General features: G+C 39.8%; 2 protein-coding genes and 1 non-coding gene across 3 annotated transcripts in view; 2 read left to right on the top strand and 1 right to left on the bottom strand.

The window, feature by feature from the left end:
* Window positions 1-34469: 34469 nt before the first annotated feature.
* LOC124261336 lies at window positions 34470-39165 on the top strand. The gene is made up of 3 exons (XM_046695646.1): window positions 34470-34772; window positions 37358-37651; window positions 39026-39165. Exons 1-3 carry the CDS (start codon window positions 34547-34549, stop codon window positions 39163-39165), a joined length of 660 nt encoding a protein of 219 aa, XP_046551602.1. The 5' UTR covers window positions 34470-34546.
* A 9623-nt stretch (window positions 39166-48788) lies between these two features.
* Trnad-auc lies at window positions 48789-48856 on the top strand. Its single transcript has one exon. It is a non-coding gene; the product is annotated as a tRNA-Asp (tRNA).
* An 18685-nt stretch (window positions 48857-67541) lies between these two features.
* The window catches only part of LOC124261337, an 18224-nt gene continuing 13676 nt past the window's right edge, over window positions 67542-72089 (bottom strand). Inside the window, exons 3-6 of the mRNA XM_046695647.1 lie at window positions 70192-70496; window positions 69577-69707; window positions 68436-68592; window positions 67542-67699 (exon numbers count right to left, since the gene is read on the bottom strand). Coding sequence (XP_046551603.1) covers window positions 67542-67699; window positions 68436-68592; window positions 69577-69707; window positions 70192-70288 — 543 coding nt within the window. The 5' untranslated portion in view covers window positions 70289-70496. The remainder of the gene's footprint in view (window positions 67700-68435; window positions 68593-69576; window positions 69708-70191; window positions 70497-72089) is intronic.

Here is a 72089-nt window from a genome sequence, read left to right on the forward strand (position 1 = left end):
AAGTGACGACAAAGATCACTGAAAATGCAGTCCGTTATCACAGTGAACAACGTAAACTGAAATTCAGTCATCAAGGTATATTTCCTTAAAAATATCATATGACTAAGCATTTCGAAACCTTAGTGAAAGGTTCGTAAATAGTTTAAGGAGTATACAAACGTCGACGAATTAGTCCAAAATCAACATGTTCTAACAAAAGATATTGGAAGATGAGAGGACTATGACAAGGAATGTGCATGGGTGCACCTTCGCCCTTTAAGAGATATGAAAGAGTAAAATATGAATGTCCAATATGACATCTGGTAAAAACCTGCGACATACAGGCAATTTGAAGTCCGAATGGATTCAACCCTGACTGATAAATACAATCAGGACCAGGGCTCCCCACATGACACAGTATTGTGTCACTTTATTTAGTATTAAAATAAGTAGTCTTTGACAGGTTTTAACCGATTCAGTTGATGGATGACTTTTCGTGAACGATTTAATGTTTCTTGTGGTAATGATAGACATGTAATAGAGAGCCAGTTACAAGCCTGTTTCACTAAAATTCACAAATGGTTATAAATTTTTGAAACCCACAACCAATTGTACATATTAACTATTCTTAAATGGAACTCCCATCTAGTTTGTAAATGACGCAAAGTTCTTGGAACTTACTTTTGACTCTCATTTGACATTCTTACCACATAGGGGGCGGTGGGGTAGTCTAGTGGTTAAAGCGGTGGCTCGTCACGCCGAAGACCCAGGTTCGATTCCCCACATGGGTACAATGTGTGAAGCTTAATTCTGGTGTCCCTCGCCGTGATATTGCTGGAATATTGCGTAAAACCATACTCACTCTTACCACATAGTAAAATACCTCAAAAATAAATATCTGAAGGCACTTGACTTAAAAGTGAGGAGGGGGCCAAACTACCCTCCTACACTTACATAGATGATTTACACCATCACTTATCCCATCGAAACTTGACTACGGTTCCATCGTATATGGTGGAGCCTGCAAAAGCAACCTTAAACTATTAGATTCTGTCCACCAGTAAGGTCTTAGAACTTCATCCATTAATAGTCTCTATAAGTCGAGGCGATAAGCCATCTTTGAAACAACGCCGTATTTAATGATCTTTGCGGTATATCACTAAACTTTATTCAAATGAGTTCAACTGTGTGGTTTTTTGTGTGTGTTTTTTGTTGTTGTTTGTTTGTTTTGGGGTTGTTTTGTTTTGTTTTTAAATAATCTTCTCTTAGTCCACCTGTTGGAAATACCTATAAACCATTTATTTTTGTTGAGTTACACAATAGATCTCCTTCCGGCTTATTTCCTTCTCCTCTTCAGCAGTTAGTGATACCATAAGTGGATCTGAATTTGAATAATTTGGTATCCTGAAACCAATAACCTTGTATCAAACATTCAATGTGGTGTCAGGAACAATCGAAGCACCATTGGTCGTTTGGTGCCATTATTTACATCTGATATCCAAGACGTAAACACCAGGGATACAGGGTTGATATACTCCAGCAAATATGACATGGATAGCTACATTTGTTTACTAAATGTTATGTCAGGCTTGTTCTGCCTACAACAATAACTTAGATACATACAGCATCCAGCGGTCAATATGACCAGATTAGCCCATGAGTCACCGCCATCTGGCATATGACGCTAGGCAAATCTATAGGATATAATTTAAGAAAACGTATACAGCATTCATTATCAACTGTTCCAGAAATGCACATTAATTTCAATATGAATGTTTCCATGCACAGGGCATGCATCACCAGTCGATTGATAGAACCGGATCCATTCCACCACCCTAACTGAAGTCAGGGTCGAAGTGGTGTGTTGGACAAAAAGGAACACGGTTCCTGGTTCCTTTGCCCTCAAACACCAGAATCCTTTCCTCCACCGACACAGGGGTGCACTAAGGAGCTGTTTACACATTGTGCCCCGGGTCCACACGGAGGAAGAGCTATCAGCGTCACACAGCACTCACCATGAGGAGGTTGCTCTTCACGAGTGCCAGATCGCCCATGATGAGACATCATACCTGCAGAAGGGTATTTACAGCTGACACTGAGGTATTTGTTGTAGTTTTGTTGTTGTTTAACGCCACACCCAGCAATGTCCTAACTATTAGACGGCGGTCTGTCTGTAAATAATCGAATCTGGACTAGACAATCCAGTGATCAACATCATGACCATCGATCTACGCAACTGGGATACGATGTCAGTGGGTCTGACAGCACGATCCCGTTAGTCGCCTTTTGCGACAAGCATGGGTTGCTGAAGACACATTCTAACCCGGATCCTCACGGGTCCATGATGAGACATGCATTTTGAAACTGATCATATGGATTTTGAAGATCAGAAGAAGGGGGGATATGCAAGCTGCACAGTGACAACGCATTTATGTAGAATCAGACGAACAGCTACAGTTTGAAGATTTGTATCAGGTGATACAGGGCTATGTATGATACCCTAGTCGCACCGAAATCGAAGCGCCTTCAGTTGCTTTATCTCCTGGATATGTCCCTTTGAGACATATGCTGAGGGTTGAAGTTCTCACTGAAATTATTTTTCAGTCCTATGCAATTCTACTGCATTATAGTGGGCAATATACTGACGATCGTTCACGTGCATTTGAGGAGGATAAGCTCCTCCGTCTGTCCTGTGAGGAAAGAGTACCCTCCATATCTAAAGGTCTAAGTGAAATTTCAAGAGGCGCCGCTGATGGTAAAGGGACACTAGGTAGTTTGTCTCTATTCATCTTCTTTCCTTTCTGTTTCGACTTATCCACGGCTGGTTGTGAAACAGACGATTGTGATGGTGTTTCATGCTCAGTTTCATCCGTCTGAGAACCGGAGACAGATTGAGCTCACCACGTAGTGTCATAAAGACGATGGTAAAGACAAGTGGGTCTTGCAGCAGGAAGGTACTCAGACAAAATATACATACACTAAACTGGCCCATGAACCCATGAAGTACAACGTTCTGATAGTGTTGGGGTGGGACTGTGAGGATGGTGATTCTTGAACAATAACAAAACATGTTAAACTTCAAACAGGGATAGCATTGCTCACATGTGTATGATAAAGTTTAGGCTTCCTTGTCCATATCGAAAGGTTTCTGAAACATTAATAATACTGAGCAAATTCGATGTTAAATGTGTTCATCTAGAACCTGCGCCAAATGATTCACATTACATTGATGGTGTCAGCAAATGCTAAAACATGTACACTATATTGATCCATTCACACTCGTCATCGTCGTATGATGGCACTAAAACACCGCTTATAATCTAGAGTCTGTCTGCCTGAAGCTAATCTCTGGTAGACCTCTTATCAGTGTGTGCTGCAGGCAATCTTCTGGAAATAACTTAACGATGATGCCACTTTGTTCAATCAGTCTGCTGACTGCTTCAGCAGGAGCTGTTTACTTCATGATTGTACTTTCGACATGCAGCGCAGAGGAATGTGGACTTCAAATAACTGAGAAAATGAGAAGCAGATCTGTCGTTTTTAGAAACACTGACATAAGTTTTTGCCAGACTGAATGTTTTGGAGATTCCTTCATGTTTGCTTCCTGCCATCGACCAAGTGATGAATCCAAGGGGACCCAGGAGGCGCATGGACCCAGTGTTCGTCCTTTGAATCATCCGAATGTAAGATATGTTTATTAATGCAGATGAGTGTCAGAGCATTTCCATCGGAATAGCTGAACTGGTTGTGATTTTCAATAGTGCGAGTTCAATTTATTTTATTCAGGGTACTCAAGAGGCCACAGTCACATGGTATTTAAAACACATTTTCTATTGTTGAACCCATGATAGATGTACATCGATAGATTTTTAACAATTTGTAGATTTGTTGCTTTCAACAAAAACCTTAATTTATATTCACAGTGATTGATGCGGTAAATAGGGGGATATTTACCGCATCTGTCCAACATCGGTATTTATGCCACACTCGTGCAATAGATCCAATGTCCCATGTTATTCACTTCTGAATCTCCACTTTCTTGTCTTTAGCCGCACAAGACAGTCTAAATAAACTTAGGCTCAGTATTATTCGTTACAATGCTATACTGAGTCTAACAAAACCTCGTAGAAGGTCGTGTCAGCTAACCTTTGGGACTGACCAATCAGAATACAGCTTAGCAAATCGCGAAAGTTAACATTCGCACATACCGTTTGAATCTTTACCTCAAGAACTCGAACGATTCCGAATGCTATTTTCCGCACGATCGCCTCCGAGTGATACACGCGATGAGTAGACAGTCGCTGAAAATAGCGTTTTTGTCAATATTCATGGATGTCATCTTGCAAAGATATAAGTAAATAGTAATTATGTCATTAGAAACCCATAAGCGTATATACTGCAGGTAAAATATCTGTGCTTTATGCGGATTTTCGTTTGTTGATAGATCAGTGTCAGCGACCAGGGAAAAGAAAATCCAAAAACCGTTTTGCAAAACCCGCCAAACCCAACAAGTGGTCGTTGTCTGATTGGTTAAATCCGCTTGGCCGTCTCGCGTTTGATTGGACGGTCATAGGTCGCTCAAAGGTTAGCTGACGCGACCTTCTACTAGGTTTACTTTAGACTGCCGCACAAGACCCCTCGAAGCAACAGAGAAGTTAAGAGAATGGGAAGGTGGGTACAGATTAAACATTTTGCCACACGCTGCCTTTTCACATCACACCCTTGACAAAAACAACACCTGTACTTTAAACGGTCTTATTCTGTTTGCTTTAGATTTCAACAGGTGCGTGCTCCCACGTGAACTGTAAATCGAACACCCGATGTGTCGAGAAACATCGTGGTGGTGCAGTTGTGTTGAGGGTAAGATTACTATTTTGATCCAGCTAAAAGTCGCCAGATAAGAGTCAGGTTGTAGACGGGTAGAGGGTGTTAGTAAGGGTGCGGGTGTAGATGACGGTGAGGGTGTTGCTGAGGGTGAGGGTTTACTGACTGACTGAGTGAGTTTGGTTTTTACGCCGCTTTTAGCAATATTCCAGCAACATCACGGCGGGGGACACCAAAATGGGCTTCACACATTGTGCCCATGTGGGGGATTCGAACCTGTCCTCGGCGTGACGAGCCAACGCTTTAACCATTAGGCTACCCCACCATCATGATAAGCTTGTACATAATTTTCAAGGGGTAGAAGTGGTTCATGTTGTAGAAAAGGTCAGGGTGTAGAAGAGAGGGTCAGGAGGTGTAGAAGAGAGGGTCAGGGTGTAGAAGAGAGAGGTCAGGGGTGTAGAAGAGAGGGTCAGGGTGTAGAAGAGGGTCAGGGTGTAGACGAGAGGGTCAGGGTGTAGACGAGAGGGTCAGGGTGTAGAAGAGGGTCAGGGTGTAGACGAGAGGGTCAGGGTGTAGAAGAGGGTCAGGTTATAGAAGAAGGTCAGGATGTAGATCGGGTAAAGTTGTGGATGAGAGCCACGTTGTATATAAGGATGAGGGTGAGTGTGAGATCAGGGTAAGCGTATACATGAATGTCAAGGTGTAGATGAGGTGCACATTTTCGATGAGGGTGATAATGCAGATTCTGGAAACACTAACCAATTCTTAACATATATTAGTTGAAAACTAAACCTTTTCCCTTGCACCAAACGGAAAGTGACTGATTTTGTTTCGAAAAGCCATCTCTGGGTTATCTGTCAGAGATAATCGCTGCGTCTGAAAACTTAACCAGAGAAGTTGAAGTTGTGAGAATAAAACAGGAAGTGAAAGTGTTGATGGCTGATGGGTGAAACTGTGGGTGAAGTGAGGATGAAACTGTGAGTGAAGGCGCTGATGACTGATGGATGAAGCTAAGGGTGAAGTTGTGAGGATGAAACTAAAAGTAATGGCTGATGAGTGAAGCAGTGGGTGAAGTTGTGAGGATGAAACTAGAAGTGATGGCTGATGAGTGAAGCAGTGGGTGAAGTTGTGAGGATGAAGCTAGAAGTGATGGCTGATGGGTGAAGCAGTGGGTGAAGTTGTGAGGATGAAACTAGAAGTGATGGCTGATGAGTGAAGCAGTGGGTGAAGTTCCGAGGATGAAACTAAAAGTAATGGCTGATGAGTGAAGCAGTGGGTGAAGTTGTGAGGATGAAACTAGAAGTGATGGCTGATGAGTGAAGCAGTGGGTGGAGTTGTGAGGATGAAGCTAGAAGTGATGGCTGATGAGTGAAGCAGTGGGTGAAGTTGTGAGGATGAAACTAGAAGTGATGGCTGATGGGTGAAGCAGTGGGTGAAGTTGTGAGGATGAAACTAGAAGTGATGGCTGATGAGTGAAGCAGTGGGTGAAGTTGTGAGGATGAAAACTAGAAGTGATGGCTGATGAGTGAAGCAGTGGGTGAAGTTGTGAGGATGAAACTAGAAGTAATGGCTGATGAGTGAAGCAGGGTGAAGTTGTGAGGATGAAACTAGAAGTGATGGCTGATGAGTGAAGCAGTGGGTGAAGTTGTGAGGATGAAACTAGAAGTGATGGCTGATGAGTGAAGCAGTGGGTGAAGTTGTGAGGATGAAGCTAGAAGTGATGGCTGATGGGTGAAGCAGTGGGTGAAGTTGTGAGGATGAAACTAGAAGTGATGGCTGATGAGTGAAGCAGTGGGTGAAGTTGTGAGGAAGAAACTAGAAGTGATGGCTGATGGGTGAAGCAGTGGGTGAAGTTGTGAGGAAGAAACTAGAAGTGATGGCTGATGGGTGAAACTGTCGATGTTGGGAGCATGCAACTGGGAATTTATGTTCAGAGATTGAGGTTGTGTATGGGATTAGGGTGAGACTGATGGGGAAAGTTAAGGCTATCATGAGCGTGACGACCAAGTGTCAGTTTACATACAGACACAGAATCAGATAATGGTAACATGGATGTTTTGATTCATTAACTCGCGACCAGAAAATTGTGCTACAACATGTATGTTGTTAAAGGAGAGAATGTAACACCGTCCATTGTCGCTGATATGGAATGCAGCCTCGATCTTCTGAAAACATTCACAGGTGATGCCTCCCGCTCCACCCTTGAAATTAGATGCTCATCCGACACTGATTGTCCAGCAATGTTTGAGTGCTTCATCAAGACCTGCAAGTGTTCCCGAGGGTACAGTTTCAACCCTCCCAACGGCAACTGTGTCAGACGTAAGTCAGTTTTGGAAATACAGGTTATATAAGTCGATCTCAGGTAATGCTAATAGGTTATTGGCAGTAATCACGATATGTTGTTTGACTAATGATCACGTATTGTCTCAGTAAACATAAATAATTTGGCATTAAATGGTATTTATCTCACTTGAAAGGGACAGGCATTTTACAGTTCTCTAGCTGGCATTATCTTGTTGACCGTGGTCAGGAATTGCTTTATAACTGTATATCTGCTGAAAAGGTATGGTTCCCACCTTTAAGTGGAATGCTGTCAAATGATAAGCTAAGTACGGTGCACTCAACGAATATCTAAACTTATATTAAATTACGCAACAAAATAAGTATAAGTGCTCGGAAATTCAATATATTTTCTTACAAATCCAGTGCATGTATCACCCGTGAAGGTCCGGGTTAGAATATTGATCTTCAGTAACCCATGCTTGTCGTAAGAGGCGACTAACGGGATCGGGTGTTTAGGCTCGCTGACTTAGTTGACACATGTCATCGTATGCCAATTGCGCAGATCGATGCTCATGCTGTTGATCCCTTGATTGTCTGGTCCAGACTCGGTTACTTACAGACCGCCGCCCTACAGCTGGAATATTGCTGAGTGCGGCGTAAAATAAACTCACTCACCACTCAGTACATGTATCCCATATTCTTCAATATTAAACTCAATATCAACGGTGGAACACTGTATTCCTCAGGTTGCAACACGTATGGTGACGGATTCACGACGTACCATGGACTGGGTATCAAAGGACACAACGATAGAGGAACAGGCAATACATCTGCAAAAGAATGCTACAAAATGTGCATTACAGAGAAAACGTTTACTTGTATTACATACGAACATCACGAGGTCGGACGGTGCGAGCTGTCAAAATACGGGTACTTGGATGTACTCATTATCTTCAGAGAGGTGGATGCACGAGGATGGAACATGTCAGTGAGAAACTGTTCATAGCAACCTAGATGTCAAAACAGGAGGGAAGGAAATGTTTCACTTTTTGTTTGTTTTTCTTTATTGATGTGTAGATGTGTTGTACAAATCCTTGGAACAACCATTTCTAGCAGATGCTCATATCTGCTCCATGTTCATGCCTTTTGTGAAGCGGACATTGTGTATTTACCTATTTGTATTATAAGATAGACTGTAGTAACAACAAAGCATACGAGTTCATGGATAACAACTTCTTGTTTATTGCACTGAGCAACGTTTCGGTACTACTGGTCCGGAGAAACAGCTGGCCAGGGGAGAACCGGAATGTTCTGCTGACTCAAGAAATCTGTCACAACACGAGCGAGGGTTACGCCTCTGTCCTTGAATGAAGGCTGCAAATAAGGCCCAATGATTTCATCACTGTATCGCTGACCTGTCAAATTGCCAAGACTTGTCAAGGAAGAGAAAATAGCAGACGGAAATGAGCTATATTTTCCAGCTCAGTGCCAGAAGGAGAAATGAATGGTTTGATTCTTATCCCAAGAAGTGGGTGCTAATGACAATGACAAGTTGTGAGATTTGATAACACCCCATACCATACCGCTTTCGCCACTAACCTAACGACGTACGGGTCAGCATACAGTTCACCTCGCCACCATTGCTCTGCCGTCTGAGCTGTCCAGATGAAATCTCAACTAGCCAGTGAACAGGCAAGACGTGGCTGTTGGTGCAAAATTGGAGCAAAATTGGATGCGTTGCATGCCGTCGGGGCCAGATGTTGTGCTACCTCACTCGGTTCCGTACAGTCCTTGGTGGCGTACCACAAGCGATCTTATCTCCATTTCTGGTGTCCGCCGCCGTGATATTGCTGGAATATTGCTAAAAGCGGCATCAAACTATACTCACTCACCCACTCACTCAATTATCTAAGATCAATCTTACATGTTACGCCAATTTCACAATTTTACAGCTAAAAGTTACGCCCGTTCCACTAATCAATCTTAGGCCGATCGTAGCCGGTCCGGTTCTTACGATCCGATCTTAGCTAAGATCGAGACTCTTTCGTACGAGAGAAAGAAAAATGTGAAGCACGACTTATCCCCCTTTGCATAGTCCAGCAGACAAGGGAAGTAGTTTGGGAACCAAGTGTAAACGTACAGAAGAAACAACGAGCGAGAAAGAGCAAGGGACGAAGGTGTCCACCATCACTCCCTTTTGTCTGCTTCTTGAAGAAATGTGGTTATCTTGCCGACGTGACGACCGGCCCGAGACAAATTTCTCGTGTACACATTATGTTGAAAACGTCTCCATAGAGATGATATCGTGTTTCGATAGACATCAAAATGTCTGGCCACTTTATTTTGGGCCAGTCCTGTGTCCAGCATACGCACGGCGCTAAGACACTGATTTTCTACGAGCCATGGCATGACGTACTCGCAGATTAGATTGAAATCAATGTGTTTTACACAACATTCAGAGGCTAATCAACCGTTCTTCGATTTTCAATATCTGGTGTGTGAACTTGTGTCAAAAAGCATGCAACAAGTGAGTAGGTTCATTGTGCACAAAGTGCACAAGCCACTTCATTAAGTGACATCAAATTTCATTAACTTTTCAAATAACTATTAGTTTGTGTAATTTTATGTTATGCACAGTTACGTTTTTGTTAGTATATCACAAACCAATTATGAGAAGTATATAAACATGTTATGTTGTGAAAAACATCAGATTAACATTAACAGAATAGCAAGTGGAACATCGAATCGGATGAGGCGGCGGATTTTGATGGCTTTCAGAAGTATTCTTTTTGTGAAATCCTGATTCCTTGTGGATAGGATTTCAACTTTGTCAAACTGGATTAGAGTGAGTGAGTCAGTTAAGATTTACAGTCACATCTGCAATATTTCAACCATATTGTGACTTTAAACAGTTATAAATTCATGATAAACGCAGTCGCAATTAAATCATAAAAACCCGAATGACTTGTCTCTTCACTCAACGATAACGCATCTGCTGAAATCTAAAACAATTACGGCAACCATTTCCGGTAGAGTTGTATTTATCAAGAGTGTGACGGGTTTTCCTTTCTAAAGAATAGAACTTTTCATTCACCTCTCATCATTATAACATTTTATTGAACTTTTTTAACCCATGTTTGGAATTGGAGGATCACTTTGTATCAGTGGTACTCAACATTGGGATAATTACAAGTAGGGTACTGCTTTTCAGGGATAAGATGTGTAGAGGTACTTTTTCTTTGTAGTGGTACTCGAGTGTTTATTGTGTCGGCAGTTCCTAAAGCACCTGATGTAAAATGTCTTCATATTTACTATTCCTGCTTATTTTTAACAAACATGATAGACGAATTTATGACAGAAAGTAAAAATGTCGTTTTTATTTGGCAACAGAACAGACCCCCGCCTCGCCCGATGCCTTAAATCCTTGGGTGATAGATGGCACGTCAGTATGCCAAATGGTTTATGCAAAACACAAAAATGGGTCTCTGGATACAATACATGATTCAAAACCACGCACCACTTCTGTTCTGTCGATTGTCTATACCAATGGTGTATTTGAACAGTAAAACTAGTTGTACCATCGTCAAGGGTTAAGTTGTATTGTCTCGGAATGTTTTGAAAGTCTCTTATTAGTTGCACCATGACGTTGCCATAGACGCTGATAAATCTTCTCAGAGTATGACACAATTTACTGGTGTGCTTATTACAAATACCTCAATGTCAGCTAGAATGGCCATTATACAGTCTATACGTGTTCTGTTAATGCAACTGTCAAAATACCACTCTAAATTTTGACGTATGCATTCAGTGGCACATTAGATATTCAACTGATGATGGCACTCAGGAGTTTAAAAGATGGTTATTGATGGCATGTATTACCAAATGGAATAAGTGTTATCACAGAATACGATCTCTGTCATTCAAAGACATCTCCATTATTTAGATGCTATTATCATATGATGTATTTGCCTGTGTTAAAAAGAACACAAGGAAGCATGTGTTGGTTTTAGTATAACCATCGTTTTCATGAAACCATCAACTTCGTTATTCACACGAATGAAACCCATATGGCTATATGTTCAACTGACAGATCTTCAAAGGTAGAAGGTCGATCACGTGATGTGTTTTACGACTACATTTACTCGGAAACAGAATTATTTTTTCCAAACTATTAATTTAGCTTAAGCAAACACATAGTTTTCATTTTATCCCTCTCCTATCCACTCGAGACATCTTTCATCAACTGACCAGCATGTAATAATAAAGCTGTCGTACTATATCAATTATGCTCTTATTAAACGTAACAATCTCATAAAAAGTTTTGTAGGTCCATCGTATTTCACTACTTGTACATAATTTACTGCTTGTATCATGATTTGCTGTTTGGATCACTAATTACTACTTATTGCACCATATGTATAATGTATATGTAGAACTCCAATGTATATGGGCCGGAGGGCTTTTGTACAATAAACATCTTTGACTTTGACTTGACAGGAGATGATAAAATGTCAACGTTTTAAGATTCTTGCATGAAATACACCAGATGAAATAAAATATACCTCAACCATACATGCTACAAGCTAACACATCGATACACCTTCTTGGGCTGGCAGTACAGATGTGAAGAGGTCATTTTCAGACGATGCAGTACTGCCCACAGCAGATATACTCATCAATACATAAGAAAAGGTGAGGTATCCTCTGTTGTGTGTCCCTATGATGACAGACACAGAGTCAAGCCTGTCCTGCCAGACTGTGTTGATTTTTCCATTACACGGGATAACTATTTCGTGGTCAAAACAGTAAAGGACCTTTTTAGTAAAGTTAATGCTTATTGCCTAAATAGAGGATATTATATGAGTGTCCATGTTATACTTTGTTTACGACACGAGTGCCTAAATGTATAGGCGATATTTAGGCACGAGTGTCGTAAACATAGTATAATATGGGCACGAATATAATATTCTATTTATTACCGAAGTCGTCAAATTGAGGAAAATAACCCAAATCTACTTTCAAACATAGGCTGTCTACCCGCCGTCGCCGCATGTAGAACGCAACGTCACAGAAGAAACGTGACGTCATAGCATTGTTCATGACGTCACCTCACCATGACAAAGTGATATTTTGCCCTAGGGCATCATATGAAAAATATGAACCCCGATATGTTCGCCCTCGTAGGTAATAAAAGGCATTTATTATAATGTTTTACAGATTAAGATAAAAAATACTGCAGCAGAGAGGGTTCTGGTAAAGCTCATCATCAGCTCCTTACCCACTCAACTCGCCACCCAGACAGCGAATGGGCCTTCTCTAAGGAAACGCTGCCAAGTCAAACCCACCAAGAACTTTCCTGAGAATATATATATGACTCTCCAACCCTGCAGTCTTCTGTATTACCCAGAGTGTCAGAAGGGCTGTGCTCCCGGTGGAGAACCCGGGCACTCTCCTGATCTGTGTCATGGGCACCGAGAACAATTGGGATCCTGACGACAGTGTACTTGGGATGCAAGCGAAACATTTCAAAGGCGAGGTCCGCATAATTAGCATGCGTTTCCAGAATCTTGCCATTCACGTTGCTGTCAAAAGCGACAGAAAATTCAATGATATAAATACATTCATTGGCCTTATCAAAAAGGACAAGATCGGGTTTGCTTGCTGGAATTCTGAGGCTGTATATGGACCTATTCCTAAGACATTTTCCGTGACGCTCTGGACATGTTCAGGGTCATACCATGGATGGACCTCGGAGTCAAAGCCACAGGCATGGCGGAGACGGTAGAAGAAGCAGCGAACCATGCCATCATGACTTTTAAGGTATGCTGTTTGTGCCAAGGAAGAGCATCCACTGACAAGGTGTTGGACAGTCTCTATAAATTCATGCATAATCGACATTTCATATTGATATTTTGTTCAAGAATCACATTTAGGCGATTGCGAATGGGAAGTCACTGGTCCTGAGCAGCAAAAGGAGAGCCCTCAGTTTCACATTTAAGACCAGCGGACTTCATCCATTCGAAGGAGTCGGTTGGATTGCTATTCTGTACCACAGCCTGCATGTTCACACGATGCAATGTTTTCTCAGAAGGCTTCTCCACAATTGACCGACTCTGGGTAGACTTGGTGAAGGACTTCACCTGGTTTACTCCCATCGCGATACCGTCCAGTAGTACATCGCCATCAACAAAATCAATCTCAACATGCAGATTCTGTCCAACAACCTTGGGACGCGTAAAATAGCTCTGGTCTTCCTTGCTGTCTTGACAGGCATCATGTGTGTATGCTACGTCCTCAAACTTGTCAGTGTGTACTCCAAGTCCTCACTTGGCAGTGTGTACTCCAAGTCCTCACTTGGTAGTGTGTATACTACGTCCTCACTTGTCAGTGTGTACTCCAAGTCCTCACTTGTCAGTGTGTACTCCAAGTCCTCACTTGGCAGTGTGTACTCCAAGTCCTCCTTTGGCAGTGTGTACTCCAAGTCCTCACTTGGTAGTGTGTACTCCAAGTCCTCACTTGGCTGTGTGTACTTTAAGTCCTCACTTGGCTTTGGTTGGGGATGGGGGGTGGTTGGCAGTTAATAATTTATTATGGCTAAGGAGGGTGATGGTGATTTTTATGGAGTCGCATGTACAATGTGAATGACACCTCCACACCACACACACCCACCCCTTTTAAGTCAATGGCATCCGCCCTAGTTCTTGTGTACAAATTGACAACCCCCACTACCTCCCCAGAGCAAAATGGCTAACCCCCCTTAAAATCATCATCACACCCCACACACCCAAACCACCACCCACACAGAGACACCCCCCAGCCATAAATTATGAAAGGTTTCTAACTATTTCATTATTTCTTTCAATAAAAGTCTCAGTATATAATCTGCAATCTCCAGATTTGCTGTGCGTTTTGTCTTATACATCTGTACCTTTTTTATGTGAACTTTACGTCTGTACTTACAAATGTAAATCCCCTTAATCAGTTGTTTTGGGAATTGTGGGTATATGATGTGTTTACATATAGCCCGAGTCGTCCCTGTGAACCGAAGTGTCTTCTACTGTACAAGTCACACAGAGTCAAGTCTCGACCTTCAGTGGGTACACCCAGGAAACATACTATACAACCTTGTGTTTGTTCTCAACTATCGCCTCATGGACGACAAGGATGACGTTGATGACAGAAACATACAATATCGACTGACATTTATTTCAAAAACCAAAAGGATTATATGTCTTTTGCACGCTTGTGAAGATCTGACTTTATTATGAAACGCTCAGCACGATAAAGATAAAGTGAGTGAGTGAATGTGTTTTTACGCCGCTTTCAGCACTTTTCCAGCAATATCAAGGCGCCAGAAATAGGTTTCACACGTTGTACCCATGTGGGGAATCGACCCCGGGTCTTCGGCGTAACAAGCTAACGCTTTAACCTCTAGGCTAACCCACCGCCCCTATACAGATAAAGAGCCTGCACTGATATAGGGTTGTCATATGGGCGTCATGCATTGAAAATGCTTAACGATATACGTGTACTGTAGAAGACGTAATGCTCCAGGGCAGTGGGCTAGCCTTGAGGTTAAAGTGCTCGCTCATCACGCCCGGGTTCGATCTCCATATGGATACAAGGTTTGGAGCTCAATTCTAGTAGCCTACGTTGAATTGCTGGGATATTGCTAAAAGCGGCGTAAAATCCAACTCACTCACTTACGATCCACCATGCTTCAATATTTCCTATGATACAGAGCAGACAGTTCTATGAAGCCAACATTTCTCGAGAGCTGATCCAGATACAAATGTTCATTTCTCAATAGAACACCACACTGTATAAGAAACATAGACAATGTCTTTATACATCTCTGTACATACATTCTGCATATGGACCTGTTAGATCTTGATTACATATTCTTCAGGATATCCTCATAATAAGTTAATCTTCAACAGTACGTATCTTATACCTGTATCTTGACTATCTTTTATAAACGATAATCTTCATTAACAACTATCCACAAAAGGCCAAGGCACAGAAAAAACGTCACAAAAGCTTTTAACATTACATAAGCTCTTCAACATTCAACCAAGAGGTACATAGAAATATCAAAAGCAGTTACATCATTCAAGCATCAGTTGAGGATAATAGATACCAATATCATTCCTCAAAGACAACTAGATGTTTTACAAAGAACTGAAGAAATGTCCCTTAAGAGCTACAGCAGATGGTATCACACCGACAGCATCATTGTGATGACGTCACTCAAACAGCATCGCTCTCATCCCTCCTGACACATTCATTCTTGGGGAGGCTGAAATGCATCATGGCAGAGCAGGGGCGGATGTAGTAGACGCCGGTAATGTCGCACTGGACGTACTTGTTGCTCTCAGGGGGGTAGAGGAAGACTGACTGACTGAGTTTAGTTTTACGCCGCTTTTAGCAATATTCCAGCAATATCACGAAGGGGAGACCAGAAATGGGCTTCACACATTGTACTGAAGTGGGGAATCGAACCCGGGTCTTCGGCATGACGAGCGAACGCTTTAACCACTAAGCTATCCCCACCGCTATGAAGTGGAGTAGCTGTATTCCCAACTGTGGTCACGTTCATGCAATTCTGTGCGCCGTTATTAAGTCTGTAACCCAACGTGAAATCAAGGCAGCAGTTATTGTGAAATGTACATATATATATCACACATATACTTCATTGATATCTGAAATTCTCCATTAGTTTATGACAACACAAATTAATTTAGTGTTGTACAAATATAGTTATAGTTATTTGAGAGTGTGTGAGTGAGTGAGTTATTATTTAACGTCACATCGGCAATATTTCAGCCATATCGTGACGAGAACATTTGACATTGAAATAGAATATAGATATTATAAAAACCTGCCGACGAAGGACAGTAAAACAACTAGAATATCACAATTTGAATTAAAACTAGCTTAGAAAGTTAAAACTAATAGCACTATTTGGACAATACAATATTAAAAAATGGCTAGAGATCGCCAACAACTGAAGGTAGATCACAATACTAGGGACCATGGGGACTTACAGTACCTTAGCTACCTGCATGGACCCTAGATGGATTCACACCATCCCTTCAGCCGCTGGCGATTGTAAGCAAATTAAGCCACAAATTAAAATGACAAGAATACTACGATTAAAAAAGTGGAAGATTAGAATTTTACTTAAAATATTTTGGGACTTACGTACCCTCTCAGGAGGACAATAATTTTACAGTACTTTAACCTCCCTTGAGGATACAGCCACTAACAATCTAAGTTGCTAATTCAAACTTCCAATGGTAAAATATTTATCTATTTACAAATCGTTTAACAAATCTAATTCTTTTAAAAATGCAATAATTAAATGAGAGCTGCCAGTACTAAAAAGATCCTTCATAGTTCGTGATGTGAAATAGATATCCCTTGTGATGGAATATTCAACACAGTCAAGCAAGATATGCTTGACCGTGATTCTTGAGAGTGTGTGAGTGTTCACACACAATAACAATAACACATTGTCTTGAAATGTAGGATGGCTGGGTAGCAGTTTTCGGTGGGGCAGCCCTCGTCACGCAGAAGTTCGCGTTCGATTCCCCACATGGGTGCAATGTTAAGCCTATTCCTGGTGTCCCCCGCCGTGATATTACTGGAATATAGCTAAAAGACTCACTCACTCCTGTTATGTGTCTTTTCGTGGGAAGAGCAATTTTCCTTTCTTCAACCTTATAGTTGATACCAGGCTATAAAACGGACCACTCAGCTATTACCTACTCTTTTTCAAATACTATTAACCAAGAAAGAGGGCGGGAATATTGGAAATTTAATACTTCTTTATTGTTATAACCTGATTATAGTGACATTGTTAGATCCATATTAAAGGACACAGTTGAAGAATACTCAGATATTGATGTATATGATGAAAATACCAATGACCTTAATATAAAACTTAAGACTGATGATAGTTCATTTTTAGAAACCTTCCTTATGAAAGTTAGGGGGGGATATCAATTTTATTTTCAACCTTTCTAAAAAAGAAAACCACTGATAAAACCTCAGAATTAGAAACTAAGATTAAAGACTATGAAGAATCAATAAGAAAGGACTTTCAGACTATAGAGGAAAATGTATTATCTGAAATTGCAAAACATAAACTTGAACTACAACAAAGTAAAGAAGATGAAATAAGGGGTATACAGCTCAGAAACAGAATTTTATGGTATGAAGAGGGGAAAAAAACAACCAAATATTTTTGCAACCTAGAAAATAGAAATTATGTCAGCAAATCAATTAATAAGATTGTCACGGATAACAATGATGAAATTACTGACAGCTATTCTATCTTAAATGAAGTAAAAACATTTTACAATTTTCTTTACTCTTCTGTCTGGAAATACGAGGATGATACTTGTTCACAAGATGTAGTAACACCCACTTTAAGTGACCATCTTAGAAACAAATTAAAAAAAGATATTGACATGGAAGAAATAACATTGGCTGTTGAAAATATTAACAATAACAAAAGTCCTGGAGTAGATGGATTTCCAATAGATTTCTTTAAATATTTTTGGAAAGACCTTAAATATTGGATCTATAGATTTATTAAAGATAATTTTGGTAAGAATCAAATGTCTTTTACAATGAAAAGAGGTGCCATTACATTTATACCCAAGCCAAATAAAAACACAACCCTTTTATAAAACTGGAGACCAATAACTTTATTGAATTCACTGCATACAATAGTAAGCAGTTGTATTTCTAATCGTTTAAAAACAACCTTGTACTCTCTTATATATGAAAATCAGACTGGATTTATACCTGGTAGAAATGTAAGCAAAAACACAAGATTACTCTATGACATTATGTTTGAGTCAAAAAGAAGAGACATCCCAGGTTTATTAATTTTGATCGATTTTGAAAAGGCATTTGATACAGTCTCTAAAGATTTTATCAATTTGGTATTAAAAAAGTTGGGTTTTGGTCCCCGAATTATTAGCTGGATAAGTATCCTAACCTATAATACAACTTCTTGTGTTATTCAAAATTGACATCTCTCAGAATTCTTTTCAAATGAACAGGGCTGAAGACAAGGGGATCCGTTATCACCATACCTTTTCCTTTTTGAAGCTGAAATCCTTGGATGCATGATAAAACAAAATAAAAATATCAAAGGTATAGTAACTGATGATACGGAGTATAAATTAGGACAATATGCAGATGATTCTGAGTTGTTTTTAGATGGTACAAAAAATCTGCTATTGATACAATTAATACCTTCTATAAGATGTCAGGACTTAAAATAAATGTTGTTAAGACTAAAGCAATCTGGATTGGATCAAAGCAGGTTGTGGAGATAAACTATGTCAGGATTTAAATATTGAATGGCGAAAAAATTAATTTGATGTTTTGGGAATTATATTTAATGCCGAACTGCAGGATTTATGGATCATCAATACAAAGAAAAAACTAGAGGAAATTAACAGATTATTGGTTGTGTGGAGAAAAAGACATTTAACACTACTCGGCAAAATCACTGTTATCAAGACACTAGCTATTTCAAAATTAGTTCATATTTTCAATACTTTACCAAACCCACCACACGATTTTGTTACCTCCCTTGATAAACTATTTTTAAAATTCATTTGGAATGTTAAAAATGACAAAATTAAGAGAAGCACTTTGAAAAAAGATTATATACATGGGGGTTTAAGAATGATTGACATAAAAAACCTTTATCAATGTCTTGAAACTATCTACTTTGAGACTTTATTTAAGAAAATCATCAATATGCAATCCATGCAATTTTCCTTTAAATGATATCATGAAATTTGATGCTAATTTCTATAATATTGCTGATATTCATAATCCTTATCGGAAAGATGTTTTAAAAGCATGGAATATGCATTGTACAAACATTGCCATAGAGGAAAGCAACATTGATGAAATTTTAGCACAGCCATTATGGTTTAATCATAATTCTAAAACCAAAATCATTATAGCAGACATTATGCAAATAAAGAACTATTAACCATCAAAGACATGTGTGATGAAGAAGGTTTGATGTCTTTTTAATCTTTTGAAAAGTAAATATTCAATAAAAGGGACAGAATTAGATCATAGATATGTTTTAAATATTTTACCTGAATCATGGAAAAATACAATAACAAATCACAGATATATACATAACTATGACATGAATCTAAATTCTTATCAAAAGAATTGTATGAAATCATTACATGGATCAAGATTATTTTTTGATATATTGTTATTTAACAATAATAACCCTCATATGTGTCATAAATGGGAGAAAGTGTTTCATGACACTGATTTTGATTGGCCAATGACTTTTAAGTCTTACAGACAAGACATTAATGATGTAAAACTCTTAGATTTCCAATGTAAATTTTTCATGGTATTATCTATACCAAAAAGGAACTTTTTAAAATGAACCTTATCCAAAGTGCCTCATGCAGCGTTTGTAAAGATGAGGATAAATACTTGTGCCATGTTTACTGGGAATGTTGTGAAACTAAGAAGTTTTGGAATGATCTTCAAATTTGGATTAACACTCATTTGATACAAAAAGTTAATTTGACAAAATGTTTGGTGTATTTTGGTTCCTTAAGTAAAACCCCATTACTTAATCATATAATTATTTCAGCAGAAAGACATATTTATGTCTCTTCTTTGAAAACAACATTCCAAAATGCAAATAACTTTATAAATACTTTAAAAGATATTTCTTTCTGTTGAAAGCCTCATTGCCAAGAGGAAGAATATAATGAAGAAATTTGCAAATAAATGGCATCCATTATTCCCAGTATTCAAACCTGACCTGTGTATGCAGCAACCGCTTTTGTAATATCTCCATCTGCTTCCCCCTTTGAAAAAAAAATCTTTGTTTTAGCTATGTATTGATTAATTAGTTAACGTATTTGTAGGTGCACTGACGTAACATTGGAAACATATATTAAAGGGCGGATATATGACGCAATATACAACACAACAAGTCGGATGTGGCGCAATATACAATACACATTGGATGTGACAAAAGACACAGCATGGTATGTCAGATGTGGCACTATATACAACATATGTCAGATAAGACACTATGTACAACACAATAGGTCGAACGTGACTCTATATACAACATGATATGTCGGGTGTTGCGCTATATACAACATGATATATCAGATGTGGCGCAATGTACAACACGGTATGTTGGATGTGGCGCTGTATACAACGTGATATATTGGATGTTCTCGCAATATACAAGATGACATGTTAGACATGGCGCTATATACGACATAACATGTCAGAAATGTATGCAATATACAACATGACATGTTAGACATGGCGCTATATACAACATAACATACCAGAAATGTATGCAATATACAGCATGACATGTTAGACATGGCGCTATATACAACATAACATGCCAGAAATGTATGCAATATACAACATGACATGTTAGACATGGCGCTATATACAACATAACATGTCAGAAATGTATGCAATGTACAACATGACATGTTAGACATGGCGCCATATACAACATAACATGTCAGAAATGTATGCAATATACAACAAGACATGTTAGACATGGCGCTATATACAACATAACATGCCAGAAACGTATGCAATATACAACATGACATGTTAGACATGGCGCTATTTACAACATAACATGTCAGAAATGTATGCAATATACAACATGACATGTTAGACATGGCGCTATATACAACATAACATACCAGAAATGTATGCAATATACAACATGACATGTTAGACATGGCACTTTATACAAATAACATGTCAGAAATGTATGCAGTATACAACATGACATGTTAGACATGGTGCTATATACAACATAACATGTCAGAAATGCATGCAATATACAACATGACATGTTAGATATGGCGCCATATACAACATAACATGCCAGAAATGTATGCAATATACAGCATGACATGTTAGACATGGCGCTATATACAACATAACATGTCAGAAATGTATGCAATATACAACATGACATGTTAGACATGGCGCTATATACAACATAACATGTCAGAAATGTATGCAATATACAACATGACATGTTAGACATGGCGCTATATACAACATAACATGCCAGAAATGTATGCAATATACAACATGACATGTTAGACATGGCGCTATATACAACATACCATGTCAGAAATGTATGCAATATACAACATGACATGTTAGACATGGCACTTTATACAAATAACATGTCAGAAATGTATGTAGTATACAACATGACATGTTAGACATGGTGCTATATACAACATAACATGTCAGAAATGCATGCAATATACAACATGACATGTTAGACATGGCGCTATATACAACATAACATACCAGAAATGTTCGCAATATACAACATGACATGTTAGACATGGCACTTTATACAAATAACATGTCAGAAATGTATGCAGTATACAACATGACATGTTAGACATGGTGCTATATACAACATAACATGCCAGAAATGTATGCAATATACAGCATGACATGTTAGACATGGCGCTATATACAACATAACATGTCAGAAATGTATGCAATATACAACATGACATGTTAGACATGGCGCTTTATACAAATAACATGTCAGAAATGTATGCAGTATACAACATGACATGTTGGACATGGCGCTATATACAACATAACATACCAGAAATGTATGCAATATACAACATGACATGTTAGACATGGCGCTATATACAACATAACATGCCAGAAATGTATGCAATATACAACATGACATGTTAGACATGGCGCTACATACAACATACCATGTCAGAAATGTATGCAATGTACAACATGACATGTTAGACATGGCGCCATATACAACATAACATGTCAGAAATGTATGCAATATACAACAAGACATGTTAGACATGGCGCTATATACAACATAACATGCCAGAAACGTATGCAATATACAACATGACATGTTAGACATGGCGCTATATACAACATAACATGTCAGAAATGTATGCAATATACAACATGACATGTTAGACATGGCGCTATATACAACATAACATGCCAGAAATGTATGCAATATACAACATGACATGTTAGACATGGCGCTATATACAACATACCATGTCAGAAATGTATGCAATATACAACATGACATGTTAGACATGGCACTTTATACAAATAACATGTCAGAAATGTATGTAGTATACAACATGACATGTTAGACATGGTGCTATATACAACATAACATGTCAGAAATGCATGCAATATACAACATGACATGTTAGACATGGCGCTATATACAACATAACATACCAGAAATGTATGCAATATACAACATGACATGTTAGACATGGCACTTTATACAAATAACATGTCAGAAATGTATGCAGTATACAACATGACATGTTAGACATGGTGCTATATACAACATAACATGTCAGAAATGTATGCAATATACAACATGACATGTTAGATATGGCGCCATATACAACATAACATGCCAGAAATGTATGCAATATACAGCATGACATGTTAGACATGGCGCTATATACAACATAACATGTCAGAAATGTATGCAATATACAACATGACATGTTAGACATGGCGCTTTATACAAATAACATGTCAGAAATGTATGCAGTATACAACATGACATGTTAGACATGGCGCTATATACAACATAACATACCAGAAATGTATGCAATATACAACATGACATGTTAGACATGGCGCTATATACAACATAACATGCCAGAAATGTATGCAATATACAACATGACATGTTAGATATGGCGCTACATACAACATACCATGTCAGAAATGTATGCAATGTACAACATGACATGTTAGACATGGCGCTATATACAACATAACATGTCAGAAATGTATGCAATATACAACAAGACATGTTAGACATGGCGCTATATACAACATAACATGCCAGAAACGTATGCAATATACAACATGACATGTTAGACATGGCGCTATTTACAACATAACATGTCAGAAATGTATGCAATATACAACATGACATGTAAGACATGGCGCTATATACAACAAAACATGTCAGAAATGTATGCAATATACAACATGACATGTTAGATATGGCGCTATATACAACATAACATGTCAGAAATGTATGCAATATACAACATGACATGTTAGACATGGCGCTATATACAACATAACATACCAGAAATGTATGCAATATACAACATGACATGTTAGACATGGCGCTATATACAACATAACATGCCAGAAATGTATGCAATATACAACATGACATGTTAGACATGGCGCTATCTACAACATACCATGTCAGAAATGTATGCAATATACAACATGACATGTTAGACATGGCGCTATATACAACATACCATGTCAGAAATGTATGCAATATACAACATGACATGTTAGACATGGCGCCATATACAACATAACATGCCAGAAATGTATGCAATATACAACATGACATGTTAGACATGGCGCTATATACAACAAAACATGTCAGAAATGTATGCAATATACAACATGACATGTTAGACATGGCGCTATATACAACATACCATGTCAGAAATGTATGCAATATACAACATGACATGTTAGACATGGCGCTATATACAACATACCATGTCAGAAATGTATGCAATATACAACATGACATGTTAGACATGGCGCTATATACAACATAACATGCCAGAAACGTATGCAATATACAACATGACATGTTAGACATGGCGCTATCTACAACATAAAATGTCAGAAATGTATGCAATATACAACATGACATGTTAGACATGGCGCTATTTACAACAAAACATGTCAGAAATGTATGCAATATACAACATGACATGTTAGACATGGCGCTATCTACAACATAACATGTCAGAAATGTATGCAATATACAAAATGACATGTTAGACATGGCGCTATATACAACATAACATGCCAGAAATGTATCCAATATACAACATGATATGTTAGACATGGCGCTATATACAACAAAACATGCCAGAAATGTATGCAATATACAACATGACATGTTAGACATGGCGCTATATACAACATAACATGTCAGAAATGTATGCAGTATACAACATGACATGTTAGACATGGCGCTATATACAACATAACATGTCAGAAATGTATGCAATATACAACATGACATGTTAGACATGGCGCTATATACAACATACCATGTCAGAAATGTATGCAATATACAACATGACATGTTAGACATGGCGCTATATACAACATACCATGTCAGAAATGTATGCAGTATACAACATGACATGTTAGACATGGCGCTATATACAACATAACATGTCAGAAATGTATGCAATATACAACATGACATGTTAGACATGGTGCTATATACAACATAACATGTCAGAAATGTATGCAGTATACAACATGACATGTTAGACATGGCGCTATATACAACATAACATACCAGAAATGTATGCAATATACAACATGACATGTTAGACATGGCGCCATATACAACATAACATGCCAGAAATGTATGCAATATACAACATGACATGTTAGACATGGCGCTATATACAACATAACATGTCAGAAATGTATGCAATATACTACATGACATGTTAGACATGGCGCTATATACAACATAACATGTCAGAAATGTATGCAATATACAACATGACATGTTAGACATGGCGCCATATACAACATAACATGCCAGAAATGTATGCAATATACAACATGACATGTTAGACATGGCGCTATATACAACATAACATGTCAGAAATGTATGCAATATACAACATGACATGTTAGACATGGCGCTTTATACAAATAACATGTCAGAAATGTATGTAGTATACGACATGACATGTTAGACATGGCGCTATATACAACATACCATGTCAGAAATGTATGCAATATACAACATGACATGTTAGACATGGCGCTATCTACAACATAACATGTCAGAAATGTATGCAGTATACAACATGACATGTTAGACATGGCTCCATATACAACATAACATGTCAGAAATGTATGCAATATACAACATGACATGTTAGACATGGCGCTATAAACAAAATAACATGTCAGAAATGTATGCAATATACAACATGACATGTTAGACATGGCGCTATATACAACATACCATGTCAGAAATGTATGCAATATACAACATGACATGTTAGACATGGCGCTATATACAACATAACATGTCAGAAATGTATGCAATATACAAAATGACATGTTAGACATGGCGCTATATACAACATAACATGCCAGAAACGTATGCAATATACAACATGATATGTTAGACATGGCGCTATCTACAACATAAAATGTCAGAAATGTATGCAATATACAACATGACATGTTAGACATGGCGCTATTTACTACAAAACATGTCAGAAATGTATGCAATATACAACATGACATGTTAGATATGGCGCTATATACAACATAACATGTCAGAAATGTATGCAATATACAACATGACATGTTAGACATGGCGCTATATACAACATAACATACCAGAAATGTATGCAATATACAACATGACATGTTAGACATGGCGCCATATACAACATAACATGCCAGAAATGTATGCAATATACAACATGACATGTTAGACATGGCGCTATCTACAACATAACATGTCAGAAATGTATGCAATATACAACATGACATGTTAGACATGGCGCTATATACAACATAACATGCCAGAAATGTATGCAATATACAACATGACATGTTAGACATGGCGCCATATACAACATAACATGCCAGAAATGTATGCAATATACAACATGACATGTTAGACATGGCGCTATATACAACATAACATGTCAGAAATGTATGCAATATACAACATGACATGTTAGACATGGCGCTTTATACAAATAACATGTCAGAAATGTATGTAGTATACAACATGACATGTTAGACATGGCGCTATATACAACATAACATGTCAGAAATGTATGCAATATACAACATGACATGTTAGACATGGCGCTATATACAACATAACATGTCAGAAATGTATGCAATATACAACATGACATGTTAGACATGGCGCTATATACAACATACCATGTCAGAAATGTATGCAATATACAACATGACATGTTAGACATGGCGCTATATACAACATAACATGTCAGAAATGTATGCAATATACAACATGACATGTTAGACATGGCGCTATATACAACATAACATGTCAGAAATGTATGCAATATACAACATGACGTGTTAGACATGGCGCTATATACAACATAACATGCCAGAAACGTATGCAATATACTACATGACATGTTAGACATGGTGCTATCTACAACATAAAATGTCAGAAATGTATGCAATATACAACATGACATGTTAGACATGACGCTATATACAACAAAACATGTCAGAAATGTATGCAATATACAACATGACATGTTAGACATGGTGCTATATACAACATAACATACCAGAAATGTATGCAATATACAACATGACATGTTAGACATGGCGCCATATACAACATAACATGCCAGAAATGTATGCAATATACAACATGACATGTTAGACATGGCGCTATATACAACATAACATGTCAGAAATGTATGCAATATACAACATGACATGTTAGACATGGCGCTATATACAACATAACATACCAGAAATGTATGCAATATACAACATGACATGTTAGACATGGCGCTATATACAACATAACATGCCAGAAATGTATGCAATATACAACATGACATGTTAGACATGGCGCTATATACAACATAACATGTCAGAAATGTATGCAATATACAACATTATATATTGGTCGTGGCGCATTATACAACATGATAGATCCGATATGATGCAATAAACAATGCGATACGTTGGATGTGACGCAATATACAGCATGATATGTCAGATTTGGTGCTTTAAACAATATGACATGTCGTATATGATGCTATATACAACATGACATGTCGGATGTAATGCTATATACTTTATGATATGTCGGATATGACGCTATATATAGCATGATATTTCGGATGTTGCGCTATGTACAACATATGGCGGATGTGACGTGACCCAATATACAATATGATATATCTGATATGGCGCCACATACAACATTATATGCTGAGTGCTGCGCTATATACAGCATGATATGTTGGAGGTGCCGCAATATAAAATACGATATTTTGGATGTGACGCAATATAAAGCAGGAAAGGTCAGGTGTGGCCCTATATACATGTCGGATATGGTGCTATATACAACATGACAGGTCGTATGATATGCTATATACAATACGATATGTCGGATATGACACTGTATACAACTTATTTCGGATGTTGCGCAATATACAACATATGTTGGACGTGACCCCATACACAATATGCTATGTCTGATATGACGCTATATACAACACTGTATGCTGCATGTTGCGCTATATAGAACATGATATGTCGGATATTACACTGTATACAACTTATTTTGGATGTTGCAAAATATACAACATATGTTGGACGTGACCCCATATACGATATGCTATGTCTGGTGTGACGCTATATACCACACTGTATGCTGCATGTTGCGCTATATAAATCATGATATGTTGGGTATGGCACCACATACAACACCCTATACAGGCTGATATTTTACTGGTCTAACTATGTTACATCCTGGTATGTTGGATATCTGATTATGTTCATGTATTTGTATATGTCATTATGTAACGACTGTTTATGATGGAAGGCTTTGGTTTCATAAAAATAAAATAAAAATTTAAAAAATTCCCTTCCTCATAAACGATAGCACGAAATTTACTATGTTATCGAGTCTGCCAACACAGCTTGCAATGGTTGCCTCTCAAGATAGCCTCTGTAACCTAAGTCTCCACAGGGGTTACACCTGAGAACACAACACATCTGAAAAGAAAAAACAACAACTTTTCACCCACCCAAATAGTCAACAGACATGCAATATATCTGACTGAAGTGTCCCCTGATATTTGGTTGGGCGATGAAGGATTACGGGATCAGTTCGGTATATGTGCCTATGGGTTGGTTGTGAATCATATTTATTTATAAAGTGGGAACAGTGTCTGGCGACATTACTGACGAAACCACTAGACGACTGTGCTGTTGCCACCAACAGGTTAGATTTTTAAATAGCATAATAATGTTTCATATCAAAGGATTACATTTTTTCACATTTTCAACAGAATTGGTGTATTCTGTTCAACCACTAATTGTGGTGTGACGATTTATTAAATAGCTGTCTATCATTTATTAACAAAGACAGTAGAAAGATATATATAAGCGCTTCAAATACCTTCTTGAAATTATTGTTATCGCATTTTTGTGAAGTATTAGTTTAATGGAAAGTGTTGATATTTAAACTAATTAATGAAAGTGTAAATTCAGATTATTATATTTTTTTAGTTGAGATTTAATCGTTGACTCACTGTTTTAACCTTTTTGTATTGCATCCTAGCTTGGGTGCACTTAATGGCTGAACTGAACGAAGTTGGTAGAACTAAACAGCATTTGCTTGACTTTATCTAAGGTTTACTTTTTATCTCAATTTTAATGTTGTTCCAAACTATTACATTTCTTCAGGCTTTGACAGAACGTGCCTCTTCTGTTCAGCCACTGAAACTGAAACACCTATATAGTTCATGTACATGACAACAGACCTGAAAGATGCATATAGTATTTGTCATACGGCGTTGTTTGAAGGGACGATATGTAATAGATCCAAAATGGATACATACTACTTGAATAAAGTAACTGTGCAATATTTGATGGCATGCCATTTTTTAATATATAGTTAATGTACATGACAACAGACCTGAAAGATGCATATAGTATTTGTCATACGGCGTTGTTTGAAGGGAAGATATGTAATATATCCAAAATGGATACATACTACTGGAATAAAGTAACTGTGGAATATTTGATGGCATGCCATTTTTTAAGGCAAGAAGATAACATGATTTGAGATGTTTTACTTGATCACTGTTTAGCAGTCGACAGGATAATATCAAAATCCGTATGACCTGACACTAGACATGGTGACCTGCCTTTGAATAGACGGTGTCAAAAGACTGTTCACAACTTCAGTATCGTGTGTGTCCACCATTGGCGTTGATGCTGACTTGACAACGATGACTCATAGACGACACTAAGCGATTGAAGAAAGCTTGGGGAATGGTGATCCATGTCTGAACCAACGCTTGTTCCAATTAAGCTTAGTCAATGACTGATTCTGGGTTTGACGTAAACGTCGCTCCATTTCATCCCAAATATGCTCAACAGGGAACAGGTCCGGAGAAACAGCTGGCCAGGGGAGTAGAGGAATGTTCTTCTGTCTCAGGAAATCTGTTACAACACGAGTGACATGTGGACGGGCATTATCTTGAAGCGTGAAGTTACGTCTCTGTCGCTGAATGAACGGCTGCACATAGGCCCAGTGATCTTATCCCTGTATCGCCGACCTGTTAGTTTGCCATTAACAATAACAAGATGTCTCCGACCATGAGATGTGATGACCCCGTACCATAACGCTTTCGCCACCAAACTGTCGACGTTGAACAGTCAGCTATTCCGTTCACCTCGACGGCTGTACATCCTTGCCCTGTCATCTGAGTTGTCCAGATGCAATCTCGACCAGTCTGCGAAATAGCCACTGGCCCGCTGGCTAGTAAAACTCTAGTCGGGCCAGTAGATCTCCAGTCAGTGGCTCGACTTGCTAGTGAATTTTCATGGGGTCATTGGTTTTTTATGGTAATTTGCCTTTTTGTAATATTTTGCTTAGTTTCTATATTCAAATTTCGGGCTAGTGAATTATTTTGTGCGCTAGTAATTTCCAAACATAGTTAGCCCGACTGCCAAACAAAATTTGGAAACTATTTCGGACACTGATCTCGACTCGTCAGTGAACAAAACAACATCCCAATCTGGTCTCCTGTACCGTAGATGCTGTCTGCACCATTGCAAATTAGCCCTCGGTGATGGATGTTGTGCTTCCTCAGTCGGTAGCCTGGAATCGATTCTTTAGATGGGTCATCCGAATGTCTTGCTCACGCCTGGACGACTGATACTATGCAAATCTCTTGTGTTCCCGATATGATGAAAACGTCTCGACAGAGATGAAATCGTATTTCGAAGAACACCAAAATGTCTGGCCACTTCAGTTTGGGCCATTCCAGTTACCAGCATACCCGTGACGCGGAGACGCTGATTTTCTATAAGCCGTGGCATGACGTACGCACTGTTGAAATCAACGAGTTTTCCACAACATTCAGAAGGCAGAGAATAACCAACCGTTCTTCAATATCAGGTATGTGAACTTCAGGTGTAAAAAATTACGCAAAGAGTAAGTTCATTGAGCACAATTATTAAAGTGCAATGCTCCCCCAAAGTTCAGATGCACGATGAAGTAATTATATAAGTTCCTTCATTTGCGAATATATATGAGAAAAATATAAGCTTATTTATTTATGAGGCTCGCAAATAATTGGATACATCACCAGTTCGTTTGTTTCCAATGCTGTGACTTTGAACGTTGATTGGAAGCAGAAACTGTCTTTCGAGACAAAAAAAGTATCACATCGAAACGGTATGTTCGCTATAAATCATACATGATGTCATGAGTGTGTTGATAAGATAACATACTGTATCTATGACACACTGGCACGTCGTGAATTACCTCTCAGACTGTCGAGGACAAGGTTATGATGGAGCCAGGAACGTCTCTGGACACATCCGTGGAGTTGCTGCCCAACTCCAACGTGATGAACCAAGGGCACTTCACGTCCATTGCCTTGCCCATTGCCTTAACCTTGAAGCAGGGAGAACCTACAAGCCTTTAAGGGATGTTCTTGGTGTAACGACGGAGATAACAAAATCAATCAAATATTCTCCAAAGCGAGAACACCTCTTTCTGAATGTCCAAAAAAGTTCATGCAAAAGAGATGTCTGAAGAAATTGATTTTGAAGAGACACACAAGGCACACGGTCTAAGGCCTCTTTGTCCAACACGATGGACTGTCAGGGCTGGGTCTGTGAACACTGTTCTGGAAAACTATGATGTTCTTCAAAGAATATTAAGTGAAATTGACACACAGGGGCATGACGAGTATGCAAGAATTACAGGTGGTCTGATGGCTTGTACAGTTCAGTACATACTTTGATCTGTAGGTTGCCTCTCAGGTGTTTGCTGCGTCTGAACAACCATCAGCCTCCACTCAGAGTGTACACACAATTGCTCAGGATGCAAAACAAGCTGCTCAGCAAGTACTGAATTATTATGCAAAACTGAGGTCAGAAAATTTCACGGAATACTTCTAGGGAATAGTCCAGGAATCTGAAGATAAGACAGGACCCGCTTGTCTCCCCAGTCAGAAAAAAGACACCAAAGACATTAGATGATAGTTCAGAACCTCACAGATATGATTCTGTTGAACAATTCTATCGTCAGCAGTATTATGGAGTTCTTGTCGTCCTTTCAGGTAACTGCCCAAAAGATTTTCACAGAAAGGGTTCGTTATTGTACATGAAATAGATCAACTTTTGCTGTCTGCAGCATATGGAAAATACTTTCAGGTATCAAACGAACTCTACAGGAGGATTTTTGACTTCACCTGTTTGGAAACACAGCTAATGATGCTCCACGACACCATAAAGTCAGTGTCAGCTGACAAAAGATGCATTATCGCAATATAACAGAAGACAAGGCCACTTTGGATCATTTCCCCCAAACAACGTCCACGGTGAAAAGCAAATAATATATGATACCTGAACTCTCATCTTTCATAGCTTCAGCTTCGTTCCCCAAATAGATATAACTATTTTTTGTGTCATCTTTCATCATTACCTATACGGCAATTATTGATTCTAAAGCCATTTGACGGGTGACTATTAAGACTTAGTGTGCCATGCGAATTCTTACTATAATTCAACAAAGTAACGTGTGTAAAATATGAATGAGAAATAAAGAGAATGCTCCACAAGGTACTTGTTTGTGATTACAGAGACCATTATCTTCAGTCGTCATCTTCCTGGCAAACAAATAACCCACCCCCCGCTCTCACGGTTTGAAATCCCCCCAACCCCCCAAACTCCGGACCGTTCTTACGCCTATGCTGCATTTTTATTTTGGTTAATTTTACTTTTCAAATAACTGTTATTTTATGAAATTTAATTATATGCACAGTTACTTTTCTCCTTTAGTATATTTCGGATACAGCAGAATAGTAGAGCCACGGTATTATTTTGGCCTCCGATGACCATGCTATGCCGAATCAAGAGCCAGCAGTTTACCTAATTATTGTTGTTTCCTTCCAAACCAGCCAAAACCTGAAGTGCTGTACTCAAGTAAATAAACGTCTTTACTTAACAGTCTAGGTAAATATGTTTAGCCTTTGCGTTACTTAACAGTCTAGGTAAATATGTTTAGCCTTTGCGTGACGCAATTGGTATCATAAAGATGTCATTAACTATCCATAGCTGTCTTTACTCTTGGATGGATTAATGGATCCGATAGATGGGGAGATGAATGGATTGATTAAAGTGAGTGAGTTAGTGAGTTTAGTTTTACGTCGCTTTCACGCAATATTCAAGCACGTGACACCTGAAATGGGTTTCACACACTGCACCCATGTGGTACAGGATAAAGAATAATCAGGAGGTTCACGTGTTTGTATGGTCAAGTGACACTTTAGTTAACGTTAGTTCATTTTTTCTGTTCTTTTGCTACTACACGTAGATCTATGATACCATCCATCGTTCATAATCTGCCAGAACTTCGTGTGAACATCAAGCTGTGAAAATGTCAAACATAAATATTATTGGGTTTTATATATTTATATATATATATTTCGCTATACTCCACACCAAAACACTAACAGAGTTCCACTGTTCATTATTACCCCGGATAACCCATGCTGCCTTTGAGGCGCTAGAAAGTGAAAGTCACATGACATCCCACCGGGTACTCATTTTCTGCTGAGGCAATTTTGAACAAACTCACTGGCCTAAGGTGAGACCACATGTATCACATGTGCTTCGTTGTGGAGCATTGATACCCATAAATAAACTAAACTGTTATAACTGTTCCACTCTTAATACAACCCTGTGTACCCACAGATAAAGACACACATGTAATCTCGGGGGTGGACCCTACTCTCTGTTGTTGGATGCAGCTTACCCTGTCTGCTTGGGACTAATATACAAGCTGTGTTGTTTTGTAACTATCCTCTTTAAATGCATGTAAGATAGTATATATGGATAGCTGTGACAGGGATTAGAAATATTTTATACTTGCCTTAAAGGCACAATGTCACATATTTTCGACAATATTTTGGCCTATATTATACATATTGGGGCATATGCACTCACTTTAGCTTTCTATTGATTCAATAAAAGACGTATTATCCCTTACGACTTCCCTTGAAGTTATGTTCGGGTTGTTGAGTGCACCGTTGGATTAATTCATTCGAACTTTTTAATTAATATTGTAATTTAAATGCGTAATTGTGGGAATAAATTATATGATAGCTTCCCCGAGGACTGATAGTATTATTGAGAGAAATGCATTATTATTTTTTACGAGAAGTGTGGTGTGACATAGTGTCTTTAGTATATACCCGGAGTTGACAGAAATACGTGGGTTTTTTTTACATATTCATTATTCTTTTCTTTCTGTTGCTTAAGGTATTATAGGTGGTTCTACGAAAGAGAAATTTGTTACCATGATTAATCATAAACGTTTAGACCAGAATTTAATATTTTTTGTTGCAGTTGAAATCGGCCTTAAACATGTGGGCACAGTGTCATCTCTACGTGTTCCTTGCCTGGATAGCATACATTCCTTACAGTGAGTTTATACTGCTTGTCGCATTACCAATTTCAGCTTTGATCTATGCATTGACGTCACTTTTATGTAACCGTCAGGGTAAGGGAAGGGTGGTTGTAATTCCCGTCTGTGACAAAGATCGATTACGGCCATAATAATGTAAATATACACTCACTCACTCACTCACTCACTCACCCACTCGCCTCACTCACTCACCTTACTCACCTCCTCACTCACTCACTCACTCCCTCCATCACTCACTCACCCGGCCCCTCACTCACTCACACGTTCACTCACACACCTTACCCACTCACCTGCTCACTCACACACTCACTAACCCACTCGCCTCACTCACTCACCTTACTCACTCACCCACTCACTCACTCACTCCCTCCATCACTCACTCACCCCCTCACCTCACTCACACGTTCACTCACTCACTCACCCACTCACCCATTAACCTCACCGCACTCACACGTACACTCACTCACTCACTCACTCACTCACTCACTCCACTCACTCACTGCAGGTGTTGCTGCAGTTGTCTCCCCGTGTTCGGGAGGCGTGGCGCTACTTGGTACAGACTACACTATTCAGGCCGACATGAGCCGCTACACTGGCTTTGTGTGGGTTCGACCTGATAGCCGATATGTCGTCACATGCTTCCCAGGCTGCAGCCCTGTGGCTGGATACAGTGGAGTCGTGAATGTTACACACACTACACTGACTATAGACAGTGTGGGGATGGCAGATGCTGGGACTTGGAGCATCATGGATGCAACAACAGTTGGTGCTGTTCCCGTCCAAAGTTGCCAGCTGACCGTGGCGAGTGAGTATTTCATGTTCTTGATTTCAATGGTGTAGGACCAGGGTTGTCAAGGAAACACGTGTATTTCTGTGTCGCAAATCGTCATCTACGTGCGACATCCCTCGTCTCCTTGCAGTATTTTGTTTAATAAGCACGATGGAGTGAGTGAGTTTAGTTTTACGCTGCACTCAGTAGTATTCCAGCTATATGACGACGGTCTGTAAATAATCGAGTATGGACCAGACAATCCAGTGATCAACAGCATGTGCATCGATCTGCGCAATGGGGAACCGATGGCATGTGTCAACCAAGTCAGCGAGCCTGACCACCCGATCCCGTTAGTCGCCTCTTAGGACAAGCATGGGTTATTGAAGGCCAATATTCTACCCCGGACCTTCACGGGTAAGCACGATGGAACTCATATGATGCACAAGTAAGAACCCCGGTTTTCAGCACACTAACAGGATATTAGTATAGATAGTTAAGCACCTGTATAGGCCAGGCGTACTCTATACAGTAGGCCGTGAATTCGTTAGGTATACACCTCTGTAGGCGAGGCGTACTCTATACAGTAGGCCGTGAATTCGTTAGGTATACACCTCTGCAGGCAAGGCGTACTCTATACAGTAGGCCGTGAATTCGTTAGGTATACACCTCTGTAGGCGAGGCGTACTCTATACAGTAGGCCGTGAATTCGTTAGGTATACACCTCTGCAGGCGAGGCGTACTCTATACAGTAAGCCGTGAATTCGTTAGGTATACACCTCTGTAGGCGAGGCGTACTCTACAGTAGGCCGTGAAATCGTTAGGTATACACCTCTGTAGGCGAGGCGTACTCTATACAGTAGGCCGTGAATTCGTTAGGTATACACCTCTGTAGGCGAGGCGTACTCTATACAGTAGGCCGTGAAATCGTTAGGTATACACCTCTGTAGGCGAGGCGTACTCTACAGTAGACCATGAAATCGTTAGGTTTACACCTCTGTAGGAGAGGCGTACTCTACAGTAGGTAGCCTCCCGATAACCCTTACAGCTTACTACAACAAAGTTCAAGCTCCAGTGCACTTCTAAGTTTCTGCCTGTTACCTATTTCATACAATGGACCAGTCCAAAAACTTAGCAATTGAGAGAATGATTTTAATGAGCAATAACCAAGCTATGAGTTTGAGAGAATGATTTTAATGAGCAATAACCAAGCTAAGAGTTTGAGAGAATGATTTTAATGAGCAATAACCAAGCTATGAGTTTGAGAGAGTGATTTTAATGAGCAATAACCAAGCTATGAGTTTGAGAATGGTTTTAGTGGATGATCACAAACATATTAGGTTTTAACTAACTTCATTAAATATCTTAATGTCATAACATATTAAATGTTTTTTTATGTTTTATTTTTCTACATATTATCTGTTAACCTCAAACAAATTGGTTTTGCTATGTTCTAGCCTCACGATCCCCATTTTGTTTGACTTTGTGTCTTGGTACTCACCCCAAAAAGCAAAATCTGCAATAAATGCATCACAAACTTCAAGCAACAAAATATGCAAGAAACACTTTGTGTGTTTGAGATAGGCAGAAGTCCGCTAGAATCAAACTTAAATATTAAAGTGCATAAAAAGCAATTTGAAACTACAGTGGCTTGTTAAAGTGGTTCCCCCTTCATGTTTACTGAAAGAGCTGGTTTTTGAGATACTCATGTTTTCTCTTATTCATACATGATGCCAAGGGTTTAAACTAAACACTGAATGGTCACACAAATCTCAGCTCTCAATATAGTGCCAGTGCCAGCTTGAATATCTGGGGTGTCCTTGAAAACCAGCCCCCGTCTACATGTCCCTTCTCCTCTGTATACCCTGTGCAGCTTAATCTCACACTGTATACTCCACCTGTAATCTCTCCTCTGTATACCCTGTGCAGCTTAATCTCACACTGTATACTCCACCTGTAATCTCTCCTCTGTATACCCTGTGCAGCTTAATCTCACACTGTATACTCCACCTGTAATCTCTCCTCTGTATACCCTGTGCAGCTTAATCTCACACTGTATACTCCACCTGTAATCTCTCCTCTGTATACCCTGTGCAGCTTAATCTCACACTGTATACTCCACCTGTAATCTCTCCTCTGTATACTCTGTGCAGCTTAATCTCACACTGTATACTCCTCCTGTAATCTCTCCTCTGTATACTCTGTGCAGCTTAATCTCACACTGTATACTCCACCTGTAATCTCTCCTCTGTATACTCTGTGCAGCTTAATCTCACACTGTATACTCCACCCTGTAATCTCTCCTTTGGGTCAGTTCATTATGCCAGACAGGTAAATGCCGCGTGTTGTGTTAACTAATTGTTAGACTAAGGGGTACTGGGTTGTAGGGGTTATGGGATGTAGGGGTTTTGGAAGAAAGCCCTACATTAGGCCATGAAGTTATTAGGTAAGCGTCTCTGTAGGCGAGGCGCACTCTACAGTAAACTGTTGGCTGTGAAATGTGTACGTAAGACGTACACTGCAGTAGGCCGTTTAGTCGTTAGCTAAGTACCATCATACACATCTATAAAAGTCATCACGCATATATTCTACTTCAGTCTACATTAATATCTATTTCACAGACCTCCCTCAGTGCAACATCAGCAGTGATGCAGATCTAGCAACTCTCCAGCCCAATACAACCCTCACACTGACAGTAGACATCAGAGGGTATTACTGTTCACGAGGGGCAAGCGTGGGTCTCACTACTGGAAACGTTACGGAGATGTTGATAGACCACAACGCTTCTGATACCAGCGACGTTGTAACTTCACGCACCTTCAGTGTGACACCAGTCCGACTCGGTGACGTCACAGTCAGCTTTACGTGTGACGTCAGGAGATGGGATCTGAACTGTGATGGTGTTGATAACCTGGGTGAGTTGGAGTTTCTATTAGTCGATTGTTGATGAATATTCACAAACCAAACACTGTAAAATATACAATGCCCGAAGGGATGCACAATCTTACTTTGAAAATAATATAGTCTTGGATATATTAAATGTCACAAGTAAACATGCGAAGAATGTGCAAACAACCTTGTCCCTCTCCGGACCTAGTATTTATTGAATAAGGATAGCAAGAATAATAATAAAAATTGAAAGTTTATTTTCACTTAATTCAGTCAGTCAACGATTCCTGCACAATCTGAGCACTTACTCCAAATTCATGCACATTGTTGATGTACGTTTCAGAGCCTGTGGTTGATTTATCCAGATTTTGTAAAAATCATTATGTAATATATTGTCTTTCTTCATTTCTGCATTTATTCAAACATTCATCCATCAATCAATCACTTGCCGATTTCATCAGAAATGATCGAAAATAATAAATACATGTATTAATCCTTTTATTTCCAGATATCGGATTAATTTAGCATTTGTACCATTCAAGTTTCAAATGTGTCATACTATAAACATTAACATAACAGTGTAACTATTTCCAGATTTCTGGACAAGTGGGCATCCAGTGAAACGGTATTCCTTTATGATTATTGTATTACTTTATGATTACTGTATTACTTTATGATTACTGTATTACTTTATGATTATTGTATTACTTTATGATTACTGTATTACTTTATGATTATTGTATTACTTTATGATTATTGTATTACTTTATGATTACTGTATTACTTTATGATTATTGTTTGACGCTGAGCTCTAGCTTCATGAAGGCTTCCTGTAAATACCTTGGATCGGTTTAGAGCAGAAGACCATTGTCCGCAAGAAGTCACAGTCCAGTCACCAGACTTCATCGCTATCGAACATATTTCGAAAGAGCTTCAGATTTGCCTCTGATGTCCTTCCCGCAAATCTACAGGAACTCGGCTATGCTCTTACTGACGAGTGGAAGAGTAGTCCCAAGCCAACAATCCAGACACATATTGGAGCACGGGGCGATACATTACATAATTACAAATATGGTTTGGTTCGCAAGGAATGTGTTTCTGATTTTCACCGATTTGTGTTCGTATACTACCTGCATCAGCTTGTCCATGTCACACATGAAATAATATACTACCGACAAAAAATAAGGGAACTGATGAAATGACACTCACTCACTCACTCTAAGCCTTGCTTCAGTCTCCACGTGGAGGAGCGGCACTGCATGGTACAGAGTACCCTATTCAGACGGACAGGAGCCGCTACACTGGCATCAATGGATACGATGGAACTCACTCTACACTAATGGGAAGACCTGTGGATATGACTGATGCTGGCCCATTGAAGATCCCAGATTGCGCTGTAGTTGGAGCATGCAGTCCCCGTTTGTCCTCTGGCTGTGTCGAGCGAGATTCCTTCTTCGTGGTTTCAGACCAACGATGCGCCATTGGCTTTAGTTTCAGTTCAGTGATGTCGGACCAGAGAGCAGATAAACCATTCGTCTGAGTGAGTTTTGTTTAACATATAAATTCTTATTTCCATGACTTTCATAACGTGTCATTTTAAAATGATACAGGTCTCCAATCTTAATTATTTTCATGAATTCTATAGATCAGAGCACGTACTGACAAACCAAGAAACGAATCCTGTATTCGAAACTATGACAGTATGTTTCTGGGTTATAATGGCGCACGAAACGAACAGATGAAATTTACTTACAACAACCAAAGATTATTTAGATCTGTTTGTATCTCCTTTATACTCGCATCACCTCGAACAAAAGTAATTTGCGAGAGGCTTTGATTTTTATAATCAAATTTCTGATATGATGTGATGCGTTTAAGAATCCGATATGACAGCGAGCGCGTCCGAATATTTCCGAATGGACAGGAAAATCTGCCCGATCATTCGTGACCCACTTGTCTTATACCGGGACATATTACGGAAAGGGGCGAGTGGTGACCAGGAAGACTGGACATTTTTCTCTGTTGCGCAACCATGTTTTCGCTGCAGTTTGTCTGCGTTTGAGGATGGCTCTCCAACTGGTGATGCAAGTATTTTGAATAAACTCAGACACATAGGTATGGCGAAAAAAACCCGGGAAAAGTTTGTCATGAATTATGTCTCTTATCCAAGGTGTAACAATTCGTTGTGTGGCATTACGTCTCCCAGGCGGGCGACAAACCTCTGTTCGTTGGTTTGAATCTCAGATTCGTTTTGATAAATCCAGCTTACTCACTCAACAGCTTGTTAGGTCAGACAGTGCATGTGAAATATAGACATATATGCTTCTTTGAGATAAATATTTATCATAAACCGTAATCGTTTCGGGTTTGCACCAGTTTAAACATCACTTCGAAAGATAAATTGGAGGGTAGGTTTTATCAGATTAGTGTTCACATCTGGAACAATAACTACTTTGGATTTAGTGAATTTCATAAATTAATCACTGTGACGTACTTCCCATTCGAATCATTTCATGATCATAATGTGTAGAATGTATTCATCCTTATACTCAGCATATATACTTTGATTCATAAGTATTTGTGTCAATCCACATCTCAGTATACGTTTACTATGAACGAAGTGAAATGTATTTCGTCCATGACTGAACACTTGGATTAATAATTTCGTACATTTTACATAAACGGTTGTGTCCCTTTGGTATATTCACAGACATCCCTCAGTGCAACATCAGCAGTGATAGGGACCCAGCAACTTTCCAGCTCAGTAGGCATCAGAGGGTATTACTGTTCACGAGTAGCTGGCTTAAATCTCATTACTGACAACGTCACGGAGATGTTCACGACGTTACTGGCGTCAGTGATATCATCACTCATCGCGGTCATCGTCAGCTTTACGTGTGACGTCAGCAGATGGGATCTGAACTATGATGGTAAGTAATTTGGAAGGCGTGTGCGTGCGTGCTTGTTGTGTGCATTAACCTCTGGCGCACCAAACCGAAACATGAGTCTCATTAACCTATTCAGACAATGACCTACTTTTCAGCCGATCCGAATTTTCTCGTGTGAAAGTGAAAACAGACATCACAAACAACTATGGTTACACTGAATTCAAATTCCTTGTTCCAAAAGAAAATGGTACTTACAAATGAATTTTAATTTTAAACTTTAATAACATCGTATTTTAATATTTTATGGCGAGGTGTAGGCAGCATGACCTTAACTAAGACCTCACAGACTGCCCCTGTTTGATGAGGTCGTAAAATGATTCACAATGCATCTGACCCACTGGTTACATCTGTTATGTGTTTTTGCGCTTATTCAGTGTAGTTCTGTAACGCACAATTCCGTACCAGACCGCCAAACTTTTCTAACGGCAGAGCCTCGTTTTGAGATTCCCACGATTTCCAGGTTTCTGTTTGTCAGTGCTCGCTGTACGACAGAGCACGCTGCACGACGTGTTTGCAATGATTATAAGGAGGGTAGTGTTGCAATATACAAGTGCTTAGATGTATCAAAAAATACTGATTAATATTTATGTGTCCAGTTAAATGAACTGGTCTCAAAATTGTGGACTGGTTATTGTACTAAGTTGCGCAATAGGACGGAACCCAGTCAACAGGAAACGAGACTGTTGTGTAATCAATGTTTTGACTTGCATGGGTACAATGTGTGAAGCCCATTTCTGGTGTCCCCCGCCGTGATGTTGCTGGAATATTGCTAAAAGCTGCGTAAAGTCAAACTCAGTCAGTATGATTAAACTACACGTCTTTACTATATTTTCTTATAGACCGAGTCTTTCTTGGGAACCCTATTGACTACTACTGTACAAGTCACACAGAGTCAAGTCTCGACCTTCAGTGGGAACACCCAGGAAACACACTATACAGCCTTGTGTTTGTTCTCAACTATCGCCTCATGGATGACAAGGATGACATTGATGACAGAAACATACAATACCGACTGACATTTATTTTAAAACAAAAAGGGGTATATGTCTTTTGCACGCTTGTAAAGATTTGATTTTATTGTGCCACGCTCAGGTTGGTGAAGATAAAGAGCCTCCGCCGAGATAGGTTGTCATGTGGTTGTCATGAATAGAAATTGTGTTAACAGATACACGTGTACTGTAGAAGACACAATCCACCGGGGCGTAGGGGTAGAATAGCGGTTAAAGTGCTCGCTCGTCACGCTGAAGGTGTGGGTTCGATTCCCACATGGATACAATGTTTGAAACCAAATTCTGGTATCCTCCGCGATAATGCTGGGATATTGCTAAAAGCGGCGTAAAATCCAACTCACTCACGATCCACCGTACTCAATATTTCCTATGATGAAGAACAGACAGTTCTATGAAGCCAACATTTCTCGAGAGCTGATCCAGATACAAATGTTCATTACTCAATAGAACACCACACTGTATAAGAAACATAGACACTATCTTTATACATCTCTGTACATACATTCTGCATATGGACCTGTTAAATCTTGATTACATATTATTCGGGATATCCTCATAATAAGTTATTCTTCAACTGTACGTATCTTATACCTGTATCTTGACTATCTTTTATAAACGATAATCTTCATTAACAACTATCCACAAGAGGCCAATGCACAGAAAAAACGTCACAAAAGCTTTTAACATTACATAAGCTCTTCAACATTCAACCAAGAGGTACACAGAAATATCAAAAGCAGTTACATCATTCAAGCATAGTTGAGGGTAATATACTCTCCCAAAAAAGAAACGCATATAGGAATTTCAACTGTATTTTTATGTTTATTTTGAAACATCTTGTAGGCTTTATGAGTCAATGAAATATAGCGAAATTGCACACTGGGAATGCAGACTTATCCGTCTTAGGCACCAACTCGAGGAAAGTTAGTTTGAGTGTCACATGGAGACGTGTGGTTGCGCTGAAGTCAATACCTCGTGTGACCACCGTGGGCGTCCAGAACTGCACGGCATCGCCTCGGCATCGAACGAATAAGTCTGAGAATCTCCCAATCGCAGCCCACTCTGCCTGTAGTGCCTGTGCGAGTTTCTGAAGTGTATGGGGCTGAGGGTTACGGCGTCGCCCCCGTCTGTCCAGGGCATCCCACAGATGTTCGATCGGGTTTAAGTCCGGCGATCTTGAGGGTCATGGGACCACATTGATGTTGTGGTTCTGGAGGAAGTCTCTAGTGTGACGTGCTGTGTGGGGCCTGGCATTGTCCTGTTGAAACAACTCCCTCTGGCGATCAATGATTGGAAGGAGGTGTGGGCGTAGGATTTCGTCACAGTACCGTTGAGCTGTCAGGTTGCCATGGATCATCACCAAATCACTTCTCCTACGGCAGGTGATCGCTCCCCACATCATAACACTTTCCCTGCCGAATCTGTCCACCTGGGAAACGCAAGCGTCGGCGAAACGTTCACGTCGACGTCTGTACACCCGCATTCTTCCATCGCGTCGTTCCAAGAGAAATCGCGATTCATCACTGAACCAGATTCTACGCCAATTCGGTAGATTCCATGCCTGAACGTTGGTGCACCACTGAACTCTTAGTCGACGATGTTGTTGTCGAAGCACAGGCCCAAAATAAGGTCTTCTGGCACGTTAACGAGCCTCTCTCAACCTGTTCCTGACGGTCTGTGCAGAAAGCCTCCTCAATCCGGGTATTTGTCGAGCGCTACTGGTCGCCGTAGCTGTTCAATGACGCAGGTGATGTACCCGCAGTGGTCGCTCGAGGTCGCCCACTACGAGGGGCAGCTGCTACCGAATTCTGCCGGCGATATCTCTCCCAGAGCCGTGAAATGGTGACTTTGGTGAACATTCATGCGTCGGGCAACTGCACGTTGAGACTGGCCAGCTTCAAGCAAACCAATGGCGATATGACGGTTGGCTTCACTTAGACGTGGCATTTTGCAATATTCCAAATACAGTGAAAAATCGACAGACAGCGATCAACCTTTTATTGACCCTATATGATCCCCAACTTTCACGTGCATTGCATGTGAATTGTGTATTCTGTGACACTACACGCCGAAATTGAAAATCATGCTGTTAAATACGGGTATTTTACGGATGGTGCGTTTTGTTGTGATGTTTCAAAACATAAACACCATAGGACTCATAAACAGAGCAAAACCTTTTGTAAAATGTATCACGTTTTAATTCATTGCTACATGAAATTGCTATTTTCACGATGTTCTTTTTTGGGAGAGTATAGATACCAATATCATTCCACAAAGACAAACTAGATGTTTTACAAAGAACTGAAGAAATGTCCCTGAAGAGCTACAGCAGATGGTATCGCACCGACAGCATCATTGTGATTACGTCACTCAAACATCATCGCTGTCATCCCTCCTGACACACTCCTTCTTGGGGAGGCTGAAATGCATCATCGCGGGGCAGGGGCGGATGTAGTAGACGCCGGTAATGTCGCACTGGACGTACTTGTTGCTCTCAGGGGGGGTAGAGGAAGAACATGTTACCGGCGTCGATGTTGGCCTTGGTGCAGGCATTGACGAAGGTGAAGGGGGTGGAGCCGACGCCCTGGTGTTGGTATTCTGGGGAACAGGTCTGCGCATCCTGGAACCAGAGGAATCCGTCTTGGCAGGATTTCTCACATGGCATACCTGTAATCAAGAGTGAGTGAGTGAGTTTAAGTTTACGCTGCACTAATCAATATTCTAGCTATGTGGCGGCGGTCTGTACATAATCGAGTCTGGACCAGACAATCCAGCGATCAACAGCATGAGCATCGATCTATGCAGCTGGGATACGATGACGTGTCAATCAAGTCAGCGAGCCTGACCACCCGATCCGGTTAGTCGCCTCTTACGACAAGCAAGGGTTACTGAAGATTAATTCTAACCCGGAACTTCACATGTGAGTTGTCTCGACAATCGTTCACAATGATGATTAACGGTAACAAGTCCAGATATGATGTTATTTATAGATAGCACAGTACATAAGGAAGCCTTTTAGGGTTATGCGGGGTTTTTGTTCGGTTTTTTTTTTTCCTGGGAATTTCAAGATGCTTAGTTGACATTTCAAGATACTAAGTTGAAATTTCAAGATACATATAATATTAATATTTAAACTTGAAATGTCAGCTTAGTATCTTGAAATTTCAAGAAGAAATTTACAAGTGAATGGCCCTAAAAGGCTTCCGTATGGGGATATTCACATTTTACCCATTCTTTCGATGTGTATATACGTGTATACGTATTTCGGGTTAATATCGGTTTACAAGGATACACTTTTAGAGTGTGTGGATACTACGTTGATACATCACATCTTAATGTTTCTACTTCAAAACTACTTCTAACTCAAGTCCATATACTTTTACCATTTTTTAAAGAACTTCATTCCTATAAAATGTTTAGTCAAAATAGTGTTATCGTTGACTGTGATATGTGACTGATACTGTAAATGGTCTTGATGTTAGCAACATGAAGTTAGAAACGGATTGGGGATTGGGGATTGGAATCCCGAATCTGAATATTTTTTTCACATTCAGGATTCGAATCCCGAATCAGAATATTTTTTCAGATTCGGGATTCGAAACCCGAATCTGATTTTTTTCATATTCGGGATTCGAATCCCAAATCTGATTTTTTTTCATATTCGGGTTTTATCTTTTGCACATACGGCGTCCTTGTAACTATACTCTTTGCACCTTAATCTTATCTATCGGCGTTGCCGTGCACCCTGGAGATAGTTAACGGTCCTGAAGCACTTCCCTGATTGCAGGCATCAACCCTCGATGACGATCAAAGAAATGCAAACAAGGGTAATATTCATTATTTCATCCCCGTTCTTATGTACCAGGTGCTCGTTGTATATCTGGGCAACTTATAAACATAAACAACCAAACTACAATTTCGAGTATTTCAACCTCAAATATGAGTTTTCTCAACACTCGGGTTTCGGATTTGAATCCCGAATCTGAATATTTTCCATATTCGATTCAAATCCCGAATCTGAATTTTTTCAGATTCGGTATTTTCACCATTCGACACTCGGTATTTGAACTCTTATATTTCATCCCCTTCTAATGTACTAGGTGCTCGTTGTATACCTGGGTAACTTAAAACATAAACAACCAAACTACATTTTCCGATATTTGAACCTCAAATATGAGTTTTCATATTATTTTTCTCAACATTTGGGTTTCTGAATTTGAATCCCGAATCTGGATATTTTTTCAGATTCGGTATTTTTCCACATTCGACACTCGGTATTTGAATTCTTATATTTCATCCCCCTTCTAATGTACTAGGTGCTGGTTGTATACCTGGGTAACTTATAAACATAAACAACCAAACTACATTTTCCAATATTTGAACCTCAAATATGAGTTTTCTCAACATTCGGGTTTCGGAATTTGAATCCCGAATCTGAATATTTTTTCCATATTCGGGATTCAAATCCCAAATCTGAATATTTTTTTCAGATTCTGTATTTTTCCACATTCGACACTCGGTATTTGAATTCTTATATTTCACCCCCCTTCTAATGTACTAGGCGCTGGTTGTATACCTGGGTAACTTAAAAACATAGACAACCAAACTACATTTTTCGATATTTGAACCTCAAATCTGAGTTTTCTCAACATTCGGGTTTCGGGATTTGAATCCCGAATCTGAATATTTTTTTTATAATCGGGATTCGAATCCCGAATCTGAATTTTTATTCCATATTCGGGATTTGAATCCCGAATCTGAACAGTTTTTTAAGATTCGGTATTTTTGCACATTAGACTACAGTTTCCCAAATTTGAACCTCAAATCTGAGTTTTCTCAACATTCGGGTTTCGGGATTTGAATCCGGAATCTGAATATTTTTTCCATATTCGGGATTCGAATCCCGAATCTGAATAGGTTTTTAAGATTCGGTATTTTTGCACATTAGACTAGTTTCCCAAATTTGAACCTCTAAAGTACTAGGTGCTCGTTGTATACCTGGGTTACTACAGTTTCCGATATTTGAACCTCAAATCTGAGTTTTCTCAACATATGGGTTTCGGGATTTGAATCCCAAATCTGAATATTTTTTCATATTCGGGATTCGAATCCCGAATCTGAATTTTTATTCCATATTCGGGATTCGAATCCCGAATCTGAATATTTTTTTAAGATTCGGTATTTTTGCACATTAGACTAGTTTCGAATCCCGAATCTGAATATTTTTTCCATATTCGGGATTCGAATCCCGAATCTGAATAGTTTTTAAAGATTCGGTATTTTTGCACATTAGACTAGATTCGAATCCCGAATCTGAATATTTTTCCCAAATTTGAACCTCTAAAGTACTAGGTGCTCGTTGTATACCTGGGTTACTACAGTTTCCGATATTTGAACCTCAAATCTGAGTTTTCTCAACATTTGGGTTTCGGGATTTGAATCCCGAATCTGAATATTTTTCCATATTAGGGATTCGAATCCCGAATCTGAATTTTGTTCAGATTCGGTATTTTTGCACATTCGACACTCGGCATTCGGCATTCGTATTTGGTTTTTGAACTCTTATTATGCATTTCATTAAAACATTTGGTGAGCGAGTGAGTGAGTTTAGTTTTACGCCGCACTCAGCAATGTGCCAGCTGTATAGCGGCGGTCTGTAAATAATCGAATCTGGACCAGACAATCCAGTGATCAACAGCATGAACATCGATCTTCGCAGTGGGGAACCGATAACATGTGTCAACCAAGCCAGCGAGTCTGACCACCCGATCCCGTTTGTTGCCTCTTACGACAAGCATGGGTTACTGAAGGCCAATTCTAACCCGGACCTTCACGGATATTAACACATTTGGAATTCGGAACTTCAGCGTCCTTGTAACTATACTCTTTGCACCTTCATCTGTCAAACCTATCTGTCTCCGACGTTGTCGTGCACCCTCGTAGATAATCGAACGGTCCCGAAGCTCTTCCCTGCTTGTATTGGTGTATGCATGAGCTCTCGTTAGACCGAAGAAAGACCATCAAAGTCAATAATTTGAAACACACCTTTATTGAGAGCAATAATGCATAAATAGCTATCTGAGATCAAAGGGGAATTAAGCAAGGTTTGTTTGTTTTGTAATTCTGGTAATTGTACATTCCTCCGTACTGATTATAGAGTGTAATTGTAAGACGTTTATCCATTCTACAAGGCCAACTATGGGCTTTGCTGATGAGCAAATTTGAGATTGACTCATTTTAGAACTGAGCTCATTTAGAAACAGTATTAACAACACCTGCACCTCAGAAAGGTTCATATCCAAAATGGAGTCTGAGAGGGAGTTTCAGACGTCACCTGTATGAATTTTACAACACCAACCAGCGAGTATTGATTCCAAGACATGAATATCAAAAGACCATAAGTGAATTGCTGGTGGTAGAGACAATGTGCTTAAAGAAGTTACCAATAACGTGCACAAGTCGATTTGATTGACATGCAATCCATGTGACAAGGTCAATTCAAATGGATTATGCATTATCAGCACCATCTCACTAAGTTATGTGTGTTGAGACCGTTGATGGCCTAGCACCAAGATCATACATGGTAAACCACGTCACCCCCAATCGTAAGGTCCCGTTGAGGCTGCCAACTGTGATGTGAAGGACATGTTAACAGCCTGGATGTCTGACAACAATACCACTGCTTGGACCATGGGACACAAGTTTGTTCTGTTCCAGCTACCACAGCGGAATCAAGCAAACACGATTTGCTGCCTGTTCTGGATCAGATGCACCAACTGGAATAAATTCCTCCAAGCTCCCAGATGAGGTGATTGCAACACTGGAGACGGAAGGAGATCTCATCAATGCCATAATCGCCATGACACCTCTTTCAGACCAGCCAGCACCAGATGCGCCACCAGTTACTGTAACTGTTCCAGATCCCTCAGCAGAAGCGGCCATGCCAAATCCAGATCCACCTGTTGTAGCAGATATGCCAGTACCAGATCCACCTGCTGAAGCAGCCGTTATATATCCACCAGCTATAGCCGCCGTTCCAGATCCGCCATCAGCAGCAGAACTCCTTGTTGCAAAGAGACGTCAGCAGATCAGTATCCAGAGGAAGAGGGCATTAGACTCTCAGTTGCAAAAAGCCGAGAGAATGGAGAAAAGAAGTAAAGTTGTTCTGTCAGAAGTTCAATCCCATCCGTGGACAGAGGTAGAGCGCAATAGTGCAGTGGTAAGGCGTCAGCCTATCACGCTGAAGGCCCGGGTTCGATTCCCGGTGGAGGCACCTATGTTCGGGTCCCGAGGTGGGCACATTTGCGTAGTATCCTTGGACAAGATACTTAGATCCACATTGTCTCAGTTGACCCAGCTGTAAAATGGGTACCCGTGACGATGTGCTGGCAGTGAAAATGCTTATTTCATTGCGCCTAACAGAGAGCATGGCTTTATGATCCCAAGGGAGTTGAAAGAGTATCGGAACGTACGATAGTGTCCTATTACCGAGGATAGTAATGTACGTAGCGCCGTGAGCAGGCAATGTGCCTGGATATGAGCGCCACATAAGCGGATTATTACTATTACTATTAGGGCTGATCCCATTAATGACAGTGGGATATACACAACTGTGTTTTATCTGGAAAATATTCTCGTAATTTCAATTTGATGTGTGCGCCACAGCTCCGTACACCTTAGTATATGTCTTCTGAAAAACTCGCCTCCTTTCGCTTAGCAGTCCAGTTTGGGTCAGCCTGTGGTGGACAAGGCTTTGTTAAGTGCAATTGTGCTGGAGTCAAGAGGTGCCAGACAAACAGATGCAAATGCTACAAGGCTGGTGTAAAATGTAATTTAAGGTGGCACTCATCACTGTCTTGTCAAAATAAAAACTGAATTGATGTTCTCCAAACATGTTCATAATGCTTTTCCTTATGCACATCATGTACATCTATTATGTTGAATGGAGATATCTTTGTAGCAAAGAAACGTCTCTATCCTTCTTAATACAAAAGTCTAATTTCACATCTTTTTGGAAGAAATATACCTCAAAATATACAAGTAGTGGTTTCAGGGTATATGTCTAACATTCTAGTATACTTTTCAGTGATTATGTATAATCCCTGCAAAGTTCAGTGATTATGTATACAAAGCAGCAAAAGAAACGTCAGTTTGGAATTTTCCTTCCCAGAAACGGATAACTGTGAACTCATTTAGTGTTTTGATTGTATATTTTTGACAACATCTCCAACTTTACCTGAGCAAAGACATTCCTTCCCAAACTCAGAATGGAACCCAGGAAATGGTCTCAAAAACGAAACCTGATCTCGGAGATGGTACGGTGTTCTCCATGTTTTTCATGCAACTGCCACTGAAACATTCACGTTGCAACGTCAGCAGGATGCCGCGACTCAGGCCAGCTCAGACAAACCAGGCGCTAGGAAGACTTGAAGCTGGCCACACTGCACAAGCCGTTTATAATCACTTCCAGATCAACGTTCGGACCATCTACAGGCTGCACCAACGTTTCCTTGCCACCAACACCACAAATGATCGCCCTCCTACTGGCAGACCAAGGGTGACCACAAGACGACAAGACCGCCATATTGGGCGACAGCATGTACAGAATCCCTTCATGCTGGCATCCGAAACAGCACGCCAGACAGTGAGAACACACGGAAGACCAATCAGTACTGATACAGTACACTGACGTCATACCAAAGACGTTAAAATATGGTACTTGTTGGTCCCTGCCGGGCGCTCGACATTAATGGGTACAACTGGTCGGCTCGGAGTCAGTATAATGTGTCTGAGTGGGGTATTCATGCTTCACTGCGGCGTGGTATCTCAGTGGGCTAGCACTATAAAACCAGCTTAAGGTTGGGCTAGTACAAGCAGCCACACATACACATACACACGCATGCACGTCGTCATATGAGCGAAATATTCTCAAGCACGACGTTAAACCCATTTTCACCTCGCCTCTAATTTTGAATTCGTACTAACGTTTTTTTGCTGCTGAGTATATCATCACTGAGTGAGTTAGACATTATACAAAATCACTGAAAATGTCAGGTATTATACATAATCCCTGGTATTACACATTCACTGTAACATATAATGATTGTAATTATACATAATTCCTGAAATTTAAGATACAAAATCATACAATTTGCTGAAATCATTTGAGTTACTGAAGCGTTGATATTACTTCTAACGTCAGTCAGGCTTTCATAGATATGTCTTCATGGTACATGGAACAAGGTACAGCACGTTGATTTCAAGAATTTGTATTTCATTGTGTTCATGAATTTTTATTTGAACTTTCTAAACTACTCGAAAGCTCACAGTTAGTTGGGACTGATGTTTGGAAACTGAATATTTGATTGTGGCAAAATTACTACCATTAAGAATAATCATAGACGTTGCGGCGACGTTGACCATATTTACGCCCTTTATAACATGGCTGACTTTTCCCAAATCAGTTGTTTTCTTTAATGTATTTGCACATATCACTGATGTGTGATTGTTCACAGTGATATGTGATTGTACACAGCTTGACATTCATATAATTAGAATAAAACATCCCTTAAAAATGAAATTTCTATAAATCTTAAGTCGCACACGTCATTAGCTAAGGGACACATGTTTTACATCATAATTGCAATATAAGGTATTCATAGGTGGGTTGAGACAACAGATGCATTGTTCCTCGGTCTGAAAAGTTCCTCAGTATCCATTTTCGTTGTAGCTAACCATTCTTTGGATAGTGTACATTACTTGATTCGCAAGTACCAATCGTAGTTTGCAGGTTTAATTGCATCACACAACCTCACTTATGGTGCAGTCGCTTCACATGACTCCACCTCACTTTAGTGATAAAAATGCAAGTTTTTTTCAAAGGTACATTAATATCCATTAAACCACAAACCCGCATTTAGAAAAATTATGGTTAGTCGGGAAAATCTCAAACTTCATCCCTTCGTTTATTCAATATTGGTTCCTGCCACTGGTTCTATAATATAGGATGGGTGACTTAGTTGGACGTTTTAGCTGAATGAAGAAATATGAATATTGACATTGTTCGTCTTTCTTCGATCGTCATCGATGGTTGACGCCTGCAAGCAGGGAAGAGCTTCAGGACCGTTCACTATTTCCGAGGGTGCACTGCAACGTCGAGGACAGATACGCTGACAGATGAAGGTGCAAAGAGTATAGTTACAAGGAGTGAGTGAGTGAGTTTGGTTTTACGCCGCTTGTAGCAATAATCCAGCAATATCACGGCGGGGGACACCAGAAATGGGCTTCACACATTATACCCAAGTGAGGAATCGAACCTGGGACTTCAGCGTGACGAGCGAACGCTTTAACCACAAGGCTACCCCACCGCCCCATAGTTACAAGGACACTGAAGTTCCGAATTCCAAATAGGTAAAAGAAATGCATAATAAGAGTTATACTGAATACTGAATGCCGAATGCCAAGTACCGAATGCGCTAAAGAAAAATACCGAATATAAAAAAAAAAAATCAGATTCGGAATTCGAATCCCGAATATGAAAAAACAAACATATTCACATTCGGGATTCGAATCCCGTATATGAAAAAAAAGATTCAGATTCGGGATTCAAATCCCAAAACCCGAATGTTAAAAAAACTCAGATTTGAGGTTCAAATATCGAAAACTGTAGTTTGGTTGTTTATGTTTTTAAAATAGCCACGTATACAACGAGCACCTAGTACATTAGAAGGGGGATTAAATAATGAATATTGACCTTGTTCGTCTTTGCTGGGTCGTGATCGAGGGTTGACGCCTGCAAGCAGGGAAGAGCTTCTGGACCGTTGACTATCTGAACGGCAACGTCGAGGATAGATATGTTTGACAGATGAAGGTGCAAAGAGTATAGTTACAAGGACGCTGAAGTTCCGAATTCCAAATGTGTTAATACCCGTAAAGGTCCGGGTTAAAATCGCCCTTCAGTAACCCATGCTTGTCGTAAGAGGCGACTAACGGGATTGGGTGGTCAGACTCGCTGGCTTGGTTGACACATGTTATCGGTTCCCCATTGCGCAGATCGATGCTCATGCTGTTGATCATTGGATTGTCTGGTCCAGACTCGATTATTTACAGACCGCCGCCATGCAGCTGGCATATTACTGAGTGCGGCGTAAAACTAAACTCACTCACTCGCTCACCAAATGTTTTAATGAAATGCATAATAAGAGTTCAAATACCAAATACGAATGCCGAATGCCGAATGCCGAATGCCGAATGTGCAAAAGAAAAAACCCGAATATGAAAAAAAATCAGATTCGGGATCCGAATCCCGAATATGAAAAAAAATCAGATTCGGGATTCCAATCCCGAACATATGTTATATTTGGGATTACACTTTCTTAGTAAAGTACAGATTCTAGTACTTTTTGGGTTCTGTCCCATCTGGGATTCGAACCCACTTCCTCAGAGTCAGGCACCTAATCGCCAGCACACAAAATCAGACGCCTAGACCGGATGGGACTTAAACCAAAAAGTACTAGAATCTGTACTTTACTAAGAAAGTGTAATCCCAAATATAACATATGTTACATTTCATCACATTCTCACCTGACATTGTGTATTTCATCGAATCCCGAATATGAAAAAAAATGAGATTCGGTATTCGAATCCCCAATCCCGATGTACAAAGTCCTATCTGCAACACATACATGCAGGGGAGAGCTTCAGGACCTTTCGCCTATCGCCAGCGCCGAGGGTAGATAAGTTTGAAGAGTGAAGGTACAAAGACTACATATAATGAAATGTTTGCCACTGAATAAAGCTGCGGGTCCCGACAGAATAAGTCATAAGCTTTTAAAAGAAACTGCTCATTCAATAAGTGCACCATTATGTTTGCTTTTTGAATTGTCATTACAAAAAGGTGTGTATCTATCAGAATGCAAATTAGCACATGTAATGCCTGTATTCAAGACAGGTAACAAAACTAAAGCCTCAAACTACAGACCGATATCTCTTATAAGTAGTGTCGGTAAACTGTTTGAGAGAGCTGTATTCAAGCATATATCTAACTCTTTCAACGAGAACAAGTTATTGTACAAATACCAAGCTGGTTTTCAAGCTGGGAGTTCACCTGTCCATCAATTAATTGAAATATATCATCAAATATGCCAAGCTCTAGATGATAAGGACCAATATTGTATGGTCTTTTGTAATGTTTTGAAGGCTTGTGATCGTGTTTGGCACGGAGGGCTTATACATAAATTGGAAATGTATCGTATTAAAGGTAGATTGTTAGAGTGTTATGTAATTACATATGTAATCGCTATCAAAAGGTCTTTGTTAATGGAGCCCTGTCTAAACCAAGGTTACTCCAAGCTGGCGTCCCACAAGGGTCTGTTTTTATTCATTGTTTATGTAAATGATATTGCTGATGACTTAGATTGCATAACGCGACTATTTGCAGATGACATATCATTAGGCTAGGCCTCTGGAAATCTTAACAGAATAGAAACCTCATTAAACATAAATCTCAGAAGGTTAAACGACTGGGCAAACAAGTGGTTGATATCATACAACCCAGATAAGACAGAATCAGTACTTTTCTCACTTAAAGATGATATTTGCTCGATTAACTTACTATTTGACGATAAGATTGTTAAAACGGTAGAAGATCATAAACATTTGGGGATAATACTTTCATCGAACGGCAAATGGTCCTCCCATGTATCTAATATTGTTTCCAAAACCTCTAAAATGATTTACTCAATGAGAAAACTTAAATATATTCTTAACAGAAATACACTTCTAAAGATTTACACTGTTTTTATAAGACCACACTTTTAGTACGCATGCGAAGTCTGGGATGGCTGCGGAAAAGAACTAAATTTAAAACTGGAAAGGCTCCAGATGGAAGCTGCAAGAATTATTACAGGACTTCCCAAATATTCTTCTTTTAATTCACTGTATTATGAAACAGGCATGGAAGCACTATCAGAGCGTAGAAGAATAAGAAAATTGTCTTTGTTCTACAATATTCAAAACAACAAAATTCCAATCTACCTAAAAGAAATAATTCCTCAGAACGTGGGCTCCAGAAGTCAATATAATCCAAAAATTCAGGCAATATCTGCTTGCCAAGAACAAGAATAAAACATTCTCATGAGTCGTTCTTCCCATCAACTATAAGATTGTGGAACAATCTACCTACAGATGTAAGAAATTGTACTTCACTATCAAAGTTTAAATCGAGCATAATAACATCATATAACTCAGCTCCACTGTACTTACAGTATTAGAAAATTTAACATATTACATACTCAACTACGTCATGAAGCTAGTAGATTAAGTTACGATCTGTACAGAGTAGGGCTAATCACTGATCCATCCTGCGCATGTGGAAACCCATGCGAAAATGCTCATCACTATTTCTTAGAATGTTCTTTACACAATCAGCATAGAAAGATCATGCTTAAAGCTATTCAAGATGTATGTGGTAGTAATTGTGTGATTACATTATCTGTTATTTTAAACGGCATTGCAGATCTGACAAATCATAAAAATGAAATTATATTAAAAAATGTACATCAATATATATGCAAATCTAAACGATTCCAGTAGTCTTCTCTCTATACACCTTTTGTATTATAGCATTTCCCCTGTTATCTTTCAGTCTTTGTCTGTCTCTGTTTCTAATAATTGCTTGTGATGTAATTAGTTATTGTAAATAACTTCGGAGAGGGGTTTAATAAGTTGAAAGAACTTGTCCCCGATCCTTTTCACAAAACAATTCAGAATCGGGATTCGAATCCGGAATGAGAAAAAAAAATTTCAGATTCATCATTCGAATCCCGAATGTGAAAAAATATTCAGATTCGGGATTCGAATCCCGAAACCCGAATGTTGAGAAAACTCAGATTTGAGGTTCAAATATCGGAAACTGTAGTTACGCAGGTATACAACGAGCACCTAGTACTTTAGCAGGGGGGTGAAATATAAGAGTTCAAATACCGAATGCCGAGTGTTGAATGTGCAAAAATACCGAATCTGAAAAAAATTCAGATTCGGGATTCAAATCCCGAATATAGAAAAATATTCAGATTTGAGATTCGAATCCCGAATGTGAAAAAACATTCAGATTCGGGATTCGAATCCCCAATCCCCAATCCCGAATCCGTTTCTAACTTCATGTTGCTCCGAGTTTTAACGTGTGGGGTGGCATTTCTGTGTTAGGGGCAACGCTCCTCTGTGTATGTGAAGGGAATATGAACAGTGAGCGGTACACAGATATTCTCGAGGGACATTTACTTCCATCTGCTCACGTGTTCTATGGAATTTTGGATTTTCCAGCAGGACAACGATCCAAAACATCGTTCAAAGCATTCACAGGCCTGGTTTCGGACCCAAACTATGACATTATAAGATTGGCCAAACTATAGCCCTGACCTAAATGCAATAGAAAATGTTTGGGCACAGACAACTATTGCTGAAATGAAAGAAGAGGTGGTCCGATATTCGGACAGCATGGACCACGACTTTCTAACTTCTTTGATCAGTAGCATGCCCCGCCGTATTGAAGCCTGCATTGCTGCCCATGGTGATTTGACAAAATACTAACTGTTCACCTGTCTTTGAATCTGGAGTTATGTTCTGCTAATATTCACATTTAATGCGTGAGTAATGAGTGAAAAAATATTAAAAAATTAAAATAAAATTCTTTAAATTCTCAAAAATTTCTGGTTGTACTGTACCTCTTATGACAAGACTTCGAAACAACATGACTGACACCATTGTTTGCCCATTTGATGTCTTTTTGACAATCTGAAATTAAACCTCGTGGTGGTCACCACATCGATGTGTGTCAGCAGTACTGTGACAGGATTTATAGCTATGACCAGATGTCTAAGAGGTGTACCATCGGAGTGGAGTGGGGATATACATTTCCACTCTCTTATTCAAATACCCAGCCTCAAAGGATCATGGCTTGCTGGCAAAAGTCACCAGACACGTGTTCGTGTGTCTTTTGTAGCATCAACGTTTTTGTTGAATTGTTATGGGATTAATAGTGTTGAATCGTTGAATGGATTAATGGTGTTGAATTGTTTAATGGATTAATAGTGTTTCATTGTTAATGGATTAATAGTCTTGAATTGTTCAATGGATCAAAAGTGTTGAATGGTTAATGGATTAATAGTGTTGAATTGATTTTTGGATTAATGGTGTTGAATTGTTTAATGGATTAATAGTGTTGAATTCTAAAGGGATTAATAGTGTTGAATTGTTAATGGATTAATAGTGTTGAGTTGTTAATGGATTAATAGTGTTGAATTGTTAATGGATTAATGGTGTTGAATTGTTTAATGGATTAAGAGTGTTGAATTGTTTAATGGATTAATAGTGTTGAATTGTTAATGGATTAATGGTGTTGAATTCTTTAATGGATTAAGAGTGTTGAATTGTTTAATGGATTAATAGTGTTGAATTGTTAATGAATTAATAGTGTTGAATTGTTTAATGGATTAATAGTGTTGAATTGTTTAATGGATTAATAGTGTTGAATTGTTAATGGATTAATAGTGTTGAATTGTTTAATGGATTAATAGTGTTGAATTGTTAATGGATTAATAGTGTTGAATTGTTTAATGGATTAAGAGTGTTGAATTGTTAATGGATTAATAGTGTTGAATTGTTTAATAGATTAAGAGTGTTGAATTGTTTAGTGGAATAATAGTCTCCTTGCTCAGCTTGAATCTCCCGTTCAGACATGTGGGACAGGCAATGAGGTCAGTCTGGAACAATGCCCCGACTTGAGTTAAGTGTCCTATGAGGGGATGTTACCACCTCCACAATGGCAAATTTCGTGGCTGACAACAGATTTAGTTGTTTTCTGTCACATTAATCTGGAAGTGATCAAGTCCACAGACGAGTAACATTTGTACATGCACGTAATACCAATGATCAGAAACCTCAATTACCAGGAACCAAGACCAGGATTCTAATATTTTTAAAGGATTTTGTTTGAACTAAGTTCCAGATGTCTCTGTTTATATATTTCGAGTGGAACCAGAGTTGTGTTGTCACAAGGAGAAGGATTTTAAGGTCAGTGGTACATTGCACATCACGTCCAAGGTGAAAACACAAAGGATACTGGGGTACAGTGAGTCTGTGAGTGAGTAAGTGAGTCTGTGAGTGATTGAGTGTGATTGAGTGCGAGTCTGTGAGTGTGAGCGAGTCTGTGAGTGTGAGTCTGTGAGTGTGAGTGAGTCTGCGAGTGTGAGTGAATCTGTGAGTGTGAGTCAGTGTGAGTGTGAGTGAGTCTGAGCCTGTGAGCGTGAGTGAGTCTGTGACTCTGAGCATGAGTCTGTGAGTGTGTCTGAGTCTGTGAGCGTGAGTCTGTTAGTGTGAGTGAGTCTGTGAGTGTGTCTGAGTCTGTGTGAGTCTGCGAGTGTGAGTGAATCTGTGAGCGTGAGTCAGTGTGAGTGTGAGTGAGTCTGAGCCTGTGAGCGTGAGTGAGTCTGTGAGTGTGAGTCTGAGCATGAGTCTGTGAGTGTGTCTGAGTCTGTGAGCGTGAGTCTGTTAGTGTGAGTGAGTCTGTGAGTGTGTCTGAGTCTGTGAGTGAGTGTGAGTGAGTCTGCGAGTGTGAGTGAATCTGTGAGCGTGAGTCAGTGTGAGTGTGAGTGAGTCTGAGCCTGTGAGCGTGAGTGAGTCTGTGAGTGTGAGTCTGAGCATGAGTCTGTGAGTGTGTCTGAGTCTGTGAGTGTGAGTCTGTGAGTGTGAGTGAGTCTGTGAGTGAGTCTGAGTCTGTGAGTGAGGGTGAGTGAGTGACTACATGGAGCAAGTTATAACTCACTAAAATACATAATCAACCCAGGACTGATTTGTAATCTTTTGTTTTTATTAGAAGCCTGGCATTTACAAAGACTTAAACTGGTACAAAAAAACCAACCTCGATAAGACTTAAAACATCAGAACCAACTGGTACATGTTATTCAAATTGTCATGGTATTTCAATGGGTATATTGGTATATGGTATTAAATACAATCCAGGTATTTGAACACATCAATGGGTATATCGGTACATGGTATTAAATACCATTCAATATTATTCATGAAAAATGTGAAATCTAAGGTTTTGTCGCATGGGAAGGGAGGTAACTCTATAACATGTCATCCAAGGAACATTCTGGGTAGTTCATTGTTTTCATTCATTCTATCAATTCGCTGTAATTCACTCTTTAAACAGATATTAAACAGATTATATTTTCTTAGTTTCGTTTTGAGTTTGACAGAAATATTCTGCATACCATGTAAATATAAATGATTGATTGATTGATTGTAGTTTAATGCTGCACTCAGCAATATTCCAGCCATATGGCTGTGGTCTGTAAATTATCAAGTCTGGACCCGAAATCCAGTGATCAGCATCATGAGAATCGATCTACTCAATTGGGACACGATGACATGTGTCAAACAAGTCAGCGAGCCTGACCACCCGATCCTGTCAGTCGCCTCTTACGACAAGCATGGGTTGCTGAAGGCCAAATCTAGTCCGTGTCTTCACGGGTGGTAAATATAAATGGCTTTGTGGCACATGCATAACCAATACTGATCTGATGACACCGGTAAACATTTGTATAAAATACTTTCACTACAAGGGAACTCAATTTGGAAAATACACAATGTTATCGTAATACAGCAAAACAAGAGTAGAACAGTATAAAAACACACAAACAAACATGTTAAAACAACATATAAAAACTAAGTGACAACCAGTACTGACTGGGTATGGACAGTGGGTAGAGTCAGAGGTTAAGGACAGTGGGTAGAGTCAGAGGTTAGGGACAGTGGCTAGGGAGAGTCAGGGTGGACAGTGGGGTCAGAGGGTAGGGTCAGTGGGTAGGGTCAGAGCTAGGGTCAGAGGGTAGGGTCAGCTGGGGTCAGAGGGTAGGGTCAGAAGGTAGGGTCAGTGGCTAGGGTCAGAGGTTAGAGTCAGGGTCAGAGTCAGTGGGTAGGGTCAGTGGCTAGGGTCAGGAGGTTAGAGTCAGTGGCTAGGGTCAGAGGTTAGAGTCAGTGGGGTAGGGTCAGTGGGTAGAGGGTGAGAAGGTAGGGTCAGTGGGGTCAGTGGGTGGGGTCAGGAGGGGGCTAGGGGGTGAGTACTGGGGGTCAGAGGTAGGGCAGTGGGTAGGGTCAGTGGGTGGTGTCAGAGGGTAGGGTCAGTGGGTAGGGTGAGAAAGGTAGGGTCAGTGGCTAGGGTCAGTGGGTGGGGGGTCAGAGGGTAGGGTGAGGGAAGGTAGGGTCAGTGGCTAGGGTCAGTGGGTGGGGTCAGAGGGTAGGGTGAGAGGTGAGCTAAAGGTCAGGGTCACTGGCTAGGGTCAGTGACAACCAGTACTGACTGTGTATGGACAGTGGGTAGAGTCAGAGGTTAGGGACAATGGGTAGAGTCAGAGGTTAGGGACAGTGGCTAGGGTCAGAGGTTAGGGTCAGTGGCTAGGGTCAGAGGTTAGAGTCAGTGGGTAGCGTCAGGGGGTAGGGTGAGAAGGTAGGGTCAGTGGGTGGGGTCAGAGGGTAGGGTGAGAAGGTAGGGTCACTGGCTAGGGTCAGTGGGTGAGGTCAGAGGGTAGGGTGAGAAGGTAGGGTTAGTATAGAAAATTCATCTCAATGTGGTAGCATTGCCTGCAAACATCTAGAGTTTTAAACAATCTGTCTTAGACTACGCGGTCAAGTTGATGGTGACAATGGATTGGGAATGCTAAAATGTTTTATACATACTAGTAAATCATAAGATGTGCAGACAATAACAATTTGAAAAACAAAAACAAGTATATTCATAAAATAAACAGTGAAACAGTAAACCAGTTTGAATACATCAGTAAGTGACATAATATAACAATATCGTAAATATAACATACAGATTTTACATGACGCATGACTCCTGCGTATTTGACGCAACAATTTTGTAAACGACTCTCAAAATATTATCATACGAGTCAAGCGTGACGCAAGTTTTATGGGTGACCCTCAGAATTCAGTTTAATAAAATCAGTTTTATAAGCAAACAATGATAGTTTTCGATGATAGTTTGACTTTGACAGAGCTGTCAGATTGTTCCAAAGAACTCAGAGGAGACAGTAATCCTTGCTACTGGCTCGGGTGACACTGCTACAAAACGACGTACACCAGACCGTATTACCCTCTAGAGAAGCATACAACTTATATTACTAACTAGTTATATAAATTACAATAGAACACAAAACAAAAAAATATTTTCAATTGCCTACGTGAATATCTCAGTCATCTTACACAGTCATTCTGTAACATACACACAGGATTGCTAAACAATGTTCAGGTTAAATTATTAGTTTATGTTACACGTCTAAATACTGAAAACAATAATCTCAGAATATATACCAAGCAAGTTACTTATCAAATCTCATGGGCATTAACGACACACAAAGACGGCTATGTTTCTGTTAATTTCCAAGGCAAACCAGCCCAGAATTCTGGGATAATATCCAGGTATACACAAGAAAAAAAGAATAACAAAGGCAGTGTGAGGTGAAAGTTTCAGAGCTTCCATTGAAAGAGTATTGGCTGACCGCTCATGTCTACTTGAGAACTGGGCAACTGTCTATGTCCAGCAAACAGTCAGAACCAGTTCACAAGTTGACGTCTGTCCTGGATGTGAACAGACACCCCAGTTGAGGATGATCATCTTCTCACCACGTCAGTCTCCATGTTTCTCCTGCCTGTAATAAAAACCAAAAACAGTGAACTACGGACAAACAAGGGGTATAGCAACGACATAAATGAGGTGTCTCATTCTCAACAACATAAATATATCAAAATAAATGTCTGAAATTTAATGAGCCGAAATTAGACAGAAAACACTGTTCTTGAAGCTGTTCTTGAAGCCTTGTGAAAGTGTGAATGTTAACCTGTTTTTATCACACCTGGTATAGTTTGTCCTGATAATAGAAGTTCTATCCAATTTGTAAATGCAAACACCTTACTTGAGCACAGTGGACGAGTTCATCCGTCAACGACAATATTTCAACTAACGATGTTAAGCAGTTCACTGAATGAAAAGCACAAGATACACGAAAAGACATGTGCAGGTTGTACAGCAATGGATGTATTCAACTGAGAACCATGAACAGCTGTTTCATTTTGTTCATACCTATTTGACATTTAGTCAGGACAGGTGAAAACAGAGCATAGGTCTCTACCATTATATGCAGATTATTGAACCGTTCTCAAGCACTGAAGAAAACAAGTGCAGAAGTGAGCACAGCTCACATACCCTGCTTCCCACTGTCGGACATGGAAATGACTGATATTGATATATATAATGTGACAAGGATCAGCAGCTCACAAGACTTTCTCCTTGACTCCATACATGTTACATAATAGTTGCCATTTACTGATTACATCAATAACTTATAGAAATATTTTTCACCAAGTCATGTTTCATTGGAAACAGCAAAAAATACATATCTGATTAAAAGGCACATCTGCTGGTCATAATTAACTGGTCTATTAAGTTTGGTGAGCCAAGCATGAATAATTTCGGTGGCATGCTCTGGACAAGATAACCATCAAACATATTTCGCACTAAGTCGTGTTTCCATAGAAACAGCGAATAATACAAATCTGATCAACTTCAAAATAGCACAAGACACATCTATGGGTAATGATTAACATGTGCGTGAAGTTTGGTGAACCTAGCAAGTAAACTTTAAGAGATATGCTCCAGACAAAAGATGGACGGACAGAGGACAGGACAGAATGAACACTATATATCCCCTTTACTTCGTAAGCTGGGGTATAATAAAGGCTTTAATAGACAGACCATCTTGAAACTTTAGACTCGAATTATCCATGCTGCTTCAACAAAACCCCTCACGACACAAAAGAGTTCACACTTCATTTTATCACACTTCATTTTATGACTGTAGAAGGTTGACAAACACATAGGTCAAAGTTCACTTGGTTGAAGTTACACTGTGGTCCGTGTGTGGAGTTTTGACTCAGTTGAAACAGTTTGTCATGAACTTCAACCAGTTAAGTTGGATTAAGCATGTTAGATATGTAAGACATAATAAACAATTTCAATTTAAAGATTTAACAAAGGGATATAAATGAGAATCACACCTGTCACTTGTTCGACACCCATTTTTTATGAACAAGCTGTGTCAAATTCATAGCTTCCCAGTTGAAACATTTCATTCTTAATTTAATGCTATTCAGCACAAAATTATTTGTCTAGAGTATAACTATCAACATCAAAGTGAGTGAGGTTAGGTCCTTAGTCTTCAGAGAAACATACTTGTAATAATGACCTATGTTAAGCAAATGTGAGGTAGGTTCAATCCTACTTTGTGCTCAACAACATCAGGAGACTGTGTCTCAATACCTGTAGCATGTCTCACCTACAGCAGCACACTGTGTCACAATGCCTGTAGCATGTCTCACTACAGCAGCACACTGTCTCAATACCTGTAGCATGTCTCACTACAGCAGAACACTGTGTATCAATACCTGCCGCATGTCTCACTACAGCAGCACACTGTGTCTCAATACCTGTAGCATGTCTCACCTACAGCAGAACACTGTGTCTCAATACCTGTAGCATGTCTCACTACAGCAGGACACTGTGTCTCAATACCTGTAGCATGTCTCACCTACAGCAGAACACTGTGTCTCAATACCTGTAGCATGTCTCACCTACAGCAGAACACTGTGTCTCAATACCTGCCGCATGTCTCACCTTACAGCAGCACACTGTGTCTCAATACCTGTAGCATGTCTCACCTACAGCAGAACACTGTGTCTCAATACCTGCCGCATGTCTCACCTACAGCAACACACTGTGTCTCAATACCTGCTGCATGTCTCACTACAGCAGCACACTGTCTCAATACCTGTAGCATGTCTCACTACAGCAGAACACTGTGTATCAATACCTGCCGCATGTCTCACCTACAGCAGGACACTGTGTCTCAATACCTGCCGCATGTCTCACCTACAGCAGCACACTGTGTGTCAAATACCTGCCTGCATGTCTCACCTACAACAGGACACTGTGTCTCAATACCTGCAGCATGTCTCACCTAGAGCAGCACACTTTGTCCCAAATACCTGTAGCATGTCTCACTACAGCAGAACACTGTGTATTAATACCTGCCGCATGTCTCACCTACAACAGGACACTGTGTCTCAATACCTGCAGCATGTCTCACCTAGAGCAGCACACTGTGTCTCAAATACCTGTAGCATGTCTCACCTGGAGCAGCACACTGTGTCTCAAATACCTGTAGCATGTCTCACCTGGAGCAGCACACTGTGTCTCAATACCTGTAGCATGTCTCACCTACAGCAGCACACTGTGTCTCAATACCTGTAGCATGTCTCACCTACAGCAGCACACTGTGTCTCAATACCTGTAGCATGTTTCACTACAGCAGCACACTGTGTCTCAAATACCTGCCTGCATGTCTCACCTACAACAGGACACTGTGTCTCAATACCAGTAGCAGGTCTCACCTAGAGCAGCACACTTTGTCTCAATACCTGTAGCATGTCTCACCTATCTGTTTCTGCTGTAGTCCCTTCTTCACATCATTTGTGGAAGCTGACGGAATGAGGAATCATAACTAGAAGTCAAAAGAAAGAAGTGAAAACATTTCATCCAGTGTTGAAAATATAACAAGATGAAGCCAGACCAATTTTATTTCTTGTTTTACAGATTTTTGTCCTCAGAAAACCTAAAGGCAGGAGGAAAAAATAATAAAATAAAATCTTCTGTCAAAGTAATATTCCTTTATATACTAAAAGTGTTTTACGTTTGCCAATTTACATGGGGAAAACAGCGAACTAAAAAAAGAATTTCTTGTAAGTTTAACATTTTTGGCCAATAAACACATTAGGATTTTATTTTTTTGAGCGGGGAAAATTCTTTCTTTTTTCCTTATTCTTGGAAAAAATACGGCAGATCTGTAAAACAAGTAATAAAATTGGTGTGGCCTAAAGTGACTTTTTATTGCTTTCTCAATCTTCCAAAGGCTGGTTGAAACTAATCAGGTTTTGTTCATGCAGATATGAAACTACAGGGGTTAATTCGGGACTTTTAAAACAGTTCGCTATAGCCGTCAGTTAATTATATCCGTGTTTGTTTTACAGGTATTTTACTGTAAATTCTCTGATACAATGATTTAGTGAAGGTGCAGCAAACTCTCCACTTTCTATTCAGCCAATCTATGTTAACGATTTTAAATTCTTGGTACAAGCATGTGAGGCAGCAAAACATATCTGATTTCTTGATCTCAATAATGAAAATATACAAGTAGTTTCCAGTGGAAGAAGTATGTGCAGTAATATTGTTGGAGAGTTTACACACACTGACATTTCTGAGCACTGAATGAAAAGAAATTTATACTTTCAAGGTTGTTCCTTTCGTAAAAATGTAAATTTAAGTGCCAAAGAAGAAGGTGAGCATCTGATTGGTTCAAGGACAGCAGCCTATAACCAATCAAGACAATGACAGGCAAACTAGTGGCTGACAGCATGAGCATGGGAGAATGATGACATCCAATCAGCTGGGTCACACAGTATGATAATCTTATTCACATTAGTGACAACTTATGAGAACCATGAGGGGCCCTGTACCAAGAAGTTTTATTTGCGCTAAGACAATAATGAATCTATGCCACTTGCAGCAGTGGGGTGACTGGGGCTGGAGAATCTATGGCCCCATTCCGCAATACCACTTAGCGCTAAGACAATCATGGGATGACTGGGCAGTGAGACTGGGCTAAAATATATTCTGATGCTGGCCCCATTCCGCAATACGAACGTAGCGCTAAGACAATCATGAATCTATTGACAAATGCAGCAGTGAGGTGACTGGGCCAAAATATCTATTCTGATGCTGGCCCCATTCCACAATACGAGCGTAGCGCTAAGACAATCATGAGTCTATGACACTTGCAGCAATGGGATCACTGGGCCAAGAGATCTATTCTGATGCTGGCCCCATTCCACAATACGAGCGTAGCGCTAAGACAATCATGAATCTATTGACAAATGCAGCAGTGAGGTGACTGGGCCAAGAGATCTATTCTGATGCTGGGCCCCATTCCACAATACCATCTTAGCGCTAAGACAATCATGAGTCTATAACACTTGCAGCAGTGAGATGACTGAGCCTGGAGATCTATTCTGATGCCGGTTGCCTAGGGCCCATTCCACAATACGATCGTAGCGCTAAGACAATCATGAATCTATGACACTTGCAGCAATGGGATGACTGGGCCAAGAGATCTATTCTGATGCTGGCCCCATTCCACAATACCATCTTAGCGCTAAGACAATCATGAGTCTATGACATTGAGGTAACTGCAGGGGTTCAACAATATGATTGCCCAAAGCCCAGTGCAGAAAACTTTCTATACCGAGCAACTAAACTGTTCGTTTGAACTTGCCCATGGCCAAGTAACAAATAAAATTGAATTTCATTTCCTATCAAATCAACATACGTAAAGTTCTGCATTTTTATCTGTTTTTCATTGTGGTTTATCAGGGCTTTATTCATGCTTTCTGTTTACATTGTTGCCTGAAGAAAGAGTTATTTCCCTTGGTGTTCATTTTGCCCCAGATGGGTACATTAAATTGTAGGTAGCTTGACTGGGTTCTTTCTTGCATACTAACTTGCGATAGTAGCTTACAAGCACAATCACGCTTAGCAACGTTATCTGGTCTGAATATAGCACCATTGGCAACAAGTCTCGCTACTGAAACGTGTTTGTTTCGTCACAGTTTTCAGCAATTGTTACAGTTAGATTATTGTAATCTATGTCACAAAGTAGTATTGCTAGTTTCTTCGGCAGCAAAACAGATAGCAGTACCATTAAACAAAATCAGAACAGCCACAAGAGAGTAGATCAAAAAACCAAAAGTATGATGACAAAAAACGTTAGAGAAAATAATTGTATAATCAAGTCAAGACCAGACAAGCCAGTGATGTCATTGTGTAAATAATCAAGTCAGGACCAGACAACCTGGTGATGGTCATTGTGTAAATAATCAAGTCAGGACCAGAAAAGCCAGTGATGTCATTGTGTAAATAATCAAGTCAGGACCAGACAAGCCAGTGATGGTCATTGTGTAAATAATCAAGTCAGGACCAGACAAGCCAGTGATGTCATTGTGTAAATAATCAAGTCAGGACCAGACAAGCCAGTGATGTCATTGTGTAAATAATCAAGTCAGGACCAGACAAGCCAGTGATGTCATTGTGTAAATAATCAAGTCAGGACCAGACAAGCTAGTGATGGTCATTGTGTAAATAATCAAGTCAGGACCAGACAAGCCAGTGATGGTCATTGTGTAAATAATCAAGTCAGGACCAGACAAGCCAGTGATGGTCATTGTGTAAATAATCAAGTCAGGACCAGACAAGCCAATGATGTCATTGTGTAAATAATCAAGTCAGGACCAGACAAGCCAGTGATGTCATTGTGTAAATAATCAAGTCAGGACCAGACAAGCCAGTGATGTCATTGTGTAAATAATCAAGTCAGGACCAGACAAGCCAGTGATGGTCATCATGAGTATCGATCCTCACATGTGGTGACATGTGATCAACCAACAACCTGATTCATCTAGTCGCCTTTAATGAAAAGCAAAGGACAATTCTAGCATGGATTCCTACCCACAGGGAGCACTTCAACACAAATATTTTAAACATTTTAATATATGTCAAGTTTTGTTAAAGCTGCACTGTGTTGAGTTTAGTTTGACATACACTTATGACCATGAACGTAGCAAGCCAATTTTTTCGTGTAAGCCAGATATGTTGCAAAGCTGTATATTTAGATAGTATTGAGGGTTTGCCCAACCTTTTAGCAACAATCATGTGCAAGCCCGGGCTTATTTTCTTAATGGTAGTTATGCCCCTTGTAGCATGTGAATAAATTTGTGGTACAGGTTCATTCGGCAGGTTCCCTGGAAGACTGATGTGATACATACCCTGCGCCTCTACCCCCTGGCCTACAGAAGATGCAATCTACCAAAAGGCAGATGATGATGATCAATATCAGAAGGGCAATGATAACAATGGCCATTGTAGGAACCGGAGGACCTGGACCTGACCCTGAAAAAAAAATGAAATGTATATTTCTATTGATGGATGGGTTACTGAAGATCAATTCTATCCCGGATCTTTACAGACATCACTCTAGTGCTCTGGATCTCAGGCTGATCCTTAGACATATGTGAGACCGTAAGGACGCGATTTGACTAAAATTACAGTAAGCTCTGTGTACATGACCAAAAAGCTGTTGTGAAACAATTAAGAAAAGATTCCTCCAAGCTCCTGTAATCTGCCCCCATCTCTGTGGGACAACTGATAGAGGGAGATAACGACTAACCCTGGGTTAAGCTGATGGTTACCCCCATCTACCCCCTCTTCTCCCCCACCACCCACCCTCCACACCTGAGTGAATACTTCAGCTGCCAGTAAACATGGTAAACCTGTATTTCAATATAGTCAAACACAATTGTGTCAAACACTCATGAATCAAACATACAGTCGTCTTGAGGTGAAAGCTTGGCCCATTTGTAACTGCCTGCCTGTTGTATGCATGTTCTTACAACGTTAAGAAACATTAAATTCATCCATGAAAAGTGATCCATGAGTGAGTGAGTGAGTGAGTGAGGAGCTTTTTAGGAACATTCCAGCAATATCTCGATGGGGGACACCAGAAATGGCCTTCACATGTAGGGAATCAAACCAGGTCTTCAGCGTGACGAACAGAACGCTTTAACCACTAGGCTACCCCACTGCCCGGATACAGCCCTAATGCCTACACTTAGCTACTTACATATTTTGGTCTTGTTCGGCTTGGAGGGTGTGTAACACTGGGCGGCTGGTCCGGTGACACTGCATTCCAGTTCCCCACCTGTAGGGGCATCATCAAGTTCTACCTCATCATTTTCTTTGTACTGGTCAGATGTGAAACTGTAGCTGTTGTTAGCCACCTGAAAATATCCACATAACCGGTGACATAATGGACTGAGTGGTCTGGCTCAGAGAATTTGTTATCATACTCTGAGTGAGTGGATGAATTTAGTTTTACGCTGCTTTTAGCAACATTCCATCAATATCAAGGGGGAACACCTGAAACGGATTTAGATATTGTACCCATGTGGGGAATCGAACCCTGATATTCAGTGTGACGAGCGAACACCTTAACCACTCAGCTACCCTACCGCCCTTATCGACACTATCTATGCAAACATGGTAACGGTTGAAATTGTCAGCGTGGTATTCACAACAAGAAGACAAAGTCATCAATATCCCCCGCAATGGCAAAATACTCTTCATGAATATATCTACGAGTTATGATTATGTCAAATATTTAGGTGTGTATATAGAAAAGTGGAAGGAGAGTATTGAAAGGTTTTTCAAGTTCTGCTCCAGTAGAAGCACAATCACCAATTTCAGTCTATGTCAAACTTGTTGCCATGGAAATGCCAAAATTATTTCATTCAGAATTCCAAAACTACCAAAAAGGAACCAGTACACCACCAGACCAATCTATGTGTCAAGTTTGGTGAAAAAATAGTGAACGGTTTTAGAGTTCTGCTCAGGAAAAGAGCACTACCACCAATTTCAGGCTAAGTCAAACTTGTTGCCACGGAAAAGCCAAAAATATTTTATTCAGAATTTCAAAACTACCAAAAGGCACCAGTACACCACCAGATCTATCTATTTGCCAAGTTTGGTGAAGAAATATTGAACGGTGTTAGAGTTCTGCTCCGGAAAAGACAAATGTGCACGGAAGGACGGAAGCACGCATGGACGGACGGACGGACAGAGTCCATTTTCATGGACACACACGCACACGCACGCACGCACGCACGCACACACACACACACACACACACACACACACCCTGCAAAAAGCGTTGTGGGGGATAACAAACAATCACATATCACTACATGAGACATAATTTGTCTCACCCTGATAGTAATGTTGACATTTGGATCCTCTTGAAAACCTTTACATAATGTTTGCAGATGGAAAGTTTTCGGGATGTTGATGCAGTCTGAGTCAGGCGACGGAGGTGCAGGAGTTGGGGACTGTCTTACAGCTGGAATTAGGAAAAATCAAACTGAACAATGAGCATTTCCTGAAATATATTCACAGCTATAAGTAACACTAAACACACACACACCTTAGTCTCTGTTACTACCTAGAGGCTAAAGGAAGTTAAGTCACCATGTCATGTGATCTTAGAGGAGTGAGTAAGATATCATGCTGCGTGTAGCAATATTCCAGCAATATCACAGCAGGGCAATCCAGAAATGGGCTTCACACATTGTACCCAAGTCGGGATTTGAACTGAGATATTTGGCACTGACCATCAACTGCTTTAACTACTAGGGCTACCCATCCACCTTGTGACTCTAGACGGTAACACCTCCACAATCATCTCTGACACTAAAAAGAATTCTGTTATAAATCTGTTTCCGATTCCTGTTTCTGTGTGATTCCTGCCACAATTCTGGTCTGATGGGAATCATGTAATAGAGATGAAAGTTTTGTAAGAATAAAGTTATCCATGAGAACATTACCATATCCTTCGATGCTACAAGTCTTCAAGAGTGGGTTTGTTCCATCATGACAATTCCACGTTCCAACATCCCTTCTACTCAGACTCTCTATGCGCATAATGTGTTTGTCATCTGAGCGAAACACCACCTCATAACCTTGAACATTAACATAGCATTCATGTAAGGTCTTCAGGCATGTTACTACTTCAATAGTATCTGGCCGCAAAACCCGATATAGTCGTATTGGCCAGTTATGTCACAGGTGATGTTGACTGGCCGTCCAAAGCAGCCTACTTCAGGGCATGATGTACTGGTTTCTGCTGCATCTGATGAGAAAAAAGCAAACATTTTGTTACCATGGCTACCATGTTGGACAGTTGGAGCACAACTTTTATTAAACACAGGACAGCTGGGACACTGCACAAGGTTTAACGTTGGACAGTTGGAACACCACTATAATTAAACGTTGGACTGTTGGAACACCACTATGGTTAAATGTTGGATAGTTGGAACACCTCTATAGTTAAATGTTGGACAGTTGGAACACCTCTATAGCTTTAAAAGTTGGACAGTTGGAAAACCACTCTGGTTAAAAGCGGACAGTTGGAACACAACTAGGGTTAAATGTTGGACAGTTGGAACACAACTAGGGTTAAATGTTGGACAGTTGGAACACCAAGTAGGGTTAAATGTTGGACAGTTGGCAACACCACTAAGGCTAAATATTGGATAGTTGGAACACCTCTAATGGCTAAATATTGGATAGTTGGAACACCACTATGGTTAAACGAGGACAGTTGCAACACCACTCAAGGCTAAATATTGGATAGTTGGAACACCACTTTGGTTAAATGTTGGACAGTTGAAAACCACTATGGTTAAAATAAGACAGTTGGAACACCACTTTTGTTAAATGTGGACAGTTGGAAGACCACTATGGTTAAATATAGCACAGTTGGAACACCACTTTGGTTAAATGTTGGACAGTTGCAACACCACTAAGGTTAAATGTTGGACAGTTGGAAACACCTCTAAGGCTAAATATTGGATAGTTGGAACACCACTATGGTTAAACGAGGACAGTTGGAACACCACTAAGGCTAAATATAGGACAGTTGGAACACCACTAAGGCTAAATATAGGACAGTTGGAACACCACTTTGGTTAAATGTTGGACAGTTGGAACACCACCATTGGTAAACAGGGGACAGTTGGAACACCACTTTGGTTAAATGTAGGACAGTTGGAACACCACCATTGGTAAACGGGGACAGTTGGAACACCACTAAGGCTAAATATAGGACAGTTGGAACACCACTTTGGTTCAAATGTTGGACAGTTGCAACACCACTAAGGCTAAAAATAGGACAGTTGGAACACCACTAAGGCTAAATATAGGACAGTTGGAACACCACTATGGTTAAATATAGGACAGTTGGAACACCACTAAGGTTAAATATAGGACAGTTGGAACACCACTAAGGTTAAATATAGGACAGTTGGAACACCACTAAGGTTAAATATGGACAGTTGGAACACCACTATGGTTAAATGTTGGACAGTTGGAACACCACTATGGTTAAATGTTGGACAGTTGTAACACCACTATGGTTAAATATAAGACAGTTGGAACACCACTGCGGTTAAATGTTGGACAGTTGGAACACCACTATGGTTAAATATAGGACAGTTGGAACACCACTATGGTTAAATGTTGGACAGTTGGAACACCACTATGGTTAAATATAGGACAGTTGGAACACCACTATGGTTAAATGTTGGACAGTTGGAACACCACTATGGTTAAATGTTGGATAGTTGGAACACCACTATGGTTAAATGTGGACAGTTGGAACACCACTATGGTTAAATGTTGGACAGTTGGAACACCACTAAGGTGAAAAAATAGCACAGTTGGA

Source organism: Haliotis rubra, unplaced genomic scaffold (assembly GCF_003918875.1).
Source record: "Haliotis rubra isolate DU_JTF1 unplaced genomic scaffold, ASM391887v1 Scf797, whole genome shotgun sequence".
In the NCBI taxonomy this organism is placed as follows: Eukaryota; Metazoa; Mollusca; class Gastropoda; order Lepetellida; family Haliotidae; genus Haliotis; species Haliotis rubra.

Bases quoted from the DNA above. Each gene is read 5' to 3' on its own strand.
- LOC124261336 (XM_046695646.1), top strand. From the start codon at position 34,547: ATGAGCCGCTACACTGGCTTTGTGTGGGTTCGACCTGATAGCCGATAT. The intron at 34,773-37,357 runs GTGAGTATTTCA...TCTATTTCACAG, and splicing joins TTGCCAGCTGACCGTGGCGA to ACCTCCCTCAGTGCAACATC. The intron at 37,652-39,025 runs GTGAGTTGGAGT...ATTGCGCTGTAG, and splicing joins TGATGGTGTTGATAACCTGG to TTGGAGCATGCAGTCCCCGT.